This window comes from Conger conger, chromosome 11 (genome assembly GCF_963514075.1).
Source record: "Conger conger chromosome 11, fConCon1.1, whole genome shotgun sequence".
NCBI lineage: Eukaryota > Metazoa > Chordata > Actinopteri > Anguilliformes > Congridae > Conger > Conger conger.
The window spans coordinates 43,580,288-43,652,376 of record NC_083770.1 but is presented as its reverse complement, the minus strand read 5'-3'; the positions used below and the strand labels follow the sequence as shown (position 1 = coordinate 43,652,376).

General features: G+C 44.3%; 1 protein-coding gene across 1 annotated transcript; it reads left to right on the top strand.

The window, feature by feature from the left end:
- The first annotated feature begins 22,420 nt into the window (after positions 1–22,420).
- LOC133140228 (retinoic acid receptor RXR-alpha-B-like) lies at positions 22,421–71,036 on the top strand. The gene is made up of 11 exons (XM_061259925.1): positions 22,421–22,516; positions 40,891–41,016; positions 55,273–55,478; positions 60,366–60,516; positions 60,724–60,903; positions 61,825–61,994; positions 65,759–65,888; positions 67,848–67,980; positions 68,659–68,750; positions 69,594–69,699; positions 70,244–71,036. The coding sequence occupies exons 1-11, from the start codon at positions 22,489–22,491 to the stop codon at positions 70,389–70,391; spliced, it is 1,470 nt and encodes a 489-aa protein (XP_061115909.1). The 5' UTR covers positions 22,421–22,488; the 3' UTR covers positions 70,392–71,036.
- The last annotated feature ends 1,053 nt before the right edge of the window (positions 71,037–72,089 follow it).

Genomic DNA, 72,089 nt, shown 5'->3' with positions numbered 1-72,089 from the left:
CCAGTGTTTTTGTGCACACTACTGCAATGCAGCGCTACTCAACTCCACGTCCTGCAGGCCACAGTGTCTGCATACAGTGAAATCAGTGAAATCAGGTGGTGTAGTGCACGGTAGGAGCAAATACCTGCAGACACTGTGGCCTGCAGGACGTGGAGTTGAGTAGCACTGCAGACACTGCGGCCCGCAGGACGTGGAGTTGAGTAGCACTGCAGCCCGCATGACATGGTGTTGAGTAACACTGCAGACACTGCGGCCTGCAGGATGTGGTGTTGAGTAGCGCTGCAGACACTGCAGGACGTGGGGTTGAGTAGCACTGCAGACACTGCAGGATGTGGTGTTGAGTAGCACTGCAGACACTGCAGGATGTGGTGTTGAGTAGCACTGCAGACACTGCAGACACTGCAGGACGTGGGGTTGAGTAGCGCTGCAGACACTGCAGACACTGCAGGACGTGGAGTTGAGTAGCTGGTGCATTTACTGGTGCTTGCATCCTTGAAGATCCCACCCTACCTCCAATGCTACAGACAATTGCGAACCATAAGCTAGTTTCAATGCATCAGTCTAGATTTAATACCAGTACCATCCACACGGTCCCCTCAAAAACATGCACTTGGTTCAATGTGTGTGTCTAGATGACAAAATCATTTTTGCCATAATGAAGTGAAACCCTCTGAACACTCTTCAGGGTGCATTACATTACATGTTATTTAGCTCATACGTTTATCCAAAGCGTCTTATTGGTAATTAGACTAAGCAGGGGACAAACCCCCCTGGAGCAAAGTGGGGTTAAGCAACAGCTGTGCTGGGGTCCAACAGCTGTGTGGATCTTATCATGGCTACCCTGGGGATTGAACTGCCAACCTTGCAGGTCTCAGTCATGTACATTACCCACTAAATGGTAAATGGTTGGCATTTATGTAGCGCCTTTATCCAAAGCGCTGCACAATTGATGCTTTTCATTCACCCATTCACCCACACCCACCAAGGGCGATTGGCTGCCATGCAAGGCACCAAGGCTCATCCGGAGCATTTGGTGGTTCGGTGTCCTGCTCAGGGACACACCCAGGGCGGGATTGAACTGGCAACCCTCTGACTACCAGACGACTGCTCTTACCCCCTGAGCCAATGAGACGACTGCTCTTACCCCCTGAGCCAATGAGAAGACTGTTGTTACCCCCTGAGCCAATGTCGCCCCCGTGCTACAGGCCACTAGGCAACAGGCATGTCCATGCAGTGCAGTCCAGTGATGGGATGGGCAAAGTGTGGAGGCCTCCAGGAACTGCCTAAAACTGCGTCCTCGAGTGTGACTACGGCTCGCAGAGGGCTCAGCCCTGTAACCCACATCTGCACTGCATGCTGCGCGAGTATGAAAACATCCGTGGCACGACCGTGCTATGAGAGCTTTTAATCGTTGTCCAAGTGAATGTTTACATACCATAACAAATCCACACAGCCCCGCAATCTCTATGTCCGTCTGACGGGGCGTCATGTGATATTCGCCAGTTGCGTTTGGGCAGGATGTTCTGTTCTCGGGGGCGGTAAACACAGACATGCCTGGATCCACGGGAGCTTCATCCTCTGCAACAGCACCGGGCCAAATTAGAGCGTGCTTATTTTCACCGTGCTCTGACCGTGTGAGGCTGAGGCTGTGTGCGAGTCCGTCTGTCTGTCCGGATGAGAACTGTGCTCTGACCTCGGCTATACATCTGTAAACTCAATGAAAGCTTTATTAGAGGCAGCAGATGAAGCTAACCTGACAGCGTACACAGAGAGTGTTTCGGTGAACATAGCACATGCACGTCTCTGCATTCCAGCATTCAGCTTGGAGGCACTCAGTGGACTGTTTGATGAAAATTAACAATAATTAACCAGTAATTGTAGAAGCAAATGTTTGGCCATTTTCAGCATTTGGACCAATTTCCATTCCCAGTTAAAGCTTCATAATGACTTTAGACAATCAGGGATACAAAATTATGCCCTATTCTCAATGTAAAGAATTTAAAATAAAGGCCAGTCAGTACTTGCCATGTCTTTATAGTATCTCTTTATGTCAAGAGAGACAGCAGTACAGACCTCTATGAAGATCAGCTATATAGTATTACAGACCTGTACAGAGATCATCTGTAATCACCACACACCTGTACAGGGATCAGCTGTTCAGCAGTACATATCTGTACAGAGATCATCTGTAATCTCCACTGACCAGTGTAGAAATCAGATGTAATCTCCACAAGCCTGTGCAGAGATCATCTGTAATATCCAGAGACCTGGGCAGAAATCAGCTGTACAGGAGTACACACCTGTAGAGATCAGCTGCATACCAGTACAGATCTATAGTTATATATTTTTGCTTTGTCTATTGAGTGTTGTCCTTGTGTGGTTCTTGGTGTAGATTCGTCATATTTTTATGCTTGTGTGAATCCCATTGTGTACCCATACACATACCTGTGTACTCTGGTAAGAGCCCAAAGATGATAATCCGACAGACAAAATCACTCCAGCTGAGATAAGAACTATACATCACTCACATTCATAAAGGCAAGGTGACTGTGGTAGCAAGCTTGATTGGTCATTTTTCCAAACTCTGATTGCAAAAAACATATGTGGCTGTTCAAAAGCAGATTTATTTTTGTATTTCATTTGTGAATTGTCCTAACCTTCCAGTCCATGTCCAGGAAAGTAGTGATTTTGACATGCAAGATTTTTGCATGCTTAATTTCTTTTATGTCTAATTATAAAGTCAGGTCAGGGTTCAATTCAAGGCTGTGATTGAGCTATCCTGTTAATTCCGACCGTTTTTGCTGATCGGTCATTCATTATTATTTTTTTAATTGCACCTTGGATCAAAATGTATCAACAAAGACCGCACTTACCATTTGTCATGCCTATAATGTTTGCAATTTATTTTGTAATCTATTAGATATTCAATATTCAGATATTATACTGTGCGCTGATTAGTGGGCAATAGTATAATTGCTGGCAGGAAATGTGTAAGCCAGATATGCTTTGATGTGTCACGTTTCATGTTTGTCACGTCATGTTTCATGTTTAGTCATCGTCTTAGTTACGTTATTGTCATGTCACGTATTATGTTAGTCTAGTCTCGTCACGTTGTTATGTTTTATTTCTTGTTATATTTATATTTTTTCATGTCATGTTATGTTTCATGTTTAGTTGTTATTACGATTTTATTGTTAGTCTTGTCATGTCACATTATGTAGTTTATTCATGTCACAGTTGCAAACTTGTTATGTCATGATTTATGTTTGTTTCATGTTATGTGGTTCTGTTCGTTTTTTAGCATACACTTTTTTGTGTCTTTCTGCAAATCTTGCATTCCTGCGTTCTCTCTCTCCCTTTCTGTCACTCACACTTTCCTAATTGTTTCAATTCCCCTTGTCTTCTTACTAATCTACTAACTTTAGATCAGGATCGGGTAATACTAACATTCTAACCATGTGTTCATGTTACCTTACATTTCTTGTGCATGTCATTTACTAATTTACTAACGCTAGGGCAGGATAGGTTTATTACTAACGATTACTAATTACCTTGTTGACTTGTCAATCCTCCACACCTGATTTCCATTCTCATGCTGCTCTCAATCTAATTGTCTGCACCTGTCTACACCTGCAGTGTCTACACCATTTGTCTACCTGTTACGATCCAAGCCTGTTTATTGACCAAAGATTATTGACATCTGTTTTGTTGACCTGTCTGTACCACAACTTTGCCTGCTGTCTTTGTGCTTTTGCCCTGCGGAGCAGACTTCGGTCTTGACCCTGAGCCTGCCTACCGTCCGCCTATACTTCTGCCCCGCTGACGGCTTTCCTGGCTACCGGACCTTTTGCACGGTGTACCGATTACAAGACTGCTTTCTCCCTCGGTACTGCACTTTGGTTTTGGCTGGATTTTACGAACATTGCTTGTTTTTTGACTACGCCCTCTGGATATTCCCCGAATAAAGCCCTGACGGGATTTTATCACACCCCTGTTTCTGAGTCGTGCATTTTGGGTCCAACCCCCCCCCGAAGCACCCGTCTCAAGATGTCAGTTATGTCCAATTTCTACAGCTACATTTTGCATTAGTAAGCTGGAAGGAACATTATCAATCTGTCCCACAAACTCTTACCATTTGTCTTGCATTTGGACAGTTTGCATCTGGTCACCCTATGCCCACATGATATGATTATTTTTACCTTCTACTCCCAAACATAGCTCTGCCAGATGCGTCACGGTCTTATTGAATCATGCTGAATTTATTTAGAAAGCTGAGTTCTTAGGCAGGTCAGATCACATATGTATACAGGCAATCCCTGGCCCTAGGCATGACTAATACTGTTTGGTTGCTTACATTTCAGGGCAAAGTGCCTTAGATCTTTAGATCCGGTGTCACCATGCTAATGCTTTCCAGCTAATGAGAGTAACTTTTCAATTAGATGGTTAGTCTTTGACAATTGATGCTGCTTGTTAATAGGCAGGTAGTGAGCAGTATTCACAAGGTCAAAAGTAATGACCTTGCTTTATTGATCAAAAGCCTCTGCTTCCTCTTCCACTCCTTAATTGGAGCTAGTGAGTTCATGATGGTTGTCTGAGAAGCTCAGTGAGTTCCCGCCTCCCCAGCATATACTGCCCGGCTCTGCTGTGGAAAATCACTTCTTACTACTTAGAAGCATGAAATGTCTCTTCATTTCTTTTCTTTAGGTTTTCATCCTGTCTGCTGCCATTTTCTTTCTTGAGAGAAACTCCAGCATTCAGACGGATTCTTTTGGCTGAAGTTTGGTCATTTTTCTGCATGGGTCGAAACCTACCAAGCTACCGGTGCACTCTGGGGTCCGAACCTAACAGCCTGCGTTGCACATTAGCATGAGTGGAACCCCCAGCTGTTGCGACAGGAAGTCATTCATTGAGGAGCTGAAATGAGATTTCCTGTAATGACATTTGAAGACAGGTTCTCTCCCTCTCGGTGCACGCGTCTCCCTTGAAAGCCGAGTGTCTCTGCGATGCTGCCGATGATCTAATAAATTGCGAGCAGGGTTGCAGGGGCCAGGGAGGCTGTCGGCGTTCAGTGAACATGACTGCTTCAGTCGTGTACGGCTGCCCGTTTCTCTCCCCAGTAACGTGTGTTAGTCACTTCCACTGGGCACGCTCAGCATGGAGGATGATTGAGTAATGGAGTACTCTTCTGACCCAGCTTCCACCAGCGCAACCGGAGACCGGCGTGGGCCCCGCTGCTGAGGGCCAGGGGAGGGACACGGCAGGGTTAGTTTGATCGCCGTATATATATAGCTGCGCTCTGATTGCCTCGCAATCACGGTCACGGGCCTCGAACGATGCGGCTTGGAGACGGCGTGTCATTCTACGGATCTCTAGATCTCACCGGGCCACCGAGGGATGAGGATGTAGACGGTGTATCCTGAGTGGTTAACGCGTGTAACTGGAAGAGATGGAGTACAATTGGCAACCAAATTAGGAGAAAATGGGGAAAAAATGTACACTGCTGAGTTAAGCTGGAGGGTATTTCATAAAGTAAGATTTCTGAGTTAGCATTTTGAACAGTGCTTTTTACTCCAATCCATGCTCCAGATTCTGGAGGGCTCCGGGTTTACTCGATGGTGCGAAGCCTGCGGAGCTAGTTTGGGCAGACAACTCGGGAAGCACCGCCCCCTCACATGATGCTCACGGCTAATGGGAGGGGCTATATGAAGCACCAACCTCACCTGTTCAGGCCCTTGCTCATTTTTCAATTCAATTCAATTCAATTTTATTTGTATTGCGCTTTTTACAAAGGGCCTTTGTCGCAAAGCAGCTTTACAGAGAAACCGGGCCCCAAGAGTACGCCTAGGGAAACAGTGGCAAGGACAAACTCCCTGGAAACAGGAAGAAACCTTGAGCAGAACCTGACTCAGAAGGGGAACCCATCTGCCACTGGTTGACACCAGTTTGAAGAAAGAATGGTTTTAAACATAAAGCCAGATTAAATAAATGTTTGCGCTATACTATGCTGCCTGCTAGTTGTTGCTGCATTGCCTGAATAGCCCTGCTGCCTGGCTCATTCTGCTTGCTCATTCCAGGTAGTCTTATATTTGTAATTTTCTCTATAATCATTGGTAAAATTTACATCAAAGCATTTTAATGTCTGACAGAGTCAATAATCAACCATAATCATTGTCATTGGTTACCGCCTGAGCCAATGTCGCCCCCAGAGAAGTCATCTGGCAGTCGGAGGGTTGCCGGTTCGATCCCCCCAATTGCTCCTGACGAGCTGGTTGGTGCCTTGCATGGCAGCCGATCGCTGTTGGTGTGTGACTGTGTCTATGAATGAGTGAATGAAAAACATCAGTTGTAGTGCTTTGGATTAAAGGGCTATATAAACACCAACCATTTACCATTTACCATTTACCATAATCATAATTAAAATTGCTACCATTGAACGGAAGAGTCAGAGCTGGCCAGAGGAGGATGGGGCCCCCTTGAGTCTGGATTCTTTCAAGGTTTTACCAGGGAGTGCTTCCTTGATAGTGTTGCCCAAGGCTTCCTCTTGTTGCGGTTCCTAATTTTCTGTGATGTGTGTTGTGACAACTGTGTGACCACACTGGTTGCAGGCTGCAGCCTGGAGAAAGCACTCCTCATTTCCTTCCCCCTTCCCTGAAGAGGGATGGAGGGGCAGGGAGGGCTGTGGCCTTATTTGTATCGAGTGGAATTGTATCTCTAGTTTATTGCAGGAGAGGTACAGATGTCTGCATTATGTTCTGCATCCCACCCAGGCGAGGTTTATTTCTGAATATGTGATTTACTCCTTTAGCTGCAGAATGTTCTGGGCCTTGGTTAGATAAACCCGGCAGAGAGTCTCTGCCTCCATGGGCATGTAAGGATAGTTGTGGATACAAAGAGGTGGTGCTAGCAAGGGGGAGGCACCACTTATGCTAGTTCCCACTCCTGTGTCATTGGGTTTATTTATTTTATTTATTTATCAGGGACAATGCACATTAATCAACATTCCCAGTTTCCACATCAATGTAAATGCGGCAGAGTTAGCTAATGAGCTCATTTTCATCTGTAGCGCCTAACCTGCATGTCTTTGGACTGTGGGAGGAAACCGGAGTACCCGGAGGAAACCCACGCAGACACGGGGAGAACATGTAAACTCCACACAGAAAGGCCCGGGCGGGGCTCAAACCGAGGACCTTCTCGTTGTGCCCACAGGCCACTCTGCCACCCTCAGGCGAGCCTGCATTTGTAAAAGGTGGCAAGACCTGAGCTGAACTGAAGATGAAAGCACTTAGCCAAAGGCCAGAGAGCAGGAGAGAGCTAACCAAGGTCAGTAAGCAGGAAAGGGAAACTGGAGTCATTGATTGGACCCAGCCTTGCTCCGCGCTGTCCTCCATAGTCTCCCACCCCCTGGAGCAGTGAGGCTGGAGGGGCAGACGGTCAGGTCCTTGCCTGAAGAGAGGCCCCGACAGTGAACACATGACTGAACACACAGTGGAACACATCAGATTCCTGTGTAGCAGATTTTTGTTTTCTTCTAAAAAGTGAATTGTGGACAAACAAGATGAATAGTTAGCTGTCTGACCTGTGATTCCATCAATCATTGTATCAATCATTTTGAATATTGCCTTTCTCTAATCCTGGTTTTGCCACTTGTTTTACAAATGAAGAGGACTACCCAGAATGTTTTGCTCTACAGGTAAAATGTTTCTTGGCAGAAAATCTGGTTGCCACGGATAGGAAGCTGAGACTTGGTTGTCGATAGATTGTCCAGCAGGGTAATGACACATCAGAATCCACACAGAAATGTGGAAACAGAGAGATGAGTGCATCTGTGGTGAATAGTAAAATCCAAAAAGGTGCTCTTTGAGTGATGAGAATGTCTTCTACAGCGGGAAACATTTTGGATTTTCCAGCTTAAAGCAATAGTATGAAAGGTCTGAATGAGGAATTTGATTATTCCGCTTGTTTTGTAATTTGATTTGTTTATATTTTTTTTTGGTGGGACATCAGATTTTGTATATGAAAACAAAACATAGGGCCATATTTTCCAGCTGGTGTCTGCCCTGTTGATTTAGCATTTTCCGGATGATCCAGTTGCCTCTGGTAAGACTTGCGACACACTCAAATAGGAGGACAAGCGCTGCTCGGGGTGTGTCAGTCATTGCCAATTTGGTGTACCTTTCGATAAACTTTTTTGGCACCACTTATAGGGGCCAGAACACTTCATTCTCACTGTGAAGGCTACCATACAAGGTCAACCATGTGAACCCTCTCACAACATATTTCTCAAATCAAAATTTTGGCCACTCACAGTGAAAGTATTCAGTGGTTAAAGGGTCATAAAAATGGAAGACATTTTCCTTTTATCTTTTGATAAAGTACAATATTGAAGTGTGTTCCATATTGTAAGAAAGCCTTACGTTGACACTCCTCTATCGTAGCTGCTGTGTGCTCCTGATGCCTTAGTGACAGACAGGAAAGAGCTATGGCTCTGAGCTGTCTGGACATGCCCACAGATGTTTGGTTCAGTTTAGGACTTTATTCCATTGCTACGCATGAGCACAGACACACAGCCACTGCTATAGATGATACATCCCTCTCAGATGGCATCAAAAGGTGGTGGGGGGTAATAACCTTGTAGAGGGAGAGCCTATAATTGGTAGGTCATTCCTCCTCTGGGGAGGAAGAGACCATTTTTGTTGTGTGCCATAATGGAACTGGAAGTTTGTGGGTTCATTTCACAACTGGGGCACTGCTGTTGTATGCTTGAGGTACTTATGGTACGCTAAATTAAACTTCTAGCTGAACCAATGGGATCCTATGTACAGACGTAATGTGGGTGAATTGGTTGATATATGGATAATGCTGAAATGCAATGTCAGTGCTGTCCCAACCACCTCCCCCCATTCCATCATCCTGTCTGCACTCTGCATCATATTGATGTTTCTCCTTGTTAGCAATTGTTTAGAATTTTTTTTAGAATTGCTAACTGATCACTGATTCATCAGTGCATTTCCAGAGGTGAGGCCGCTTGTTACAAAGAAACGTTGTCGCTCAAGCAAAGGCATCAGAAAATAGTACATAAAGATAAAACCATACATTTTGACATTGTCCAATGGTATGTCCTGTGACCATATAGAAATTTCACAGTGAAAAAAACCTCCTCTGGAGGTTGTGCTCATCCTTATTATCAGATAGTCATTGAAAAAATAATGCTATTCGCTATTACCTGGTGCATGCAGCCCGAAATGCCTGAGCTAAGGGAAATTGCGATGCCCTGGGCCAGTGAGACTCAAGTGGTTAAGAGGATTTGATATAAAATGAATCTATATTACTTACACCACTAAGACTGGATTCGGAGACTTTGACCTTAAGCCTAATCAATAATTAGTAAATGGATGGAAGGGAGTCTGCTTCCCCCAGAGCGAGCCTGTGGGGGCTGGCACCCCAAGGGGGATACGCCCCAAGAAGACGGGCATTTGGCTGACATTTCACCAGCAGGATGCATTTATTTTAATTACACTGGGTCCTGTTTATAGCCGGACCAGCAGGATGTTAAAAATGCACAAATATTCTGAGCATCCCTGGTATATGTAGGCAGAGAATGGTTTGATGATGATGATATGATTATTAGTGGGGGTCCATTATTCTGGAACCCTATTGTTCTTGTTCTTTTTTTTACTTCAGTTTTTTATTATTATTGTTGTTCTTTCCTAAAACAGAATGTGCAGCAAAAGCTGTCAGTCCTAGAGGTATGAAATTTTGCAGATATGTTCTGGATATGTATCTGGATAAGAGCATCTGCCAAATCCCAATATGTATGTAATCCTCCCCCATGACTGCGGTTATTGCAATTACACCTGATGGCCAGTTGGTGGCGTGGTGATGCAGCCATTTATGTTTTATTCAATAAGTCCTGAACCATGTGGTCTAGAATCCAAAAAATTCCTTGGCTTATCCCAAACATAACGTGTATTAAGCATTAAGTATGCTGGAATTAGCCCCAATAAAAGTAATTTTTTCTAATATTCCAAACCGTTTGTCAATGACATGTCAATTATTTGTTGCAGGGGTGGCCATTTTTTCTAGAGCAGCTGTATCCTATGAATCCTATGTCTCATTAGATCCTCATCTAACGTCATCTAGCACGCATATGTAGTCTATGATTCTGTGGACACAGGCCAATTTTGGCACCTCTTGGCCAGTAGATGGCACTATAAGAAACAAATAAGTTTAAATCCAGATAACTCTTCAACCATTTGACTAATAAGGTTGAAATTTGGTGTCTTCCATCTCTGTGCAAGATTCCAACAGGATGTTCAAATATCAAAAGATATCTTAAAAAACATAGCCCCCATCAGCCAATCAACCAATGGTAAATCATATAACAGACATAATTAAATGTCTCTCCTTCAGCCAAATAACTGTCCATCAAGAACCAACATAGGCAGCCATTTAGATTTTCTGCCATTTAGATTTTTTTTGCAAAGCCTACTTTTATGAACTAGCCTCTATGTTTTTGCCCCATCTTTTTCTTTTCTTTTTTACCATTTATGCAATATGTGTCTTTTCAGCTTGAAAATTCATAATTGCCGCATGGTGCTTGGACTCCTTTAATTACCACTTGTAGTTATATTTATTATTAATAGTAGTATAAGTAGTAGTATAGTTTTCATGACCACTGATATTGTCCTCACAAAATAGCAATATTAACATAATACATAGATTATTTTTGTTATTTCAACAGTTATCTATTACAGCTTTTTTGTTATTAGGATTATGTTCATAAGACTATATATTGCCTTATTCATTGTTAACACATGAATACAGTACTGTGCAGAAGTCTTAGGCACCCTAGACTTTATTATATATATGTTTATTTTTTTGTGTGTGTTACTATAAAATAACACATTTGAGATTTCCAAATATTCATTTTCCAAAAGATTTAATTTGATTTTACATAAAAAAATTATCATATTACTCTAAGCAATTGACTACTTTTTACATAAAAACTTGATCAAGGCAGTCTGAGATCAGAAGTAAGGAGCCAACCAAAGTCTGCAGAAGAACTGTGGCAAGTTTTCCAACATGCAGGACAGCGTTGGCTATCTCAGAGAAGTGATGCAGTTTTTTCCACAAAAAAAATAGATTTGATTCAGTTTTTAACTATTCTGCTAAATTACTGAAATGTAATGTAAAATGTGTAGTACGTTTATTTAGGACCTTTCATTGAATTATTTTTGAAAGAATCTTATCTGTACAGAATGTTATACAGGTGCCTCAGACTTTTGCACAGTACTGTATGTGTTCTTTCACATGCAGTACAGTTCTTTTCTCAGAGAACACACACAGTTAAGGAAGAGGAAATTACCGCCCAAGATCAGTTAAAATAAACAGCCTACATCGTCTGAGCCGAAGCATCGAGCACACCGTGCCGGCGGTTAAAATGGCTCTGGGTTCTGTGATCCCATCGAAAATGTCATCGATAACTGCCACTTCTAGAGCCACTTTCAATGGACACCGCCAGGATGTATTACAAATTTACACAAACATAATTAAACAAACAGACACAGCGGGGAGTTTCAGAGGCTGATCTCCGGCTCTCCGGTTACCCAGGGGCCCACTGATCGAGATCAGGGCATTCTGGGATACAGGCAGAGAGGGCTCGTGAGGAGAGTTAACTGAAAGCTTTCTTTGTTTTTAAAGGAGATTGGGACAGTTCGCCCTACTTTCCGGCGTTATGCGTTACTCAGACAGGTGAAAGAAGAGAAAGTAACAGATAGAGAGCGGCCCACAGCTGAGAAAGTGCCATCTCGCACCTGCCCGCACCAGGGAATCGCATTAGGCCGAGAGTTGGCTTCCCTTCAGACTGCGTGACGCATCTGGCCAATTCACTGAAAGCTTTCCGCTGTTCTAGCCTTAAAGGAACAATAGGTAATCTCTGACTTCTAATGGTCAAGAGAGGAATAGCAGCAACACGCTGCCATTGCAACGCCGTTGGCTGTGGCAATTAGAACCAATTTTCAACCGATGAGCTTGAATTATTGTACAGCCGTACGATGTTTTGGTACAGAGTGCCGGGTCTTAAACTGTATATTTTGAAACCCGAATTTAAGGACTATAAACACAAGCAGAGGGTGAGTCAACATGTCAGAGAGCCTTTTTCAATGATAGGAAGGGATTTACAATGGTCTTGTAACAATGTTTTAACACAAAAATCTTACCCATTCTACCTTTAATGGCAATACTCGCAATAAGTATGTCCTGCAGAACGGGGCTGTGCTGATTTCATACGTTCAATGCTTCATCCACTTCATAGTCCATAGAGCATCCACAGACAGACACTCAATCACAGAGCCTGGCCTTCAGATTTCTCATCACATAGAAAAATTAATAAGAGAGCATGAGGAAAAACCCATTTGCCATATTCGCTGGAATCATTCCCCCGAAGCCTCTGTCAATTGACACAGCATGGGAGGAGGTGTCGAAATAGGCATGTATCATCATGCTTTTCCCCCGTAAGATGGTCGTGTATAAGCAGGATTGGCTTTGAGCGGGGTCGAATGAGAGCAGGATCTGGAGTAAACAGTATCGCAGGTATGGCATGAACAACATCATGTGTGGGCAGGGTCAGGTGAGGACGAGAAGTACGTATATCTGCTGTTCATACATCAATAAATCTGTTCTTCCACTTATCTGCACAACCTTTACCTTAAACCACCCTCCACCCACGCATAGAGACGGTTTCATTATGCAACAGCATTAGCTCTAACTCTACATGCCAACTGTAGCATTGATTACCCAGTGTAGCTTAACCATTATAGTGTTGCATATCTCCTGCGTAGCCCATGCAGCATAGCATAGCCACTATATAGTACAACATTCACTCACCGAGCACTTAATTAGGAACATTTTTACTTTAGTACACCTACTTATTAATGTGATTATCTAATCAGCCAATTGTGTGGCAGCAATGCAATGCATACAATCGTCTAGATACGGGTCAGGAGCTTCAGTTAATGTTCACATCAACCATCAGAATGGGGAAAAAGTTTGATCTAAGTAACTTTGACTGTAGAATGATTGTTGGTGGCAGACAGGGTGTTTTGAGTATCTCAGAAACTGCTGATCTCCTGGGATATTCATGCACATTAGTCTATAGTGAATTGTGCAAAAAACAAAAAATAATCCAGTGAGCAGCAGTTCTGCAGACAGAAACACCTTGTTAATGAGAGAGAGGTCAGAGGAGAAGGGCCAGACAGGTTAAAGCTGACAGGAAGGTGACAGTAACGCAAATAACCACACATTACAACAGTGGTATGCACAAGATCCCCTCTATATCCATCCACTATATTACACAGCCTGCGTAGGCACTGTAGTGTCTTATAGTCACCATAGCGGAATTTATCCCTTTTTTAGCCAATGCAGTACAGCATATCGCTTGTGTAGCCACTGTAGCATATTATATTCCCTATATAGACACTATATGCCTTTTTAGTCTCCTTTCAGAATTTAAATGTGTTAGAAGAACGATTGACCTAGCTCTAATTAACTATTTCAGCTACAATCAAATCTGACAGAGGACAAAATCAGTCAACATTTTAGCTGTGTGTGTGTGTGTGTGTGTGGGTGTGTGAGAGAGAGAGAGAGAGAGAGAGAGAGAGAGAGAGAGATGTGTGCATGTACATGCAAGCATGCACTTATAACCGAAAAAAGTGGTATTGAATACTTGACATGCTGAAACATTTTCCCTTCTCCATTTTAGTCCAGAATGTTTTCTAAAATGTGTTTGGCATATTTGAACAATCATAACAGACCAATCTGAAGCTAAAATGATGGCCAAGGGCATGTTGATTCTTCAGTGAATCGATGTAAATTCACATTTGTGATGCATCGATGGTGTAAGACTTAAACGTATTGAGAGTTTTGCTTTGCCCTTGGTCAATATTTCAGTTCCTTTGTTTTTCAATGGTCACAGTATGCAACACCCGGTCAAGCAAGCCCTTGTTTTGAGACTGGCTGAATCAAAGCACAACTGGTTGTGTTGTAGTTATCGACCATCTGAGCAACACAGATGAGTGGCGTGTTCTTTTCCGTCTCCGGAACGTTCCCTTTCAACTGGAAAGGAGCCAGAATTGCCCAGGGAAATAACCAAAAATGTGTTTCTCTTAGAAGAAATCTGAAAATATATTATGAAAATATAGCCATGTTGAAAGAGAGAGAGAGAGAGAGAGAGAGAGGAAGAGAGAAAGAGGGATCTGAGATTATCCGCAACCAGAATCACAGCTAACCGAAGATGGTGATGATAGAAAAGGCATATTATTCTGGATAAATGCATCAGCAAGGGATTGGAGATTCCAGACGCAGGCACTGTCTCTACGATTATTAGGGGGCCAAGCACCAAAGGTGCCCCATTTGACCTACTTTTATGAAATTGTGTGTACATACGTCTCTCCTCATGACAAACAAATTAGCCTAAAGGACTTATGAGGCCCGCCTCTGTAGATTTTCCGCCATTTTGAATAAAATAAAATAAAAAACACTTAAAATGCTACTCTGACTAGCAGATTTTATCTCAATGAAACTTGGTAGACATAGTCCAAGTTCTAAAAGGTGTTACATTTCTGATATGTGAAAAAACAAAGCTACTATGAGCCATTTAATGCTTCAGGGGCTGATAGTTGATAGTCAAATTCCTATAACTTTTAATGTAATGTTTAATGTAATAAGTCTTGGTCTATCAACAGCCATATTCCTATATCCCCTCCTCTTTCGCTTTCATTATCTCCTTCTTCTGAATTTTCTTGTCTTTCTCCATTCTTCCTTTCTTTTATTTTGCCTCTCCTCCAGATTTTCTTTCTTTTCTCTCCTTTTGCATTCCTCTGATCTTTTTTGCACCTTTTTATTTTAATTTCCTGTTCTTTCTACCTTTTCTCTTCTTTCTTGTTTCTCTTTCTCCATTTTGTCCTGGAGTCTATTTTCCCAAATTTTCTTCAGCTGCTCCTTGGCGCATGCATTTTCTCTTCTTTTTCTTCTTTCTACCTTGTTGTCATCCAGTTTATATAAAACCATACGTGTCTATACTTGGAGAGCAAATGTGCTTCAGTGACCCACTATGTCTTCCCTATTTGATTTCTTAAAGAAGCTTAAAATGCTTCTTCTTCCATAAAAATTGACCAGTTTGCATGAGGTTTGGGGTACTGCATTAGACCAAGCTTCTTTAAAACCGGTGGACATCCTCCTGGCATGGTGATCCTGTGGTTAGCACACGTGCCGATGAGAAAAGGGGCCCAGCCAGGAATCCAGCCGAGGTGCTTTCTGTGTGGAGACTGCATGTTTTGCAGGTGCCTATATGGGTTCCTTTCATTTTGGATTAAGAAGGATCAATCATCTTGAAATTTGGTCCATGTGTGCTGCTGGTCAGTGTGCACTAGCTTGCAAAACGTGATAAGAATAGTGCAATAGGGGGCATTACAGCAATTTGTCAAACTTGCATGAAGTGTGATGTATTGCCTCCTTAGACCAAGCTTCTTCAGTCAATTATTCAAACTTTTCACTTGCTACAATATGGCTGGATAAACAGCCAATGCAAATTGACATGGTCGGCGTGCCACAAAGGCAAATAACTTCTGAAAGCCAAGTTGGATTTGCACAAAACTGGATAGATGTCTTTGCATATAATAAAGGTTATATACAAGGTTGCCTGTATAATTTGGTTAACGTTATATGGGGTCAATAGGTAGCACAATTGCTGGGGAAAATGCAAACTCTTTAGAAAAATTAAGAAATAACTTGAAAATGTGCATGCTGTGTCATAACCAATGGTCCATACAGTCCATATATGAACATTCAAACGACAGTTTAAAGAAATAGTCAGCAAGAAAGCTTCCAATGGATCACCCAATTCATAAATTGGCTGCCATTTTGAATGGTCCTTTTTTTACTTTCATTTACCAGCGACAGAAACCCCTGCTTGCACAGTGGCCCAGAGGATAGCACAGTTAGTGCTGAGCAAGAAGGTTGGGTTCAAATCCACCCAGGGCCCTTTCTGCGCAGCTTGCATGTTCTCCAAGTGTTGACTCCCTCCATCAAAGTCTCTCTGCTTTCCCACTGCTGCTATGCTGCTTGGACACCGTCAATTGCTGCTTGCAGTTATATTTAATATCAGTAGTAGTAGTAGTAGGCTAGTAGTAGTAGTCATAGTAGTAATATTGCATGATGGCACCTAAAGCTTAGACAAGTATAAATGTTCTAGCATTTGTAATTCTGTTATCTCAAATGTGTATGTTCATATGTTGTCCTGTGGTGCGCTAGGTGACCTACATGGATACTGTGACAGTACATGTACACAATCCCAACAGAGACGCACACAAGCACACGTAGTGTTCCTTTCAGTTTCTGCCTGAAACAAGGCTGCAAGATTAACAGTGCCCTCCGCATTTTTTATGATTGGCTCTGAACTTTGAGCTCCTGCCAATCATTGACGCTGAGCTTGATTGGCACCTTTCACTTGAGGACACTGTCCTAACCATCTCGTCTGGATGCACTCATTCACTCTGACTGTGTAATCAGGCTGATCCCACCCCAAATCTGATCTGCTCCCGTTTCCAGTACTGGACGCAACCGTTTTTAAATTGTTGAAAAAGTTCCCATAGGAGACCTATATTGTTCCGGGATCATGAAAGCCAAAGGTAATTGCTGGAGATTATTAAGGTGTGATTCGTTGGTACCGGTGGAGGTAGCACCACAGGGACATGTGTTTAGCAAATGGACATAACTCCACTTGACATATTCTACATATTTACAAATGTGTATCTCTTACACAAATAGAAGAGCATCACCGAGACAGCAAAGAGAATAAACCGCCCCACGGGTGTGGCCTGGGTGCTGTGTGTGAGAGGGTATGTGATGTGTGTGTGAGAGTGAGAAAGAAAGAGAGTGATTGAGAGTGTATGTAAGAGATACTGAGAGCCTGTGCACGTGTGTGTGTGTGTGTGTGTGTGGTGGGGACGAACAGGAGCAGGAGGAGGAAAGGGGGGTTCTTGCCATCATGGCAGTGGGGTCTTAGAAAGCTGACCTACCCATGACCTGGCCCAGCGTGAAGTTAACCCAGGGATGACTTCTCCAGCACCCCACAAAATGGCAGCGCCCCAAAAGAGGGCCCCTCTCAGGGAACAGCGACAATCTTGGATCTCTCTCTCTCAGATCGACTTTGAAAGAATAGCTCCTGGAATCCCACACCAGTTCGGGGGGAATATGTGAGCTCGCTGGTTTGGAAACCTGTTTCCGTGTGGTAACATTCTGGACAACGGGAGTAGTAGATGAGCGCCTTGACACTGGGATTTTATCACGCAGTGGATCTGCCCTGAAAAGTGTGTAAGAGTATCAGTGTCGTCGACAGTGAAAATGCTTCTATGTTAGTAATGAGGGAGTGTGGCAGTCTATGTGGCAGGAGCCTGTAGCAGATCTCAGGGGCAGAAATCAAGTGAAGAACTTCCCCCCTCACAACAGTTAAGCACACTCTTGCCCCTCCTGTGTGTGTTCAGTGGGGTTTATGAGTGTGTGTGTGTGTGTGTGTGTGTGTGTCTGGGAGTCTATCCCTGATGAAAAGTCTTCAGGAAAATCACGCTCTCCCAAACCTCTCTCTCTTTTCTTTCTTTTCACTCGGTGTCACTTTCACACATTTTTTACATTTTTACTTCATGACTCAATTTCAAATCCTGTACGAGCATTGTGAATTGCACTGACGCATTAAAGTCAGAAGATGCACACCCTTTTTAAAAATTCTAACCAGGAAAATAGCCTAATTTCCTTCTGATGTACAGTAAATTAATAAATATGGATCTTCATTAAACATTCACTTGTGATTGGTAGCCCACGAAAAAGTCACACCAGTCAGTGCCATGTTAATTACACAATACAAATTCTCTCAGCATTATAAAAATAATTTCAAATAGCAACTAAATAATACAGATTTAATGTCATAGCATTTGTTTTAATTGGACCAATCTCCAATCTCTCTCTTTAATTGGATGTACATAATATAGCAGTAGTTAAAGCTCATTTTGATTACCCAGGAGTGTTTACACATCAACATACACCAGTTTTCAGAATAAAGCCCTAGGTCATGTTGCGTCCTTGCACTTGACACCTCTGTGGGCTGTCAAATATGCTGCAGGAGCCAGGGGTGAAACAGCGGTTTCCTGCGCTCACCCCACCCTGACCCACAGTGTGTGGGGGGTGAGTGAGGTCCCTGCTGCAGTGTTTTGGAAGAAGAGGGGGGGTGTGGGGGGCATGGGTTGGAAGGGACAGTGGTCTGAAGTGTCCTCCTTAAAGAGGGAGACAGTGGAAGGAAGTGATGAGATTTATGGGCGTGCAAACCACTCCTCCACAGCAGACTTCAGTGGGGCGGGACCTGCCCTTGGTCTTGGAGAGGCAATCAGTCAGTCAGAAAGAGAGAGAGAGAGAGAGAAAGAGACAGAGAGAGAGAGAGAGAGAGAGAGAGAGAGAGAGAGAGAGAGAGATCATATAATTCTCATGTGTAAACATGCTTTACAATTAGGCTATGGTATGTTGTGTAATTCTCACTAAAAAAAGACAATTAGGTTTAATAAAGGAGAGGAGAGAGTGTGCTATGTTAACTGTATGTACCCTGTTGTGTAGGGTATGCGGGCATTTGTGTGTGTGTGTGTGTGTGTGTGTGCGTGTGTATGCGTGAGTGAGCTTATGATTGTGTGCACTTTATAGCGGTGTGTCTTACTGTCACCTTCCTGTAGCCCTCAGAAAGGGCAGACCAGCGCACTGCTCTCATAGGTAAACGGGTAGAAACTGCTGGTTCCTGCACGCTTAAAGACGGGCACATTGAGTGATCTGCCATTCACTATTCTTCTTCTTGAGAAAGGAAAAAATATAGGGGGTGGGAATAACATCTGCTCTGAACCGATATGTCATATTTACTCTCACGCTCCTCTCCGTAATGCATCCGAAAGCTTTGAAAATCTTTGCACCGGTAGGTTCTAATATTACATCTAAACCTGCGCAGATAGATCGCTCTTCAAGCCTCCAGTAGCAGGTGACTCACATCAGGGGAGAGGTGTTCCTGCTGACAACGGGAGTGCTGCACACAACCCAACATCAACCGCGCAAACACAATGTTGAGACGCCAGATCGGTGGTCGCACTCAGATGTGGCCAATTTCAGCCTAATACGGTATTAAGGAATGAATTATGTGAGGTGTTGATATGTTGAGGGAGCTTGAGCGAGGCAATGATGTAGTTTGTTGGTTAGAATGAAGAGGCAGTATGGTGTGGTGGTTGGTTAGAATGAGGAAGCAGTATGGTGTGGTGTGGTGGTTGGTTAGAATAAGGAGGCAGTATGGTGTGGTGTGGTGGTTGGTCAGAATGAGGAAGCACGATGGTGTGGTGGTTGGAGTATAATTGTTATATTTTAAAAAAAAGGTTCTATTTAATAATCTAAAAAAACTAAAGTATCATTCACCAGACATTTATATTTACTATTTCTTTTCAAATATGAATGTATATATCGGTAACAGGGCTGACACAATATTTAATGTTGAAGAAATGACTTATAAAAGATATGAGAGATGGCATGATACAACTTTCTATCACTTCAAGTTGTAAAAAAAATTTCAGACATGTAAAAATTGACCAAAATAATATTTTGAAATTTTCACTTTTCAAAAGTGAAAATGCACCCATTTTGTGGAAGTTTCCGTACTAAGCACATAGATAAGAGCACTCTGCTAAACAAATAAACAGCGTGGATGATCAGTGACGAGCCTGCTGTTCTAGCTGAGTCACAGTGCTGGACTCTCAACTGCCTCTCCATTCTGCCTTCTGCTTTCATGTGCATATGAAGTCCTTTGTGTAGTTAACGTAATGGTTAGCTGTTTTATTTAGCTATTAATTGAATTTGGATTACCATTCGGCATTGTCAAATGAACATCTCACTCGATATGTACATGCAACACTAACACAAATATACTCCACTTTAATACAGGGTATTTTAATCAACGTATTTGTGATCATACCTCATACCATATCATTGAATTTGAGAAGTTCTGCATGGAGGAATGGTCAAGAATCCCTCCAAATATATTCTCTAACCTTATCACAAATAATAGGAAAAGCCTCATGGCTGTCATCTTTTCCAGCCATATATATATAAAATTAAACTTATTTATTATAAACGAACCCTCTGTGCCTTCTTGGTGAGACCGCCCTAGTATTTTTAAGACTAATACTTCAAAAACATCTCCACTTTCGTACTTTTGGCCTGTTTTAATTGGGTTATAGTAAAGGTGTAGACAAAAATATTACATACCTTTTTAATGTTTTTTGTCATAACTCCAGTTATTTCTCCTGTGTTTGAAATAGCAAAAAGAATTTCCAGCTGTCGCTGATCTGAAATTGAATGAGTAAAAAATGAATTCATAACAGGTATGGTCTCTAGGTTATACAGTATGTGTCTACACCAGTTAATTCTCTAAAAGTCACCTGCAGGTGGCCTGAAAACCTTGCAGTTGCCTGCAAAGCCAGAAACGTTTGGAGACTGGTGCTAAACAAGGGTCAAAGGCAGGGAATAGAGGGACATTGCTTGGCCTAGCAGTCAGCACACAAAGCGACTCACACGCTTGTTCTGTCTGATGTAGGTTATAGAGCTCAGTCAAACACACAACTTCTGAAACATAAATGTTATTTATCTCTCTCTCTTATACGTAATAGCCAACCATGATGTCAAGTCAAACAATTCAATGGAAGTACAAGCAAGAATGCACAAACACACATATGTACCAACTGATGAGTAGAATAATGTCTATGGTGTGCTGGGCTGTTATGTTACTGTATGCCTGTTAATATGAGTTTGTGTACAGTAGGGTGCATTTGTGTACAGTAGGGTGCGGTAGGGTAACATTTTACTATGTAATATCAATGTCCATCAATTGCATTTACCTCTTTTTTCCATTTCCTAAGTGACTTACGTACCTCCTCTCCCACAATCCTCTGCACCAAACCAGGATGTAGTGGAGGAAGATGGCTGTCACTTGTTTTTGTGTGAGCACTGAGATCCTCTCATCTGCTCAAAGCCCTCCCCATCTCAGACAACTCCCCCCCCCGCCCCTCCAGAAAAACCTCCACAAAAAACATACACCACATACACACACACACACACACACACACGCCTGATTTCCACATCTGGTTCACCCCACAAGTTCCCTGTCACTGTTCATCAGCGGCTTTGATCTTTAATGCATCTTGCATTAATTACATTCGCCGAATGGCACAGGTATGCTGCAGCAATGTTTCAAATGCACCAGCAGGCCCTCTCCTTGATACAGGACAGGAGGAATCTTTAAAAGAACAAGCTGGACCTGATACTGAAATATTACCTAAACCAGTTCCCTGCCGTTCAGCCTGTTCCTTTCATGCTGTTACTGCATGCAGAACAGCTGCTCTATCAGGACAGAGATATTCGATTAAGATTAGTGATCTACATTGTCACACAACTGACACCATGTAGAAGGGATAGCTCTCCTGAGCCAGATCACTAGATGGATGTGTGTACCTCCGTCTATTGGGTATAAGTGATGGGATAGGTGACCTGGTGACAGAAATTGGATGGTAGCGCTGGCACTCCCTCTCCCTCTTTTTCACGGTCCCCTTCGATGCTGCATTGAGTGACAGCTTACCCTGTCACTCACGTCAGATTACAATTAAAACATGCCAGTACTGCTACTTGGGTAGAATGCCAAATTTAATTGACCACAAATAAAGCCATTCATAAAACAACTAAGCAACCACCTTTGTACCAGGGAAAATACAGTTACACATTGCATATCCTAGCACCCTACCTCCCAGAGTCTTTTTGTTATTCTCACAATCCAGTGCACTTCCCACATACTGACAGAATAGATGAAATAGCACCCACATTAAGGTGCACAAACGATAGTTCAGTCTCATAGAAGGTAAAAAAAAATAACCCACATTCCTCATTAGTTCAGTTCTAAAATTGTTAAATGAATGGACAATTACACGTCAGTATTTTGACGATGATTCATAATAATTATAATAATAAAGCGGTGGTACATTATAAATAATCAACAGTCGTGTCAACGTAAACACCGAATAATGAACATGGGTAACGATGCTGAGACTGCGTATTCCCAGCAAAATATTTCAAAAAAGGCTTCATGACGAACTGTGTCGCTTCACGGGCGACGAGCAGTGCAGTACCCCCCTGAGCTACCCACTTTGCACAGCGGTCCCGCAGTAGAAGCAGGCGAGAGTAGCAGAGGGAAGAAAGCGCAAAACTGAATTGTAACAGATTGAAGAACTTTGGTAACGTTCAATTAATTTTGACGCAACAGACAGACGTCTGACTGTCACTGTTTTTCCTGTGGATCACTGTTTTTCGGCTCCTAGAATATCTTCTTTTTCTGCTGGAAACAGCTGGAATGAAGTTAGCCCACTAGACATGGAAACCAAGCCGTTCCTATCTCTGGGTAAGTTGTGAAATATGAATATTGTCATTATACTTGCTTTGTGAATTTGGTTCCGGCTGACCGTCGAGGTGGAGATTATGTGGGCTATGTAGCTCCACAGTTAGCTTGCTTGAAGAATAAGTTTGGGTCTCTGGTTTTGAAATATATTGCCGGTAAGTTAAAACGTAGCCTACCTTGCCAAAATGTCAGACTAGCTTGTATCAGTCAGCAACCGAAAATAAACTACGAGCGTGATTTGAAAACGGGTGATTTGAACGCGAGCTGGCCTGTGTACATAATGTGCCAATAGTCGTTATTAATAGCAGTCAGTTATAATACAATATATTCACTGTGGATAAGCGTAGGGCAGGTACGGTAGGAGTTACTGCATCGTACCCCCTACATATGCTACAGCGAGTTATCGACCCTGTGAAACCATATCCCAGTCCGTCACAGGCTGTGTTTTATTTGCTAATTGTTGCTATAAACTATCATCTATTTTTACACAAAATATTTTGGTATTTTCCCATGTCCTCTTATATCAATGAAACGTTTATTTGACGACACGGTCAAACATATAGCTACCAGCTACTGTAACTAGTACCACCCTGAAAAATAATGACTCGGACAGACGTTGGCTGTGGTAATGTATTTCTCCGGAATTTCTGTAGATGCATGTGGCAGAGCCTTACAGTAGCTACATGCTCTATTTGGTTTCTACTTTAGCAGTAAGTGGCAAGAATAGTATAGCCTACTGGTGACTTACCATCCCAACTGGTGACTCCAAACAGAGCCCCAAGCCAGGGCAGCACTGGTTGCATTTAGAACGAGGTGTTTCCTCTGTCAATTCGCCTATACGTTTTGCGTTTAATTGTAACACGTGGCTTGACTTAGAGCACATTAAACAGTGTTTAATGCATAGCCGTGTCAAGGAAAGGTCCCAGGACGTGATTGCGCAAAAAAAGAAAGAAAAACAAAATAAAAACTGAAAATGTTTAGCATGGAGAAATGATCTTGGAATTTATGTTGTCATCACGATTAAACTTTTTGTTACTATCGTTTTATTTCGCGCTGCAATTGCTTTTTAACTTAGTTGGTTTTGCTTCACCGTAAATAAACCAAGCTTGTTCATAGTTTAGAGAATGCCTGGAGAGAAAAGGCAATAGCTACGTAGTCGCTCCATATATTTAAACTGATCCGATTTCGACTCCCAGTTATCCAACATCTTAAATTACGAGCAAAGGCTTACGAGCAAAGGGCGGTTTTGGCAACCCCAGGATCAAAGTCTGGGGGAAATTGTGATAACTGGGTTACTCTAGTCGCTTAACAGTCCACGCGTTGAAAAAAAAAATATTTTTTACAAATTGCAACAGTATCTGGATCTAAAATGTTTGAGGGAAGTTTCTGCGCTGTTTTAGTAGTTGAAAGCATACATTGTTCGTTAGAAACTGAGTGAATTTCAGATTTTCAGGAGGAATCTGTCATGGCATTGGAAATTATAATTTACATAGCATGCATTTCTCTGATGCATTACGATAACAGGTTGATGAGGACTCGAGAAAGCCTGAAACTGCCAGAATGTCACGTATAATTGGGTCACTTTTTTCTACAGTAGGCTACGTAGACGCATACTGCTGTGAGTGTGAAATGATACTGAGAAATTAGCGAAAAACTGGTTGGTAAAATTATATTTTATTTTGCATGGTAGTTGTGAAGAGGGATGGGACAGGTTTCATGCAGACTCATTTGTGCATGTATTTAAATCATAAAAAGTCATGCATTTACAATAAAAAAAGTGAAAAAACATCCTTGGTTATCATTTAATAATGTTTTTTATTTGGGCAGCTGTGCACTTCGCCACAGAATTTCGGCATCAAAACAATCCACATTCACTGGCCACTTTAGTAGGTACATGTACACACATGTAGTCCCAGGTAGGACCCCATTGTGCCTCCAAACAGCCAGAATTCTTTCCTGTCTGGAACATGCTGAAACATTCCTTCGGGATGTTGGTCGTCCATGGTGACTCAATACCATTTTGCAGTTCCTGCACATGCTTCTGCCACACATGCATGCTCCCATTCAACCTCATTCCGAAGTTGCTCTGTTGTACTGGGGACTGTGCAGGACGTCTGAAGTCACTGACATGCTTGTGAAAGCAGTGCTCCATGATGTGTGCTTTGTGGCCTGGTGCGATATCCTGCTGGAGGTATCATGTGAAAAAGGGCCTAATGGCAGATGACCAGAAGCCCTGGTGTAGCCACAATAAGATGTGCACAGCTGCTGGGCCCTTGAGAAAGGCCCTTAACCCTGCATCGGTCCAGCAGTGATTGTCCCCTGCTTAGTCTAATCAACTGTAAGTTGCTCTGGATAAAAGGCTCAGCTAAATAACAAATAAGTTATCATTTAATAACATGGTTAGCAACAATGAATAGGTATGCTGTTCATTTCAGATTAGACTCCGTTGGTATTAAATGTGCAATGCTCTGCCAAGAAAAGATGAATGGTGCTAGAAGCCTTATGGAAGGCCAGAAATCTTCAAAATCTGTGATACTAATAGGCATACAGAGGAAGTGTTTGGTATAATGGTAAGACCAATGTAAAACCATAAATGTTCATTTTCGCGGCAGTGCATGTTTGATCAACTCTAGCATTGCCTGTCTGCAGAGAAAGACTTTAAGCCTATATGGTCTGGGAATCAATCAACATAAAGCTGAGCACTGCTGAATTACCCTGAGAGACTGTGACCTACTATTGTGCTGCTATCAGGTGGAATTAATCATGCAAGTGGATATTTATACTTGCAATGTGGTTGCGTATGTGTATACTGCTTATTATGTTTATGATAATTATTATCATTATTATTATTGTTGTTATTATTATTCTGCTGTGATTGTGGGGTAGTCATGATGGAGCTGTTATTTTTTAACTGAAGCAGAGAGGAATAGGTGTACGGATGCTAGAGTGATGCCTTTGTGGATTTCTGGATATATTTACTGTATAATAAAATTGTGTTTCGATTTTGAAAAGTTAGTGTTCCTTGCTGCATAAGAACATTAAGTGAACTTGACAAGTTGTGTACACTACTTTGTGTGAGATAAAGGGCTTCAAAGGGAAGTGGGATGACGGAAAGACATCTGCACACTTTTCAGATCTCCTGTAAACTCTTCTGACACACCGGTATGAAATAGCCTTCATGCACATGATCTTTCATCGGTGAAGAAATTCCCCCCACCAGAATTTCAAGGTATACATAGAACAACAGGTGCCCTCCAAAGTCAGAAAAAGTACTTCTAAAAGGCTTTTGTGGGGGCCCCCTTGCCATCCCCCCACTGAAGTTCATTGCCAAGAAATGGAGGGAGCCTGGAGAAATGTGAAGGGGGGCATCATCATTAAAAGTGGATGACTTTGGTTTATGGCGTGGCCTTTTTGTGTGTGTGAAGGGATACTTGGCCCTTTTGTGAAGAGGTACAGCTGTCATTTTTATTGGAAAGGGTTTAAAAGAGAGCCCCCCCCCCTTTCCCCTCAAACATGGCCTTCTGCCCCTTGGCCTCCCACCCCGTCCAAAATCTAAGGTGGGGGTCTTCGTTCACTGCAGAAACAAACACACCCATAAACCCTGCCAGACAATATGTTCTGTTCTTTAAAAAGAAATCAGCCCAAAAGTGACCCGTGAGATCCTGACAGCAGCTTTCGAGATGTGGATTAAACTCGAATGTGTGTCTGGGATCACTGTCTCGTTGTCTGCGCGGGCGACGTGAGCGTGTGTAGTGTAGCCTCAGACATGACATAGCATGTGAGCATCCCCGACGGAATGTGACACCACCCCCGTGAGGAGCCGTACGAACGCGGGCTAATTGTGTCGCGTTGGGCGGAGCGGCCGGCTCGGACCCGTGGGTTGAAACCGGCCGTGGACCTCCCCCCCCCCCCTCGTGTGTGCACGGTTCGTTAACGGCACATAGCCGGTGGAATCCTTCTCGTTAGCGGTTTATGTTCAGAGCTCATACGCACAGTGCCCAGTGCACGCTCCCCTTGATTAGCTGAGAAAGAGCTGTTTTTTGGCCGTTTGATTTAAGAACCGCGACATTTGCCCTGAAAGTAACGCCCCTCAACCATCCAGTGTGCAAAGCTCATGACTCCAAAGCTTGTGGTGGACAAAACGGTATTCTGTTTCATTTATTTGTTTTTTATTACAGTCTGTTTTCTTCCGATAACATAGATATTTCATCCGTTATTGTGTCACTTTTAGACAGGAAGCCCGTTAGCGTGAAGACAGATTTAGCACTTCGCACCTCACAAATGAGAATGTGCACTGAAATTAGTAAAGACCCATAAACAGTTTCCTGGCATAGAAAACATTTTATTGTAGGTTGTTTTTTTCAGTATATTTTTCAAAACTTCTATGAGTGTTTTTTGTCATTGGGGGTGGGGTGTTGGAGTGTCTGAAATGCTAATAAAAATCTTTTCAGAGGAGTAGCACGGAGTTTTGTTGACTACAGCGTTGGTTGTGTGTCAGTGTAGCAGCAACTGTGTGCAGTGTAACAGAAAGGTGTATGGGTGTGCAGTATAATATAGGTGTGCTTGGATGGAGGACGGTGTGTGAGTGTTGTGTTAGTGAGTGGAGTGCTTTTACACCTTGGGTGAGATATCAGTGAGTGGACCACGCTATGGGCTTGTTCTGACAGGTGAGGACTGGGGGTGGTCACACTCGTGCGGATCTCCTCGCTCGGCTGTCGTTCGCGTGTGTTCTGTCTGCCGGTTCTGTTGGCACCTCCGTTTCCAGAATCCCGGGATGAGGCCAGGCTCCAGGCGCTGTCTCTGATGCCTGAGCTGACTGGAGCTCCACACGCTGTCTCTGATGCCTGAGCTGACTGGAAGCCTTGTGTTCGGTGGCTGTGCTCTGCTCTCCCGCGCTGTTCGCTGCTCGGCATAAAGCCGCGATTATTAGAATTCTCCGTGTGAGCGCGTGAAATAAGCAGGCCTTGAGTACCTCCTTAAGCCCGGGGTTTAGGCTTTCTGTCAGCCTGTCTTTCCCCCAGCTCCGGCGTGTTTCGCTGGACGCGGCTCCACTGAAAATGATCAAGATGCGAAAGAAAATCCAGGGTAATCCTGAAATCCCTTATCATAACTAATCCTGGGCTCACAAAGAGCGGCGAGATAACTGCCGAAGCCTGACACCGACGGGCTAATTACTGACACACAGAGGCTGCGATCGGCCCAGCAGATGGTGGTGGATCGTACCTCAGCTGCTTGCTTTTGTTTTATGCATCGGTGCTTGACCGGTGAAAGTTTGCCCAATATTAAGATAAGAACAGTTGACGGCCAGTAGAGACCGTGAGAGTCCCTTGGCATTGACTGAGCTGATCCCGGCTTCTGGTTAATTGGCTAGTCCATGATACGGCTTCCGGATTCCGTCTCAGACTGGTGCCATTTGTGTCGGAGAAGATCTTATCCCTTACGTGTACATCCTATTCACACACACACTGAAGCACTGAGTACACTTGGATCCGAGTGATGCTATATCCACTGTAGCTGGCTGCACTGGGCCATATTTCCTAAAACATGCTGCATTTACTGGACAGACTGTGCCATGTTCACGCACTGCACCAGCTCTGTGTTCACGCACTACACCAGCTCTGTGTTTAACACTGCACCAACTCTGTGTTTACGCACTGCAGTAACTCTGTGTTTACACACTGCACCAACTCTGTGTTTATGCACTGCTCCAGCTCTGTGTTTATGCACTGTGCCAACTCTGTGTTTACGCACTGCACCAACTCTGTCTTTACACACTGCACCAACTCTTGTGTTTACGCACTGCACCAGCTGTGTTTACGCACTGCACCAACTCTGTCTTTACGCACTGCACCAACTCTGTGTTTACGCACTGCACCAGCTGTGTTCACGCATTGCACCAGCTCTGTGTTCACGCACTGCACCAGCTCTGTGTTTGCGCACTGCACCAGTTTTGTGTTTACGCACTGCACCAGCTCTGTATTTATGCACTGTGCCAACTCTGTGTTTACACACTGCACCAACTCTGTGTTTACGCACTGCTCCAGCTCTGTGTTAATGCACTGTGCCAACTCTGTGTTTACGCACTGCACCAACTCTGTCTTTACACACTGCACCAACTCTGTGTTTACGCACTGCTCCAGCTCTGTGTTAATGCACTGTGCCAACTCTGTGTTTACGCACTGCTCCAGCTCTGTGTTAATGCACTGTGCCAACTCTGTGTTTACGCACTGCTCAGCTAGCGTGGCTGCTCTTACACACTGCTGCTTTTACACGCCCCACAGACTCTGTGGCTGCATTCGCACGCCTCATTGAAAGAGCCTCTGTCTTTGCACACAGCTGTGTTTGCTCAATGCAGCGACCACATAACTGCATTTGCACCCAACTGCATTCATACACTCTCAGAAAAAAATGGTTTTAAAAGGAAACTTGTGATTCCATAGAAGAACAAATTCTTTGTCAGGCAAAATAGTCATTTGTCTGGGAGCTTTCACATTTCACACCTATGATAGAGGGTGAAGCCTCTATCACATAAATAAAAAGCCTTCCTCTGTGGAGACACGCTAAATAACGCTTTTTTTTCCTAAGCGTGTACAGTGTGCTGACAGCACCGGCAGTTTTACACGCTGCCCGGTGTTGCCTGCTGAAACCCGAAGCTGCGTGCTCTCTGGGCTCCCTGGCTGGCGTCTGCGAGGGAGGCGGCGGGGAGCGTACAAAACCGGTTTAGCCAGTTTCCGCAGTGTGGCATGTGCCAGTTAGGAACGCCTCCCTTTGAGATGATGTGAGAGGCGGCTACATTGATCATCAGAGGAGTGTTTTACATGTTAAAGCCCCGGGCCTCTGTAAGTCAGAAAAGTCAGACTCTCCATTTTACAGAACAGCACATGCACCATTCCTCAGGGCACAAAGGAATGTGAATGCTCTATTCACCATGTACGACACACATCAGTGTGAATGCTCTATTCACCATGTACGACACACATCAGTATGAATGCTTTATTCCCCATGTACGACACACATCAGTGTGAATGCTCTATTCACCATGTATGACACACATCAGTGTGAATGCCCTATTCACCATGTACGACACACATCAGTGTGAATGCTTTATTCCCCATGTACGACACACATCAGTGTGAATGCTCTATTCACCATGTATGGCACACATCAGTGTGAATGCTTTATTCCCCATGTACGACATACATCAGTGTGAATGCTCTATTCACCATGTATGATACACATCAGTGTGAATGCTCTATTCACCATGTACGACACACATCAGTGTGAATGCTTTATTCCCCATGTACGACACACATCAGTGTGAATGCTCTATTCACCATGTATGACACACATCAGTGCGAATGCTCTATTCACCATGTACGACACACATCAGTGTGAATGCTCAATTCACCATGTACGACACACATCAGTGTGAATGCTCTATTCACCATGTATGATACACATCAGTGTGAATGCTCTATTCACCATGTACGACACACATCAGTGTGAATGCTTTATTCCCCATGTACGACACACATCAGTGCGAATGCTCTATTCACCATGTACGACACACATCAGTGTGAATGCTCTATTCACCATGTACGACACACATCGGTGTGAATGCTTTATTCCCTATGTACGACACACATCAGTGTGAATGCTCTATTCCCCATGTACGACACACATCAGTGTGAATGCTTTATTCCCTATGTACGACACACATCAGTGTGAATGCTTTATTCCCCATGTACGACACACATCAGTGTGAATGCTCTATTCACCATGTATGACACACATCAGTGTGAATGCTTTATTCCCCATGTACGACACACATCAGTGTGAATGCTTTATTCCCCATGTACGACACACATCAGTGTGAATGCTCTATTCACCATGTATGACACACATCAGTGCGAATGCTCTATTCACCATGCACGACACACATGGGTATGAATGCTCTGTTCCCCATGTAGGACAGAGAGTGTAAATGCTCTATCTATTCCCTATGTAGGACAATGATGAGTGTGAATTCTCCAACATAGGAGTGTCACTGTACCCATTACATTACATTAATGGCATTTGGCAGACGCTTTTATCCAGAGCGACGTACAGTTGATTAGACTAAGCAGGAGACAATCCTCCCCTGGAGCAATGCAGGGTTAAGGGCCTTGCTCAAGGGCCCAACGACTGTGCAGACCTTATTGTGGCTACACCGGGGATCGAACCCCCGACCTTGCGGGTCCCAGTCATTTACCTTAACCACTACGCTATAGGCCGCCCGCGCGTACGACACACATACCCTTTTCCAGGACAACAAGGAGTGTAAGTGTGTCTGTGCTGTCTCCAGCCCACAATAGCCTCTGAGTCTAATGGGTTTGGGAAAATGTCTAACATGCCCCTGCCCTCTTGAGAGACACATAGTTGAAGAATAACAGTCCAGCCCTGCGTCCTTATTTGACTTGACCTTTTGTACTATGCTGCACTTTATACTCACTTGTGCACATACGTATGGTAAATATTTGAAATAAGCATACATATTTACGTTTGCCTCTGTACATACAGTCCTGCCGAATCCGTCTACCTTTCACCAGGTGGATGGAAAGAAGCGAAACGCAGCATGTCATATCTAACGATCCTCAAGCATGTGGTTGGTGTATGTCCGAGCTGAACTCTAAAAAAATGGGTGTTTGAACAGAACTGCGAAGTGTCGCTGCTGTTTAAGGCATGGTATGGTCAGATTGTTTTAGCTTAGGTTACTTAAGAAAGTTGCAGAAGTTGTGCACGCTCATACATGTGCATGGACTTGCACCCACACTCACACACACACTAGAGTTGCCCTATGCAAGATTTTCAAACGGAATATCTGGTTTTCAAATAGTTTGCACAGGTCCGGTTTGTGGTCCTGACCCTAACTCAGGCGTGCACAACAAGGGCCATCTGTTTCAGGATTTTGTGCCAACTTCTGGTCTTAATTATTTAATTGACTCAATCATATCTTATCTGACGTGTATGAGTCCTGGCTACAGTTGCAGACTGCAAGTGTATCCTAATGTTTTTACTGTACTCAAGTGCAGGCTTGAACCAGGGTAATTCATAGAGCTGTCAGCAAATTAAAAATCAAGGCAATTGGTTGGAACAAATGGCACTAAGCAGTCCGGCCCTCAAGGACTGGAGTTGTGCACCCCTGCCGTAACTGAAAAAGTGACCGTTAGGTTGTAATGAACTGTCATTTCAACCACCCAGCTCTCTGTAATCCATTCTGATACAAACCTGCTGACCCCTACTCTCCCCCTCTACCCATCTGCCATTGGCTGTGACAGCACCTCCTCCTCCACACTCACGGTTAACCCTCCAGCCATGCAAGTCTTTTTCACAAATTCTAAATCCGGCATCCCTGATTCATCCCCGCGTAAACATGCAGGGGAAAGAGAAAGTGAAACTTTGGCTCGGATCGTGGTTCAGGCACGTGCGTTGCTGCTACCATGGCAATCTCCTGGAACAGGAAGACAGCCCTGGCACCCTCTGCACTCCCTCTACACACCTGGCCACTGCCCAACACCCGTGGCAGCGCTTCCCAGTCATGGCAGAACATCAGAGAGCTTCTCCCATTCATCCGGTCTGCAGAGAGAACGTACAGGGTAGAATCCAGCCTTCAGATCAGCGGTCTCAAACGCATCGGCACAGAAGGCTGGGCGTGTAGGTTTTCATTCTAACCAATTAAATGGCATTAAAGCACAGAATGTGTTGTTATACAATTGTTATACAGACAACACAAATAGCACATTTCACTTTATATACATTATGCGCAAACCTACCGCCCTATTTCTGCAAATAATTGATCTACTTATAAAATCAGGATCTGAGGCTGGAATAAACATATACACATTGAGTTTGAGATCACTGCTTTAGATTCACGTGCATAATGAGTATAGTACTGAAAGCTGTGCTGCCAAAGACTGAGCCTGCATGACCTGACTGTGTGCATATGTAACCCTTGTGTAGTCTTAACATTCAGTATGCTCCCCTTGTCCTTAGGATCCAAAATGACCCACCTTCAAATAAAGCAGTGAATTCTAATTAATTTAATTATATTTTGCATGAAGAAACAACCTGTCACACATCACAAGCTTTGTCATCAAATTTCAAGTTGAAAAAAGATCATTTAGGGGGTTTTCTCTGCTGTTAAACATAGTGGCGGATCATTTTTTACCCTTAAGACAACACAAGAGTTAGGAGTGTGGGCACTGGGCACTGTACATTCATGCTGAAGTTCCCAGGTATGACCTCAATGTTGCACCGGGTAAATTATCTCTATATTACACCAGCAATGTGCTCTGTGTTACACCAGGACAGAGCTTTCTCTCTCTTCTCTGTTTCTCTCATCTCTTCAGGCTACACCTTTCCCTCCCTAACTCACCACCATGATTAGCGTTATATAGGCCATAGACTGTAATGGCACTTATATAGTTGTATAGATGTTATCTGTATGGTTGCACTACGACTCGGAACCGTACTGTCCTCTCAGGTCCTCTTCGCACTTGTACTTGTGTTTGATCTGCACTTCGTTGTACGTCGCTCTGGATAAGAGCGTCTGCTAAATGCCATGTAATGTAATGTAATGTACTGCTTGTTAGACTAGGCCAGCTCCTCGTCCTGCGAGCCACAGTGTCTGCAGGCGTTTACTTCAACCGTGCGCTACACCACCTGATTTTCTGAACCAAGCAGGTAGAATAATTAGTGAAATCAGGTGGCGTAGTGCACGTTAGGAGCATGCAGAATTTAAGATTGCAATTCTTAAACTGTGACTCTTTATAGCCTCCCTCACCATCTTGTCTGTGGGGACAACGTGCGCTTGTGTCTTCCTCGCAAGTTTGTCACCATTCCATATGTTTTACATGTTTTTATTATTGCCCTCACCCATTACCACACTCGTGACAGTCATTTGCCATCTGTCTCTTTGAATTGACAGTTCTTTGGCTTTTCCAATACTAATGGATGCCAAAGGGATTTTGCATGCGTTACCTCATTTTATACTCTACTGATACCGGTAGTGATGAAATGACACAATATAGTTCCTTTAGACGGAGATTAAGTAAATGAAGTAAAACTGTATTGCCAAGTTCACTTTGTTTGATTTTATTTTCAGAAAAAAACGGATTACGGAAAACATTGAAATAAATGTACTGAAATAAAAGTATATAGTTTTCCCATATGTTTGAACATAACATATGATTATCATCTATGTTGTTATTATATAAATCAATTTCATTAAGGGTGGCAATAATTCTGTAGCCCACTATATGTCTCTCTGTTACATGTGTGTCTATTTTGATCTGGGCTCATTCACATCGAAGCGACAGTGGTTCACCATGGGCTGTCTGTCTGTGTGTGGAGCTGGCGAACACAGCAGAAAAACAGTGCAAGTTATCTGCATGAAAGCAAAATGGAATAGACTTGGAATAAAAACAAGGTGATGGCTGGTTTGTGTCTCAGAACTAGAATCTGGGTCAAAGACTTGGTCCAGACTGTGTAGCTGCACTGTGTGCAGATATGCATGTGTGTGTATATATGTGTGTGTGTGTGTGTGTGTGTGTGCATGTTGGGGGGGAATTGAACATCAGTGTGTGTCTTTATTTTATATTTATTGGACAGGACGGTGCGCACTCATCAACACTGTCAATGTCATTGTTGCAGATATACTTGAAAGGCTAGTTCGCCGCTGTGGCCCTGAGCAGGTAACGAAAAAAAAGAACATGTGACTGCTGATTATGGTAAAACATGTTGTTCCAGTACAGAGCGTGCAGGCATGATGCTCTCTTCCTTTGTAAAGCCATTCAGGACATCCTGTACTGCTGTGTTTATGCCTTGTGCTCACAGAGCTGACATCATAGGCAGGGGAAGAGCTGATTGGCTGTGATTATTCCTGAAACAGGATGGGAAGAAGCAGATACACATACATGCACGTTTACAGTACTCACACACATGCACACACACACACACACACACACGCATACATACACCTATACAGTACTCACACACATGCACACACACACATACATACATTTATTCAGTACTCACACAAGCACACACACACATACATACATTTATTCAGTACTCACACACACACACACACACACACATACATACATTTATACAGTACACACACACATACACACACAGCAGGAAATCATGGATGGACGGTACGGACAGATTTTGCGGAACAGGTTATTACTTCTTGGAGCCTGTGCTCAATTCATGCCCTTTCAAGTTTTTTTTATGATTTATAGTTTTTCTGCCGCAATGATAGAAACATATGAAAGAGGATTATGGGTTTTTTTGCTCCTCATTTCTGAATGAATGAATAGATGAATGTTTATGTTTTGTGTGTGAGATTTACACTAGTCTCTGAGGAGTATTTACCGTGTGGTAAATTCTGCACTGTTCCCGTGGGCAGTATCGGCTATAATTATTGCATTGAGATCTTAGTCTGCTCGTGTAGTGTATGGATTCAAAACATTTCCTACTCTCCGTTCACATAAAAGAGCTGTTTCTCTGTGTTCCCTCTCAGCATCATCACACAAACTCAATTATGTGCTTTACTGAAGCCTCAAGGAACATGTCACTCTCCCTCCCTCCCTCCTTGCCCCCTCTGGCCGGTTATCACTCTCCATCTTTCCTGTTGTCTGTTTTCCCTCGCTTCCCTGTCCACATCCTCTTCCTCACCATTCATACTTCGTCTTTATCAGCCTGCCGGAGACCGACGACCTCGTGCGATCGCATGACCGCGGTCATTTTTAAACGGAGAAAGCGCTCTGACACACGGCCTGGCCTTCCAGGGAATTAGACGACATTAGCTCAGGGGCAACGTTGGCTCAGGCAGTAAGGGCAGTCGTCTGGCAGTCGGAGGGTTTGCCGGTTCGATCCCCTGCCCGGGCTGTGTCGAAGTGTCCCTGAGCAAGACACCTAACCCCTAAATGCTCCTGACGAGCTGGTCGGTGCCTGGCATGGCAGCCATTTCGCCGTTGGTGTGTGTGTGTGGGCGGCACGGATGGTGCAGTGGGTAGCACTGCCGCCTCACAGCAAGGAGGTCCTGGGTTCGAATCCCCGTCGGCCGGGGCCTCTCTGTGCGGAGTTTGCATGTTCTCCCCGTGTCTGCGTGGGTTTCCTCCGGGTACTCCGGTTTCCTCCCACAGTCCAAAGACATGCAGGTTAGGCTGATTGGAGAGTCTAAATTGCCCGTAGGTATGAGTGTGTGAGTGAATGGTGTGTGTGCCCTGCGATGGACTGGCGACCTGTCCAGGGTGTATTCCTGCCTTTCGCCCAATGTGTGCTGGGATAGGCTCCAGCCACCCTGCGACCCTGTTCAGGATAAGCGGGTTCAGATAATGGATGGATGGATGTGTGTGTGTGAATGGGTGAATGAGAAACATCACTTGTACAGCGCTTTGAATGAAGGTGCCATTTCACGCGACTCTGTTGCGAGTTGGAGCCAGGTGAAAAACAAAGAATAAGAAAGGCTAATTTAATCTTGATAATGTAATTAACAGGAATGACCTCAGTTCTGAGACAGCTGAATGAATTACAGTACAGGGTGCCTGACTGGTGCCTGACTGTAAACTTGGAATCAATCTCCGAACACTGGGATAAGTGGAATATGACCGCCTGCAAACTGTTAGCCAGCAATATGAGAGACGACTTGACGATGTACTGTGAACACTCTTTCCAAAACTTTCCACTCTTTCTGTGGCTGTTCCATCTGTCACATTTCTGATTTAGCCAACCATTGGTTACTCCCATTTACAAAACAGAAAACACTGACAACTATATCACCCGTATTTGTGCTTATTTGTTTCACTTTGACTGAATTCATTAAATGTCATCTGTCACTGTTAAGGACAAGATAATAAATGTCACTAACGACAAGATAAGGCACTGTGGCAAGTGATTAAAAACGGCAGTACAGGCTGCATGAGAATGCTTGCTTGAGGGCTGCGGTGTGGCTTGTGCCTGTAGAAATAAAAGCCTTCCCTTGTACAGTGTTAATATTCCCAGGACAGTGCCTGCTTACTGGAGAGATGGAAAGTTGAAGAGAAACTGTTGTCAAAATGCTGCTGCTTTCACTTCATCCATTCATCCATCCATCCATCCCTCCATCGTCTAACATGTTTATTCCTGGTCCGAGTCTGGGGGGGACTGGAGCCTATCCCAGCATGCATTGGATGTGAGGCAGAAAATGTGTCACTTGCGAATCGCAAATAAACCTGCGACGACTGCATACCTCTCGCAAAACCATCTCGCAGATCTCAGCTTTCCTGAAACGAGCCCCAGGAATACACCCTGGACAGGTCATCTATCACCGGGCAGACACACCATTCACTCACACACTCATTTAGACTCTCCAATTAGCCTCACCTCCCACAGCCCAAAGCCCAAGTTTTTGAGCTGTGGGAGGAGACTGCAGTACCCGGAGAACATGTCAAACTTGGGTTTGGGTTGACAAAAAGGATGTAACAACTAACAATAAGCTTTTTTTACCTTTCAGTCTGTCTCTTCAAATTTGCGTGAGTCATTTAGGTGAAATTGTTCCATTAGGTGATCATTTAAATTGAGTCAATGGATCTCCATTGAAAAAACATGTATATATATATATTTTATCCATGGAGCTCATTTGGCTCAGGGTCCTCGTCAGAGAAGCCATCTGTGGGCTCTGAACATAAGAACATTGATGAAACATTGGTGACTAAAATAGTGATGGCAGGTATTTTTCACCCTGTCGGTCAGTTTGACAGGTTAAAATATATGTAAGTTGACTCCCTGGTTTATATATAGTAGGGGGTAAAGGTTTACAATTGCTTGTGACTGTTCACTACATTTTACATTACATTATTTTACTGGTGGATTTCATGTTTGAACAATGTTTATAACATCTGTAGACAACTCATATATTAGAATAAGTTGCCTTACTTCAGTTTGGTGATTGATGACAGTTAATTGCCACTGCATGTTTCCGGGTTCAGTATTAATCAGAATACTTCAGTCCTGGTCCAGTACCATGGTCTTGAAAACCACAAAGCTGGAGGATTGATTTGAGTAATTGTAAATGTAAACACTGGCATTACAATGCAATTCTCGAACAGAGTTTATTGGAGTTGTTGTGTCTGATTCCTGTAATGGGCCTGCTGTTGGGCTTTTCCCAGCTCCTGAAGGCAGGCCATACCCCTAAGGCTTTGGGTCAACACAGGATAATTCATATTCTGAAAAATAGACTTCATCAGTATATATATATATATATATATATATATATATATATATATATATATATATATATATATATTATATTATACACTCAGTGAGAGAGCACTTTATTAGGCATTTATTAAACTATTTGTTTTATTGTTATTATTAAGAAATCTTCTGCTGCTGTAGCCTATCCACTTAGAGGTTTGACATGTCGTGTGTTCAGAGATGCTCTTCTGCACACCACTGTTGTAATGTGTGTTTATTTGCACCACTGTCACCTTCCTGTCATCTTTGACCAGTCTGGCGCTTCTCCACTGACCTCTCTCATTAACAACGTGTTTCTTCCTGCAGAACTTCTGTCCACTGGCTGTTTTTTGTCTTTTGCACCAGTCTCTGCAAACTTTAGAGACCGTTGTGTGTGAAAATCCCAGGAGGCACCAACAATAATTCCACAGTCAAAGCCGCTGAGATCATATTTCTCCCCCTTCTGACATTTGGTCTGAAAGAAATCGGAACCTTTTCACCACTTCTGCATGCTTTTATGCATTTAGTTGCTGCCACATGATTGGCTGATTAAATATTTGCATTAACAAGCTGGTGTGCAGGCCTACCTAATGAAGTGGTCACTGAGTGTAGTAGAATGCTCATAGTAGAACAGTGCAAGAAAGAGAACGCTAAAGTGGCAGTGGACATGTGACAGTACGAGTCCTGTGAGGTATAAGTTTTAAGTGACAGGCACAGAAAAGGAGGGGGGTAGCATCCTCTCGCTGTGTGTGGGGAGAGCAGGGGAGTTCAGGAGTCTGACAGCTGTGTGTGGGGAGAGGAGTCCAGGGTAATGGTTGAACAGGGGGGCTGCATGATGTTCAGCAGTCTAACAGCCTGGGGGAAGAAGCTGCAGCTAGACGGTCTGGCAGAATGGGACCAGATGCTGCGGAACCTTCCGCCGGGCGGTAGAAAGGCAAAGAGTTCAGGAGAGGGGCGGGGTCCAGTGTGGTGGGAGGTTCAGACTCTATGCGGCTCGTGGCCGGCTGCTCGAAGCGCTTCGTGATGATTGGAGTGTGCGCTACGAGGCGGTAGTCATCGAGGCAGGACACTGTGGACCTCTCTGGCGCGGGACTGACGGCAGTAGTCCTGAATCACTGCTGGAATGACTGCTTGGCTCGGGGAGGTGTTGGCGATGGCCGTCAGCTGATTGGTCAGCTCGTCAGCGCAGTCCCTGAGCACGGGACCTGGAACACTGGCTGGCCCTGAAGCTTTGCGCTTTGCGCATCCAGCATAATTAGGTGTTCACGTGGGTCTTGCTGGTGGGAAACCCGTATAGACTGTTAATCCAACACCTCTTGAAGGCAGGGTAGGGCCTTATGCAACCATCTGGCAGTTAGGGGTCGGTACATGAGATGATTGGCTAACTGCTGGATGGTTGCGTTCAGCCCCAGTTCTGCCTATTAAGATGCATCACCTGCCCTGTTTGTAATTAGGACGTAACCCATTATGTGGTGATTGCCGATGGGACAGACAGACGGTTAGTTGTGGTTAAAGGTATAAGAGCTCAGTTGGTTTGCGGTAACTTTTTACACACACTGATGAAGCTGTAGGGCGGAACTCCGATGTCAAAATAAATATGTTTGTAAGATTTAAAAAAAATGTAACCAGGCTTTGTGCTACATTTTTGTGTGCGAAATCTTCTTTTTTCTTGTATTACAAAAAAAAAGTTCAATTCTGAAAAGTCTGTATTAAAGGTTACAATTGTACGGGAATCTTTCCCATGAAAGCAGCCTAATATTCCAAAAAAAAACAAGCTTTGAATGGCCAGAACTGACTGTATTGTTGTAAAATTGGGCATTTGGCAGAGCGCTTGTAAAACTCATATTTATGTTTAAAAGGGTCTCAGGACATTTGGTGTGCCTCTGTGTCACTCACAATGGAATTCAGAGCCCTCTTTGTTGCTTGGAAGCTCTTAAGCCAGACAGTTGGTCACATCGCTGAGCCATCTCATTAATAATCACCCACAATCCCCCTGCCCTCGTTGACCTGGTGTCCCGTTCCGGGCTCACGGCGTGTCTGCGCTCGGGAAGGTCACGCTCACATGGGGAGGGGGATCTCCGTCCACCGCGAGAGGGCTGAAGGAGTCCCGTGGCCATGTGACCAAGCCAGCCCTTCATGGCATTGGCCTTGCCAAGGCTGGATGAAAAGGTTTTTATGACATCGTGATGTGTGGGGCTCCTCGCTCACCTTTGACCCTGGGGCCGATTGGCTCCCCACCCACGGAGCTTGTAAAGTTGGCCTTTCAGAGATTTGAAATTTATAAGGTGAAAAAAATGTAAGGCTGGTCAAGGACCTTCTGCATAGAAAAGCTGGCCTTGTCTGTCACTGTCCTGCGTGAGATCATTTCAGTGTGGCACACTATCAATAACAGCATCACTATTCACTCTAACAAGCAAACCTGAACAATATTCCCAGTGCACCAGAGCAGAAAGTGGCCATACTGAAAGAATATTGTGTGGAGTGAAAGTCTTTTTACTGAATCTGAGGAAAAAAAAGAGAGAATTTCAGTTGAAATACGTCCAAGAAATATGTTCCTTTTCTTTTAAATGTCTTCCAAATTTGGAATCTCCCGTATGCCTTGCACTACAATACAATGACAAACTGTTTAAAATGCTTACACCATTGTGACTGTCTTATACAATATTGGCCAAACTACACTGCAGCTTGCACTGATGGGCATATATGTGACAACAGCTAGAGGCCTGTGGGCACTGGACAAAATGAACCAACAGGTTTCTGAGAGCACTCCTCATTTTCTGAGAACAGTAAAAGATGACAGTAACTATTGGAAGCTGCGGGGACTGTTGCAGACAGTTTATTTGATATATTTACAGATATAAGATCTTTCTCAGCTGTTTTTTGATCCTCTACAGGAGTGGGTTTTGTCATCACACTTATTCACAGATTTTGTGTGTGTGTTTGCGTGTGGGGGTGTGTGTTTGTATGCCCCAATTGGCAGATATACATGCACACACACACACACACACACATATACCTTGTCTCTAAGGTGACGCACATTATTTATATTATAATTTATGTTGCTTAAAATAGTGTCAACGCCAGCTGACTCCTCCCCAATGTTGTGTCCCCTGCAGGGTTCCTGAAGCCCCAGTGCTCTCTGGGATCACCGTCTCAGCGGAGCCGGTCCGGCCCGACCTGCAGCTCGCCCAGCTGCTGCTTCACGGGCATGTGTCCGGTCCACCAGCGCCGGCTGTCCTCAGGTGACCGCTTCTCAGTGACCTTTGACCTTTGACCTTTCATCTTTCATCTGGCCACCATTGCAGCCACTATCGTGTCTTCTCTGTTGAGTTCAGGTCTGTGCTTTAACTGCAGTTACCCATGGCCAGTTGGTCCCGGCGCTTCAGTTAGGTTGTCCAAGACACGACCAACCAACCAGCCTCTTGGCTAGTCTGAAGCTTGGTGTCTATAATTCTGCTTTATTTTTCATAAATGAATCTGTCTGTGAGAGAGAAGTTGCTAGGCATTTGTAACAGGCGATTGCAGAGGTCAGGTGTTACTGCATAATGCAAAGCAGTTGATTTCATGGCAGAATATGAAGCACTTCATGTAATCAGTCAGTTGTGAGCTCTATATTCAGCCCAACTACATTTTAAAGAAGAGATAATGATTGGCAAAAGCTGAAAAAGACAGGAAATTCACAGAAGCACAGAGAACATCTATCTTGACCTATGCACTGACAAGGCTTCCGACACAATGCATTAAGACCTGCTACAGGTACTGTAATTATGGTGGTCTACTTCAAACCTCTTTGGATCAACAACCAAATAGATTATTTTCTGAGAAACACAGGGCATAAAGAGTTGATTAATTTCTAGAAATCAATTTTGTATTTTGTATTTTGTTGCTATATGTAGTTAAAATGTACCAATTATGTGTCTTGTTACTTTCTACGAGTTAATGCTCTGTAAAAGAATCTAAAATATCTCAAGTAATGGTAGTAGCCATGAAAATGCTGAACCTCTTGACCATGTCTGCATGCTTTTATCCATTTAGTTGCTGCCACATGATTGGCTGATTAACTATTTGCATTAACAAGTTGGTGTACAGGTCTACCGAATAAAGTGCTCAGTGAGTATATGCATCAGACTGCTTTTCTGTATTATATCATCAGTGCTCATGCCCTCACTGAGTACATTAATGGCAGAAAGTTCAGACAGAATCATTCATGGTGAGTGTTTAGCTCCCAATACCATAACAAGCTGAAAAAGCAAGATAAAGAATTTAAGATTGAAAGTGCATGCAGAACAGCACAACCGATTTAAATACTTCTCCATTATACGGCTGTGGTGGCCCACATTTCAGTGCCACCCAACCCAATGAACACTTTGGCTGTGTCATCCCGCTACGCAGCCAGGTGTCGAGACGTGGGTCGTGACAGGATGCGTTTCATTCGCTTTCACGCCTCAGCAAGCAGACGGCGAGGCGCTGTAAAAGCTTCTGCGCTGTTTCTCCGTATGTCAGATCACCCCAAATCATATGACTCATTCAGTGTCTGCCGTTTAGGGGTGAGGGAGTACTGCATTACTGGTGTTCGTTTCCTTATCCGTTAAACCCATTAAATTATCCGTTACCTGTCACTCGTTACTCGTACTTGGTAGTGGCCGTGACGTAACCTGGAAGTGGTGACGTTTGAACAGTTTTGCCGTACATTGAAATCAAGACTTTACTACAGTTTAGCGCTCTGTTATGCGGGTAAATTGCTATTAAATCTCGTACAACATTCGTATTTGGAAAAAAGTCAATACTCGTATGAAACGAATACTCGGCTCACCCCAACTGCCTTTTGATGCTTTGTGGCATTCAGTAGCCCAGCATAGTGTATCTATTGATGAACACAGGAATTAATTTGTTATTTAACAATTTTCACAATGATGAGAAATAGATATTACTATTTGAAAAAATAACTTTCTACTCAAATTAAATATTTACTGTCTCATTCAAGCCATTTGCTGAAGACAATAGTGCGCTGTGGGCTGATAATTTGATCATAAATCTAGCTAAATTGAATTATATCATAACAGCGCAATGATCATGTCAGCAGATAAAAACTTCATTAAAAAGAATGGAAGGCTTCTTTAAATCTAGCATCCTTGATCCTGTTCTCCTTTGTTGTAAGTTTGAGGTCGTACCCATAGGTATAAATAGGTAGTACCAAGCTGACGACAATACATTGTGTTGAATCTGAATATATCTAGCTGGTGTAGCTGCAATACAGGTCTATGGAAGTTTGAAAGTCAAATACTGACTCACGTCTTCATTACTGCCTGACATGCAGTTGTACGTAGATTGTCATTACTGCAATTTCACCATCACAGTTATTCTGTACCTTTGAATTGGAGGATGGAGGTTTAGTTCACTGATAAAATGGTGGAATACAGAAAAAAAGATACAAATAATTTGCAGCCTGATGCAACCATTATTTCTTTCTGACTACTAACGAACAAACTGTTGCTCAAGAGTCTTTAAATAACTAGTGAGTTATCTTAGGTTTTTTTTGCCCATGGATAAATGCAGTCATCACAGAAACCAAAAAGAAATTTTGGGGTGGGAATTTCAAACTGCCAGTCTCTTTTTTGAGGTGTCAGAACAGCTTGAATCTGTATAGTTTCCTTCTCTATCTGTTGAAGCATATCAGTTGTCAATTTCTTGCTATGGCGGCCTGCAAAATAATCATCATTAGTACGAAGTTTAATGTGTTTTAAGAAATTAAGCTTTAGGTTTTCAGGTTTTCACTTTTGCCCAGTGCTGAGACATCATTCAACTCATTCAACTATTCATGATTTTCGATTAAGGCCTTAATAAGTAGAATCGGGTGTTATAAATCAATCAGTTTATGTAAAAAATGTACGTAGAAGAGTTTTGCTAGCCCAGTGTCAGTAGTCTCCCAGCCTCTGGTGACTCTCGCGACGAAATTTCGAAGCCGTCTTTCTCGGATGTTTGCACCTTGCAAGGTAGCCTCTGTTGTTGAAGTCTTTTGTGTGTGGTGTCTTGTGATATTTCCACCCGCGCACTCTGACTCTGTCACTCTGACTGTATTTTATTTATTTTTTATAGTTGCGGTATTTTGTAGTTTATTTTGATACATTTACATTTGGGGCTTTTACATTCTGATGTATTTTTGCCCATCCCTGAGATGAAGCAACAGCAGAACTCCATCGGGGATTAGCTGTTCCAGGGAGACTATCTTGCCCTTGATGACTCCCGTGGCTTTTCAAGATCGAACAACTTCAGTAGAACAGCAGAGCAATGGGAAGTTGCCTGGAATTGATTTCCATTAGCTTTCCATTTCTTTCTCTGGACCAAGAGACAGCATTTGATGCAGTATAACATCAGTACAGATTTTAAAAAAAACTCAGGAAGCTTATGCATTTAGAAAGTGTTTCACATATTAGGTAAATAATAACACATAACACATGCCACAGAGTGAATTGCACGGTGAAGATTGACATTGTTCCCGTCGCCCGTGGGAAAAGGGGCTGGGCTGTCGGATTGGCTGCGCTCCCTAGCTACCGAGCCCCCGCTATGTGCCCTGAGGCAGCAGCGCACTGGAGTTCCTGCTGTCGCACTGGAGTTCCTGCTCCCGCACTGGAGTTCCTGCTTTCTCACTGGAGTTCCTGCTTTCTCACTGGAGTTCCTGCTCCCACACTGGAACTCCTGCTCCCGCAATGGAGTTCCTGCTCCCGCAATGGAGTTCCTGCTCCCGCACTGGAGCTCCTGCTCCCGGACTGGAGTTACTGCTCTCACACTGGAGTTCCTGCTCCCGCACTGGAGTTCCTGTTCATCTGCATGTCTGGATGATGTCACAGTGGTTATGAAAAACCTTGGTAATGTAGGGAGACGCACTCTGCTTTCCTGGACTGTTTTGAGAAGGCTGCTTATCCTGTCTAAACTGCAGTGGTCGTTTTATGGCAGTGTGCTGAGGATGCAGACTGTCGCTGTAAGCCTCTGCCCTGGTCATCTTTGTTTCCCGGGAGTTACTGTAACCGAAGAAAGAATATTTTGGCGGGAGTGTGGACAGTGGGGGATTGTGGGAAAGCTGATCCAGTGACCATATTGACCATGGCGGTTTCCTTTTCAAAGTCAAAAGCCTCGCCAGTCTCACACAAGAGGCGGAGCCTGGGCTCAGATCCTGTCTTCTCCAGGCCAATGAGATTGCGCGCATTTTGTGGCTTTGGGCCGTGGTTTGCTGAGAGCTGAGAGAGCCAGGGCTGTGGAGCGGTGCATTGTGGGTGCAGTGCGCACAATGCAGGCCTTGTGCTGCGGAGCACAGGGAGGAATGGAAAAGATTATCCGCTGGAATGTGAGGGGTGCCCTCGGAATGGAACTGCCGCAGGGCAGCCAATTAGAAAGCAGCGCCGGGTAGACCCGAGTGCACAGTAATGTGTTCCTGATGAACGCGGTCGTCTGGTTCACAATCGAGCCTGCACTTGTACCGACGCTCACATACGGTACACCTACTTTACTGTTAAAGCAACAGAGTGCCCTTAAACAGCTCAGCACAGGGTGGACCGCCGAAGCAATGGCTGAAAGTCTCTTTTGTAACTTTTGCTGAATTGGACCGGACTAGTGGTGTGTGTGTGTGTGTGTGTGTGTGTGTGTGTGTGTGTGAGAGAGAGAAAGAAGGGGTGCAGGCTAAGCTGGGGGAAGAGGGGGGCTGTTATTCTGCACCCCATTTCCTGCCCAGCCTCCACCAGTCTCTGTCAAATCTCATGACCACTGAAAGTGCAGTGCAGGCACGGTCCAGACATGCAATAGCACTGTTGTTTTCCAGCTGCGGTTAAAGGCATCCCCCACAGGCCCGGTCGCGGCAGGGTGGCAGTTTAACGGTGTAATCGGGCAGGGCAGGTTTGATTGCAGTGGCAGGTGGGGCAGCGGATACCAAACATGCCTGAGGAGGTTCTCAGCCCTCTCACTGGATCCCTCAGCCCCTGTAGGTGTGTATTTGCATACACACTGTAGGTGGTGTGTGCTGGGAAACGGCGCCCAGGTCCGGCTCCTGTACAAGCCAGAGCTCCAAAATGTGCTCATGCTACACACACACCTGTTTCCAGACACGGGAGGGCAAAGCGGTGTCTGAACTGAACTAAGCCTCAGCAATTCAGTACTATCCTCTGTAGGCATGAGTTTCTGGTCTTAATCTCAAGAACCATGTATTCTACTATGCTGAAAGTGTTTCTAAAGTTATTTTCACTGCAACATGTTTTTATCATGCAAGATGCTTGCATTATGTCAAAAAATGTAATTACTTTTTTTTAGGATGGGTCTCAGCAGACTTTGTGAAGATTTCACCTGGATTCGTGTTGATGTTTATGCCACAAACTGAAGATTGAGTTGATAGGGTATTTCACTTTTGAGTTTTTGTGCTGGAGACTGCATTAGAAAGTGCAGTGAAACTAGGTTTATTGTGTGATCTCAGTGCATTACAGATATTCTGGCACAGTCCTAACAACAGGGAATGCAATGTTTAGCATTGATTCCATATGTCTGAAATATTAAAAATGATGGTTTTGGGATCAGAGAGGGCCCCAGAACAGGCAGCGGCGATCACAGGATGATGTCATTCACGAGCCAGACTTTTCTAGAACAATAATTCCTCCCACACAGTAACCTAAACTCTGCGAACATGGGCGTAAAAGCTATGATTAATGACATGTTCCACACATTAATCACGGCTTGTTCTGTTTTGCTGTGAAACATGTGAAGAGCACTCCGCAGTCAGTTTTGAAGGGGCACTTTGTGTAAAACATCCTGTTTTGGTATAAATATTAATAATTTCCTTGCATTCAATAATTAATGTAATACTAGTGCTTAGACAATCAGTTAATCAGGTAAAATTTTTCAGTATAACCGCTTAAAGGGATTGTTCAGTTTCTGGAGTTATTTATTATATCTAGGGATATTACTTCAGTCACTGCAGACCTGTCGGGTATCAATGCATTTGTGGTTTAAAGCAAGTAAATGCACATCAAGTAACTCCAAAGCAGCATGTACAGTGATATTATGCAATACATTGTATCTCTGGACAATGTTTAACCTTCAAAAACGCTGTGGCAGACAACCGTATGGGGCTGTCCAAGCAGTACTACGGATCCAGGGTCTTTACCAGTGTGTGTGCATGTGCGTGAGCGAGAGAGTGTGTGTGTGTCTGTGCGTGTGCATGAGAGAATGTATGTGTGTGTCTGCGTGTGCGTGAGGTAGGGAGTGTGTGTGTGTGTGTCTGTGTCTGCATGTGTGTGTGAGAGAGAGTGTGTGTGTCTGTGTGTGCATGTGCATCAAATGCCATTAATGTATCCGAATCAAAGCCTCTAAGCCTTTTATGACTTGCTGAGCTTTTAATGGGCAGCACGGATGGTGCAGTGGGCAGCACTGCCGCCTCACAGCAAGGAGGTCCTGAGCACTGCCGCCTCACAGCAAGGAGGTCCTGAGCACTGCCGCCTCACAGCAAGGAGGTCCCGGGTTCGAATCCCCGTCGGCCGGGGCCTCTCTGTGCGGAGTTTGCATGTTCTCCCCGTGTTTGCGTGGGTTTCCTCCGGGTACTCCGGTTTCCTCCCACAATTCAAAGACATGCAGGTTAGGCTGATTGGAGAGTCTAAATTGCCCATAGAAATGAGTGTGTGAGTGAATGGTGTGTGTGCCCTGCGATGGACTGGCGACCTGTATTCCTGCCTTTCGCCAAATGTATGGAGGAACAGTCAGGCTGCCACCTAGCAGCTGGCCTCGCACTAATTCCACGACCGGTGACCGAATGTTCTGACCACTGAAATCGGCCTCTGTGTTCAGAAGTCCAGCGGTTGAAGTTAACAGTACGTTCTAATTACAGTACGTGTCTCCGCGCTCAACTGATCTTAACCCTAGCCACCTTCTTTTTGGGGCTGATTGCCCACGGATTGTGTGTACATACATCTATTTTATTTCTCTTATATTTCTCCTTCAATTGCAGAATGTCATCGCGGGGTGGCGCTCATCCACGATTGGGTATAGGTGAAGCCATTTCCAGGGCATGAAAAATCTGTGCCAGGTCATGTTGCACCTAGCCTTTCTGTCAGATTCCAATTCAAATTCAAATCCACTCGGACAGAGGCATGGACGGAAAGACTTATTCTGCTAAAGTATTAAAATACACAATGCCAGATTGATGATGATAAAAACAGATAAAAAGATAAACTATTAAAGGCACACAACAGTTAACCCTAACCTATGACCTGGGCCTCAATTTACAAAAGGAAAATGCACCTCGATAATAGAATTATTAAGGAACACACCTATAACCCGAGCTCACCCCTGACCTCTGACCTCATTACCCTAAGGTAACGCTTGGGGTCACAGGGTTCCGACTCGGAATGTAAGCGGGCTGAAAATATTAACAAAATATGGTTTATATTTCACAGCTGAAACTGGGCCATTTGATTTTCTTTGGAAACCCCCCTTGGAAACCCCCTCTTCTGGATATGAGCTTCTTCCCCACAGTCCCACGGACTAAGGAAGGGTTGGATTCAGAGTGGGAAGTGCATTCCCTTCAGGGTTTGAATCAGGGCCTTATACTGGTTTCTGTTGACAGGGTTATGGAGAGAGGCCCTTTTTTTAATGTAAATATGGTTTGGTGGGTCTGGTTCCATTTGGTTGGGGTCAGTGCAGCAAAGTTCTCGTTCTGTAGTTTCAAACAGTTTTTTTATGAACAGCGGACATGACGTCAGTGTTCCTAGAAAACTTTTGTGTTTTTTTACAAACTTACTTAGCCTGTTACCTTCTGGAAAACACAGGCTGGAGATTGAAGCCAAATGTGTTTATTTTGCGAAGTTTTGCCCCATATTTAGGAAACAGCTACACTCACAGTGATTTTAAAAATGCCTACACACATAATTTAAGCATTTAATCCAAATAATCTTAACTGAAAAAAGCGTGACGGTGCTCCTTAAAAAAAAAGAGAAAAGCATCAGTATTAGCCAGTTACTCTGCAAAATCAAACTCATTTAACCAGAAACTAAAGCACAAAACAAACATTGTGACATCACAATGTTTTATTGTTAGTGCTGTCAAATTTGCATTAGCTAGCTGCTATCCTCTCATGCTTACATGCGTCATGCCCATTGAAGCTGAAGTCAATATTGTGATACAAAGATGGCAGACAAACTAGGGAGGGCTACAAACGCAGACCTACGCTACTTGAATGACTGTAGGAAAACACAGGCAGTATTGCTTTGGAAAATGGAATATATGGCTTCTGTGAAGCATTGGTAAAGATATTAACTTTGGTGATAGTTGCTGAAGGTTTCCTTTCACTTTCATGTCAATTTGGTATGCAGAACAGTTTTTAGGACTTCTGTTTTTACAGATGTATGAAGTGTATGGCCTGTGCATACAGTATGAGTAACTCGCCATTTCCTGTTGAAAATATTTTAGTTGAGATACGAAGGTACATTGATATTCCCATCACTGATCTTAAAACAGGCACAGTGGGAGTTAAACCAGGAAAATCAGGTCACTGGAATTTATGCGCAAGGATGGAGCAAAATAAACATTTTTTATTCTTTTGTATGTGAAAGCTGAAAAATTACAATAAATTCTAGACAAAACTGACATTGTCTGGAAGCTTCAGGGTGACTTTGGAAAAGCAGGGTTTCTTCATGTTGCAGTGGGAAATCTGTTAGGAATTAGTGTGCCATGGTAACTGTCACTCAAACTCTCTCTGTGGGCTTTCACATGGTTCTCCCTTCTGCAAACTGTTTTTCGACTGGGAGTGTACAATATGGTGACATGGACACGCTATGATACTATGAGTGTGGCTGCCTATCACCACACCACAAGCACGCGCGCACACACACACACACACATACAGTACACACATGCAAGCATACACACACTCAGTATAGATTACAAGATAGCAGGAATGGCCTGAAACAAAAATCTTTTTGAGGACTTATCAGTAGATCAGTAGTATCAGTAGTCCACTAAAATATGAATTTCTTTGAAGTGAGCCGGCTTTCCTTGTGTTGCTTTGAATCTCTTGTAAGCCGGCTTTCCTTGTGTTGAATCTTTAAATGGCAAACTTACAGTTTTTTTACAATCGTTTTTACACTTGTCTCAATACCATGTCCACTTTTTCAAAACTCTTCACACAGTCTGCTTTTGAAACACACACCTGAGCACATCAGTTAACCTTTGGTGCAAAATGCACTTCAACCACCAAAACACTTAATATTTCACCCAAAAGTGACTCATGCTGCCATAACTATAAAATATGCTTTCTCCCATAAAACTCACTCAATGTTCAATGAACTACAAAACACAAACAACTTGGAGCATTGCTAAATACATATATTATGTGTTTCCCTTTCCTGTATTTTTGCATCCACAAATATTTCAAGCCAAGCAGCTAAAGAAACTTTTGATCTGTTGGTTTGCCTCTCACAATAGATGTCATGACTGAGTGTGGTAAATTTACAGTAAACTGTAAATGAATGAATATTTTACTATAGTGGAAACCCAGAATAACTATTTTTACTGTGTAATGTAAAACAAAATATGATAAAGAAACAAATCACAAAAGCAACAGTATTTACAGGGTTTACAGTATTTTGACGTTTGTTCTTACAGTGCAATATACTGTAATTCAGAAAAGAAAAATACAATACAATAAATTACTCAAAATACATTACAATCAATAACAAATACATATCAAAAAGCAATATTTTCACTATATACAGTAATTCGCACATATATCGTCTGCCTATCAGTATCAGAAGTCTACTGTTGGCCTGGCCCATCCATCCTGTCCTCTGCATTTGGCCATAGATTTTCATCAACATCACTCCGAATGTTATCTCTTGCTATATACCGAGGAAAACATCTTTCTGCGTGCCTTATCCAGCCCTGGATGTGTTCCACTGTTATGTCCATACACCCAGCAGCCATTGCATCTAGAAGTGACTGATCTGTTCATGTGGGTGGTGGTCCTAAACCTTCACATATACGTTCATAAACTTCATATTGGTACCTTGACACCCTCAGAGTTCCTGTCAAAGGGGACAGTGTTCAACTGTTTTATCCTGATCTGATGTTTCTGTAGCACTCTTGAAATGGTTGTAGTGCTTACACTGTCAATGTTTGGAAATATGTTCTTGTCTGCGATTATGTTGTTGCGTATTTCTCTTAGCCTGATGCTGTTGTTGACAATGACCATCCGAACTATTGTATCCTCCTGTTGAGGCGTAAACATTCTTCCCCTTCCCCTGTGTGACTGTGTGAGGTAACCGCTGGGTCCTGTAGTGAGTCAAAGACTGATGTGCACTGATACATCTGCTTTTTCTGGAGACTTCTCAAATCACAGTACTGCTGTAATATACACATCAATTGAACTCCTTCCGTCAGAATGCTGTAAATACTGGATAGTACTTGTTGGTTTGCCTGAAAATCCTCACTATTGAAGCCACTGTGGATCTACGCAAGTTTGGTTGAACCCTCAACCTGCTTCCCTCAGGGACAGACCATGATTTACCACATGATCAATGACTGTGGCTCTGATTTCATCAGACACATCTGTTCTTGCTCTTCCACAACGTCTTCTTCCTCTACCTCTGGCTGCATCCATTTTCCCCACCAAGGCTAAAGAATGCAAATGCCAATCCAAAGGTGGCCCCTTTTGTATATGTGGTAACGGGGCACAAACAACAAACACCTGGGTAGGTTGTTCACTGAAATGCCAGGTGTTTCAACAGTACATATACAGCAGTAATAGCGGAAAAATGTCTTCAGTGACAACTACATTTACCCTATATACATGCACATTTCAATGCAAGTATGATCACTTTTGTATAGATGTGTGAGTGTGTGTGTGTGTGTGTATGTGTGTGTATGTGTGTGTGTGTGTGTTTGTGTGTGTGTGCACTGATGTGTCTTGCTGAATGAGGCCTGGCAGACACCTTAGACACCTCCCTTGTTGTAGGTGTAATATGGCCTATGTGACAGGGAAGGTCAGTGCGGAATAAATCCCAGCCACAGTAAAATGCAGGGTGACCCGAAGGCTGAGCGCCTGACCCCTGGGCTAATGAGCACCCCGTCAGAATCGCTGGAAGATCTGCTAATCCGCCTGAGTGGACCACTGCTCTCCCCGAGCAAGTCCCAGAGGTGGGGTCCCTGTATGAGCCTTCCACAGGACTGTGAGAATCTGCCCAGAAAGACCCATGTTTAATGCTGCCTAAACCTCTATTACTCCACACTCACACATGTGGAAGCAAAACCTACCCACACACGCGCACACATGCACACACACACAGGCAGCATTGCTAACTGTGCGATACAAGCCAGCAGTATCACACAGGTTGTAACTGTTTCAACTTTCAATAATCGCTGGAAAAACCATTTCTGCGCAAAGATTTGTGTGTGTATGTGTGTGTGTGCGTACGCATGTGTGCGTGCATGTGTGTAGAGGGTAGTGGGCTTTCTTATGCAGGTCTTTGCTTCAGATTCAGAAGACTTGGTTAAAGCTTTTCACCATCAGCATTGCTCATGAAAGGTGAGGAAATAAACGGAGGAAATGGCCTGTTTCAGTGTCATTTCCTCTCTGCCTGAATCTGTGAATACATTTTCTAAACATTAAAACAGATGTTTTAAAAAAAATTAAACAACATAATTTTTTTTAGCAAATTCCACTCAGAGAGTATTACTGCAGTTAACGCTTGCGGGAATTCAACATTCATACCCCCAGAACAAGGCTGATTTGTAATGCCGTTCCTCTGGAGAAAAAACTACATAACAAAATATGATGAAACCAATTTACTGTCAATGTCCCTGTTTACATGAGCTCAGCCAATGTCACGTGAAAATCTGTGCATGCTCTATGTTGCCAAGATATCCCCTCTTTTCAGTGTTGGTGTTTCAATATGGAGACAAGACACTGTGCCACTCAACTCTGCACTTCCTGTATACCCTCTACCACTATACTCTGCACCTCCTCAATATTCTCTACCACTATACTCTGCACCTCCTCTATATTCTCTACCACTATACTCTGCACCTCCTCTATATTCTCTACCACTATACTCTGCACCTCCTCTATATTCTCTACCACTATACTCTGCACCGCCTCTATATTCTCTACCACTACACTCTGCACCTCCTCTATACCCTCTACCACTATACTCTGCACCTCCTCTATACCCTCTACCACTATACTCTGCACCTCCTCTATACCCTCTACCACTATACTCTACACCTCCTCTATACCCTGTACGACTATACTCTGCACCTCCTCTATATTCTCTTCCACTATACTCTGCATTTCCTCGATATTCTCTCCCACTCTACTCTGCACACGGCTCATGATTGATAAGTAAGGCCCACTGTGTCCTGGCTTTACCGCAGTGGCCCTAACCCTGTCCTGATGTACCCTTCCCAGCTGCATGTCCTCAAAGCAGAAGTGTTGTTCTTGTCTTTAGGGTTTTATTTTGTTTGTTTTTTCTTTCTGTGTGGACTCTGGCTTGAGGCTGGAAGTTGTTTGTTGCCAAGAAGCACATAGTACATTTTGGTCGGTTTACCACTCGGACTTTGTTTTTTGTTGTTATGCGGGCTCTGATGGGTTTTCATGGACTGCCCTCTGAAAGGCGTCTTTTTCAGCCGGTGGCCACTTATTTAGTTACTTCATCACAAATTAACGGGCAGAAATACCACATAAAAGAGGTAAAGGTTGAAACCATTCCAGTTGGAATATCCAGGGGTATACTCTTTCAGTTAAAAGGTGTTTATGTATGTCAAACAGCTTAAAGTCAGGCTTTTGTATGCACACAGTTGGGTGGGGCAGCTTTTCCATTCTGCTTGTTACGCATGGTATGAGGAGTGGTAATACTCTTTTTAAAGGAGGCAAACAGTCCTCCATCCTTTTGTAAATTTTCCACTTATTTCAGAAAAATAGGTGAGGCATTCAGGTGACAACCAGGATACATTTGCCAGGTTTTCTAGCCAATTAAGATATCGTCAGGCTATATCTGGGGAAAGCCTGAGTTATATTGGGGATGAACCTACGGCAGTCCGTTTATGTCAAAACATCTCTCAGATGTTCCCTAGATTTCCACCCCTCTAGACATCTGCTCATGAGGATGGGATCACAGTGTAGAAAGTGCCATAACTAGGACTCAAACCCCTGTCTGCAGAGTATTCATGTATGGGTTGAGGGCCAGCCACACTACCAATTGCACCACAGGGTCTCTGCATAAGGATAATTATAGTGTTTTATTGACACATAGCTATCAACAGTTTTGGCCTCTAGGAACTTCAGTAGTAGTAACCATAGATACCAGTGATTGACCGCTGTGCCTCTGGTAACTTTCCCTGCCCCCCCCCCAGTGAAATGTTAACACAGTCATATTGTTTTGAAATGTAGCTGAGCCTGAGAATGGCTGTGCTTTACATTAGACTTTTCCCCAGCGTGCTGTGAGGCCAAGCGCATGAATGCACACAGACTGACATACACACACACACACACACACACAGACTGACATACACACACACACACACACACAGACTGACATACACACACACACACACACACACAGACTGACATACACACACACACACACACAGACTGACATACACACACACACACACACACACACAGACTGACATACACACACACACACACACACACAGACTGACATACACACACACACACACACAGACTGACATACACACACACACACACACAGACTGACATACACACACACACACACAGACTGACATACACACATCCACACATACTGACTGACATACACTCACACACACACACACACAGACTGACATACACACATACACACATACTGACTGACATACACACACACACACACAGACTGACATACACACACACACACATACAGACTGACATACACACACACACAGACCAGCACACACATTGACACGCACATACACACACACACACACAGACTGACGTACACACACGCTCACGCACACGCTCACACACACAATGACACGCACATACACACATGCTCACACACACAATGACATGCACATACACACATGCTCACACACAATAACACGCACACACACGCACATGCACACACACACGTAGTTTAATTTAAACGCACACACTGTGCTGTGAGCCGCGCATCCACTGTGAGTCTCAGCTCCCACAGCGCTGGTGAGCCCACAGGTGTGGTGAGGTCTTCACCTGCAGCCCCGCCCCTCCTCCTTCCTCTCGTTCGTCCTCATCCTCCCCCTCGGGCCGCCTGTAGCCTCCTGGCTAAGGGACATGACTGGGACCTGGAGCATTGGTGGTTAAAGCCGCGGTGTAGCTACAATAAGATCCACACAGCTGTTGGGCCCTTCAGCAAGGCCCTTAACCCTGCATTGCTCCTGGGGGGATTGCTGCTTAGTCCAATCAACTGCAAATCGCTTTGGATGAAAGCCTCAGCTAAACGTAATTCATATAATTTATCATACGCCCACAGATGCTTCACCCCTCAGCTCGCCCACAGACCTCCGGGGGATGGACATGCCCTCCCTGCAGCCGTCCCTGCTCAGCCCCAACTCCTCGCCGTTCGGCCAGCTGGGCCCCCCCCTCAACGGCCTGGGCTCGCCGTTCTCCATCATCAGCGGCCCCGGGGGGCACCACGGCATACCCGGCATGGGCTACGGCCACTGCGGCAGCCCGCAGGTAAGAGCCCCCCACACGGCCCAAAACCACTCCCCGCTGAAAGGAACACGCTCCAAGCTATGTTTTGAAACAGCTGGTAGGCGGTTGGACAGTTCAGACCAGCCCTCAGCTCAACATGGTTTGACCAGCTCAAGCTATGTTTTCACCAGCTACCAGCTCAGACAAGCTACCAGCACTAGCTGCTTGACCAGCTCATACCCAGCAAGACCAGCTTGGCAATGTTAGCTGACCAGCTCATACCCAGCTAGACCAGGTCATGAACTGCTTGGCCATGCCTGTTGACCAGCTAATACCCAAATAAAACCAACCCTTAAAGCAGTGCACGAACAGTGGCTTAAACCAAACCATAACAAAATGCACCAATGAGTGCAATAATCTAAACCCAAAGAGTTTTTCCTGTCTATGTATGGTTATGATGGATGAGACATTTGCACAGGTTCTGCACATAGTAGCCAGGCATGGTTTCAGGGAAAAACATGTGGTCACAGAGATATTTATAATCATTTGAATAACTGCATTTGTTCTTATGAATTCCACACTGTGCTAAAAACAGCAGGTCATATGTGTATCACATGTAATGCATTTCAGCCACAGTTAGATTATATCATGAATATATCCTGTCTCTTTTATGTGAAGTATGTGTTATGTGTGTTATATTTCATAAGTACATTTGGTGTGTCATTTTTACAATGGGGACACCCAGTTTAGGGATTTGCTCTCCTGGGCGGCCCTGGTGTGGGAATTTGGAGTGGTCTGTGCCACACATGGGGCACACACACAAACACACACACATACTGATACGCACACACTCACACACACACAGACACACACTGATACACACACACACACACTGATACACACACACACACACACGCACACACACACACACATTAATACACACACACACACACACACACTGATACACACACACACTGATACACACACACACGCACACACACACACACACAGACACACACTGACACGCACACACACACACACACACAGACACACACTGATACACACACACACACACACTAATACACACACACACGCACACACACACACACACACACACACACACACACAGACACACACACACGCACACACACACGCACACACACACACACACACACAGACACACACTGATACACACACACACTGATACACACACACACGCACACACACACGCACACACACACACACACACACACACACACTGATACACACTGATACACACACACACACACACACACACACTGATACACACACACACACACAGACACACACACACACTTACACGCACATAGACACGCATACTGACACGCACACGCTCATATAATGCAGTCATATTGTGTTCCGAGCGCCCCACACATTCGCTCCTCTCTGTCGCTCTGTCTGAAAGCCAACAGCAGCTGTAGCAGATTAATCTGGCCTGGAACTAATTTTACTCTCAGAATGACAGTGGAGGAGGACAGAGGAGGAGTCTGACAGCGCGGGCATGACTGGGACATTTTGTAATTAGTTCACCCAGAATCCCACAGTGGAACTCACCGGGCCCTGACAGAAAGGGAAGATCTTTAAACAAATCATATTAATTGCACTCTTAGCGCTCTCTGGCTGACACCATTTGAGAGGGATTAAAATCACTTCCCTCAGCAGTGACTCATAATCTTGGGGTTGCCTTTGATATCAGACTCGGGGAAAAACTTGGTATGAAGGTTTTAGTGGAAATGGAGACAGACCAAGCGAAATAATATTTCACTTATGATGTCATGCGCTCCTTGTGTTGACACAAGCTGACGGTAGCCACCAGGCTATATATATGTCTTTTGTACAGGGACCATCTCAGCACAGAGTGAGGAAGTGAGCCTGCCTGCTGGGAGTACTGCGGAATTATGCAAGGTCTCCTGTGGATAATAAAGCCAAAATTTACTGGCTGGCTGAGAAACCGCCAGTTTTTGTGTGTGTGTGCGTGAGTCTTTGAATGTGCGTGTGTGTGTGTGTGTGTGTGTGTGTGTATGAGAGAGAGAGAGAGAGAGAGAAGGGTAGGGGGAGAGCATGAGGGAGGGAGAGAGTGAGAGCAAGAGAGAGGAGGTGGGAAGAGAGAGAATGTGTGAAATATGTGAACATATGCTTGCTTACAAATATGTGCATTTGTGTCTGAGCAACAATGGGCCAGATGCACTAAGCTGAGGATTTCAGGCAGACATATGGTGCATTTTGCCCAGGAAACAGACCTCGTATGTATCAAGCTGGCTCACAGGCCTGGAACCGCAATATGCGTGTGATCTACTCGAGTCATCACCAGATGCCCTTATGTCCTTAATGCATATGCATTGAAGGGTGGATCACGCAAATAAAGGGCGGAGATATTATAAGTGTGGTTGCTTTCCGTTGAATTTACTAAAGTTCAAGCAATTAATGAGGGTCAAATTGTGCCTGAAATTTCTGTGCCTCTATAGAGCAGGCGTGAACTGAGGCACAAGAATACAGAATATTAATGAATGATTGCAGCCAATCAATAATTTAGGCTGGGTGTTTGTCTCGGAAAATATTTACTCAATAATTTATTAAATTAAATTAATCAATATCTCATGCAAAGCAGTGGGAAGTGACTGAAATGACTCAACTGCTCAACTGTAGTGACAGTATGTGAAGTGTTAAAAAAATCAGTGTTGCCGCTAGTAAAAAAATATGAATAGGCTAAATGCAATGATATGCTACTTTCAATCACTTTTGTCCATCGCAGAAAGAGCGTGTCCGTCCTTGGACAAAACCACGAGCAAGTAAATATGAACAAACACAATTCTAACACCATGACAATGAAAACCTCAAATATTATATTCACAATCAAATTAGAAACCGAAATCATGTGCACACCTTAAGAGTATCAGTTAAAATATAAATATTGGAAAGGGAAAAAAGGTAGCGTGATTGCTAGCAGGGCCCTGAAACTTCACCTGCCATCCCCAGGACCTTGCCCACACAGACGTGACATTCTGAGGCGAAACCACACTCACACCCTAAGTAAGCAGTCAACTGAATGAAGGAGAAGCAAATAACAACACACATTGATAAATAACAATGCAAGGAAGCATATATTAAAATAATGGACACATGGAAAAACACAAGAAACAATGAGACACACCTTCCTGGCTTTTGATTGGCTCCCTCAGAGAGTGGTCCTACAGCTTAAAGTGAAATCTCAGCTCTATAACACTCGCGGTCAGCTGACGGTAAGCTGGTGTTTAATTGTTGCCCCCTTTATCTCTTGACTTATTATCCCTGACAGAGTGCTTGAGCCCTGACCCCCGAGAAGTGACCCACGACCCCAAACTGCTACAGGGCTGCTGCATACTTTATTATTCAACTGAATGAGCTTAGCAGGTCTTTGCTGCGTGGGGTGGGGCGTGGTTTGGTGGCCCAGACAGTTTGGTAAAATGAAACAGGTCCCTTACAATCCTGCTGTACCCTCCAGAGAGCAGTGGTGAACATCCCACACTTCCTGCATTCAGACAGCCTGACATAATCCTTAATTCCACAATGTCTTCGTCTTTTACCAGGACAGGGTCATATTTACATGTTTACTTGAGGGAATGTTTACTTGAGGGAGTGAGTGAGTTTCATCTGCGAGTGGATGAGGGGATGAGTGGACGAAAGGCAGAAATACACCCTGGACAACTCACTAATCCATCGCAGGGCACACACACCATTCACTCATTCACCACACACTCATACTTAGGGGCAATTTAGACTCTCCAATTAACCTAACTCGCATATCTTTGGACTGTGGGAGGCATACTTACACAGGTATGGAGAAACCCACTACACCACCATGCCACCATTCACACATTCTGACATCCAAATGACTGGATGTCAGATTGCAAAATGAACACATTTCACTCTGTGCTTTTGGAGGGCACTATTGTTTTTCTTCACCAATGTGAGTGCGTAATCATGACTGTAGGCCTATCACATTGTCACTTGTACTGGCATGGGTGGGATTTGACCTGGATTTTACAACTGAAATTGGAAGAACTGCTTTTAAAGCATTTGTCCTACACATACATTTCAGCAGGCACTTAAACTTGACGCCTTGGGGTCCATTTAAGGCCTTAGTGGCTAATCTGATGATTGACGAAACTTTATGCAAGTGCTTTGTATAATTTAACTGTACAAATTGTATTAGTATTTTTGTAATGTGGTAATGTGTATAAACCTTTCTATATTGTATTACACTCAGTGACCAGTACACCAGCTTGTTAATGCAAAGATGTCATTGACTGTGGAATGATTGTTGGTGCCAGACAGGTTGGTTTGAGTATCTCAGAGACTGCTGATCTCCTGGGATTTTCACGCACCACAGTTTGCAGAGAATGGTGCAAAAAACAAAAAACAAAAACTTCCAGTGAGCAGCAGTTCTGCAGACAAAAACTCCTCGTTAATGAGAGACATCAGAGGAAAAGCCAGACAGGTCAAAACTGACAGGAAGGTGACAGTTACACAAATAACCACACATAACAACAGTGGTATGCACAAGAGCATCTCTGAACACAGAACGTGTCAAGTGGATAAGTGGAAGTAAAAAAAAGTCAGTTTTCACTGAGTGTACGTTACGGTGGGATCATTTTCGCACATGTATGCTTTTCTTCAGGCACTTGTATATATAAGGTCTCTGTATAATAGTTGTATGAACTTGTATGTTCTGCAGGGCTCCCCTGCAAAAGAGAGACCCTTGATCTCAGGAGAACACTCTGCTTAAATAAAGGTTAAATAAATTGCACCCAGGGTGTAACCCAACCCCGCCTCCCCCCAGATCCCAGTATTTACCAGACTGAATCGTCTCCTGCCCCCTCCCCCCCCCCCCCCCTTCTCTCTGTGCTCCAGCTCAGCTCCCCGATGAACTCCGTGAGCAGCTCAGAGGACATCAAGCCTCCCCTGGGCCTGAACGGGATGATGAAGATCCCTGCCCCGCCCTCCAGCTGCCCCCTCTCCCTCACCAAACACATCTGTGCCATCTGCGGCGACCGCTCGTCAGGTGGGTGTCCAAAAACTGGGCCCCAAGCTCCACCTTAACTACCAGCACTGTGTGTGTGCATGTGTATGTTTGTGCACCTGCCTGCAGGTACCCATCGTTTAGTCTATCTAGGTAATACTTGTTCAGCCTGTGCGTCTAATGTAACACTTTTGCGAGTGTGTGCAGGTATGAATGCGCAGGTGAACAGTGTTGTGTGCACGCGTGCAGGTAAACACTACGGGGTGTACAGTTGTGAAGGCTGTAAGGGCTTCTTTAAGAGGACGGTGAGGAAGGACCTGAGCTACACGTGCAGGGACAGTAAGGTCTGTCTGATCGACAAGCGCCAGAGGAACCGCTGCCAGTACTGCCGCTACCAGAAGTGTCTGGCCATGGGCATGAAGAGAGAAGGTACAACCCACCGCTCACTGAGGACACAGCCCCGTCACACACACACACTCTTACAGTCTGCACCTGTTCAGCGCACTGCTGTATAAGGCCATAGCTTATAGAAAGTGACTGCTCAAGTTATTAAGCTGGATAAGTGATTTCTTAATTTTTTGAAATCATTTTAAGAACTCAAGAAAAGTTCTACAATTTTCATGAAGTACATGTGGTCCTGCTCTGGAGCTCCCGGTATAAAGAAAAAATTCCAATGAAAGATACGTTTCGTAATATTTAAAACTAACTCAAATGTCTGTAATGCAGTGTGTAAAACAGATCACGCTTAGGGGCATGCTTGTTTTTGTAGCACATCTATGAGGTTTTCCATTACTGCTAGCATTAAGCTAGTAGTTGAGCAGCAGTTAAACTAACTGTATATCTTTGTCATTAGTATTCATGCAGAATACGGATAATTAGAGCTAGTGTTCAACAATAACCGTCCCAGTCAGGCCCCATAGCCAGCCTTCATTGGTTTAGGCAGTGTTTTCGCACTGAAATTCTGAGAGTAAGCAAAAGGAAGTTTGAGTGAGAATGGAGAGATGTTTGCGAGAAGGCAGGATTAATTAGAACCGTTGAATGTGCACTCCAAGTGAGAGAACAGCGATTTTTGATTTTTTGAGACCGTTTTGTGCGAGAGCACAGAGTAAATTTGAGGGTGCGCATTCATTTTATTTTTGCAGGAGAGAAACGTAAGTCTGTATGAGAGCTGAAGGAATAGTGCTCTCACATCAAGTTACCCTGCTTTTGACTTTTGGCAATAGAATAACACCATTTGGTGTAGTGCCAGAATGAGTTTGGTTAACCACGGTGGTTCAGGAGAAGCGGTCTCGTTAACCGCAGCGGTGCAGGAGAAGCCGTAGTGACCGGAACTAGTCTTGTTAACCGCAGCGGTGCAGGAGGAGAGGCAGCGGGGGAAGGACCGGGGCGATGGCGAGGTGGACTCCAGCTGCAGCGTTAACGAGGACATGCCGGTGGAGAAGATCCTGGAGGCCGAGCTCGCCATGGAACCCAAGACAGAGACCTACACCGAGGGCAACCTGGGGGCCCCTCCCAGCTCAGTGAGTCCCCAGTGCCCTGCCCACGCCCTACCCTCCTGCCCTGCCCCTAACCTCCTGCCCACGCCCTAACCTCCTGCCCTGCCCCTAACCTCCTGCCCATGCCCTAACCTCCTGCCCTGCCCCTAACCTCCTGCCCTGCCCCTTTTCTCCTGCCCATGCCCTAACCTCCTGCCCTGCCCCTAACCTCCTGCCCATGCCCTACCCTCCTGCCCTGCCCCTAACCTCCTGCCCTGCCCCTAACCTCCTGCCACGCCTTAACCTCCTGCCCATGCCCTAACCTCCTGCCCTGCCCCTAACCTCCTGCCCACGCCCTACCCTCCTGCCCTGCCCCTACCCTCCTGCCCTGCCCCTAACCTCCTGCCCACGCCCTACCCTCCTGCCCTGCCCCTAACCTCCTGCCCATGCCCTAACCTCCTGCCCTGCCCCTATCCTCCTGGCCACGCCCTACCCTCCTACCCTGCCCCGAACCTCCTGCCCTGCACCTAACTTTCTGCCCTGCCCCTACCCTCCTGCCCTGCCCCTAACCTCCTGCCCACGCCCTACCCTCCTGCCCTGCCCTTAACCTCCTGCCCACACCTTAACCTCCTGCCCTGCCCCTAACCTCCTGCCCACGCCCTACCCTCCTGCCCACGCCCTACCCTCCTGCCCTGGCCCTAACCTCCTGCCCACGCCCTAGCCTCCTGCCCTGCCCCTAACCTCCTGCCCTGCCCCTAACCTCCTGCCCACGCCTTAACCTCCTGCCCACATCCTACCCTCCTGCCCTGCCCCTGCATGTGACTGTGTGTCCATGCGATGCATGTGGAACGATGCTCTGTACTTCAGAGGGTGCATCCGATGTGGACTGTGTTTATATAGTGCTTTTATCCAAAGCGCTTTACAATTAATGCCTCTAATTCACCCATTCACACGCACAGTGGTTAGGTGTCTTGCTCTGGGACACTTCAGGGTATCACAGCAGGGTATCAAACCAGCAACCTTCCAACTGCCAGGCAACCGCTCTTACCTCCTGAGCTAGTGTCCAAATGAGCAGTATGGCAGATTCAGTAGCATATCCACGCCGTACGCAGATGTGGGGTGATGCTCTGCACCGCTTGTTCATGTGGATGCAGAGAGGAGATCCCAGAAGAGCTGAAAGAGACAGGGGGAGAGAGATACTTGGCATTTATTTTTTTGTTTTGCTTTTGCAGGGAGTGGGAGGGGAGACGTGAAGGCAGAAGAAGTAGTGGTGTGTGACGTACATCATGTGTACTTCAACGTACTTAAGCTTTAATTATATCAAGCTAAATTAGTTTTCAAGTGTTGTGATTTTGTCCGTTGTAAATGCAGTGCACTTACACTTGCATTTTTGCAGCACGTAAAATGTTTCGCCTCAAGTGCTGTCTTTGAGCACAGAGAGGAGGGGGAGGTAGTGAATAAAAGCACCAAACTAAAGACGGGAGCGAGGGAGTGAGGGAAATGGGTGCTGGGGCTTCAAGGATGTGTTTGTAAAGAGTGAAAAGCCCTGGATTGGCCAGCGTAGAGAAGATTATGTGAGTAAATGTAGGTTATTTGTATGCTAACGGAAATGTATGTGGTGAGAGCATCCCAGCTGCCTGCCTCAACACAAAGGCCTGAAGGGGGAATCGATTAATTTGAGCGCCAATCTCTGCGGTTGCTAGTTTTGTGAATTTACAAGCTTATATATACATTTACAATTTACTATTTCAGGTAATTCTGTCCAAGATTCTTTCCACAACAATATCGAAAACAGCAAATAGTGTAAATAACTAGGACAACTAGTGCCCTGTACTTTGTACCAGAATGATCAGGTCCACCCACTGTATGAGCAATTGAAATAAGAGCTTAAGTGCCTAGGTTAATGTGATGCCTGACACCAATTGACCCCACACAAAGGACACACTTACAGTAAACATTACTGTGGAAGTAACAAAAGGGGCTTAAGTATCATAGGTAAATGAAGAAAGGAATGCAATTCCTTTCCGGTTAGTCATTTATGTGCACCATAGAGATGTGAACTCCCTCTCGCCATCTGCTGAGCGACTGTGTGCATAAGTGTATTTTATCATTATGGTGGTGGGAGAAGTAGTGCTGTTATTGTTGGTGAGAATTGCAGGTGGCTCTGTTGAAGTAGATATAGTGAGGGTGAGTTTCGGTTTGGTGGTGTGTCCCATTGTGGCGTGTGTTTTTCTCTGCACTGCAATCAGACACAGAGACGGGGCTGGCTGCTGCAAAGACCGCATCCTCACTAAATGGGGCCAGTTTGCCCTGTTTTTACAAAGCCTACTATTTCACGTCGCAATCTAGAACAGGAGCTAAAAATCAATGGTAACAGGCTGCAGTCAAACAGGAAACAGAGAAAACTCTCTGTCTCTGTCTCTGCCCACCCTCCCTCCCTTTCCTTAGCCAAAGCAGTGAAAAAGAACGTACAGAAACCAAATCATAAAATGATACCTACAATACTAATGCCAGTAGATGGACTTAACAATTACAATATTATAGGGAAAATGTGTAATCCCCAGCATTATTTTGGGCGCCCCAAAAAGGTTGGGCAGCTTGTATTACACGTTAGAAATCTGAGACATCTGGGACAAAAAGATTAGTGGGAAGACGTTTTCAGATTAATTCCTTACTGTACGAGCAAGTGGGGCTGTTACACCGTCCTGCATTTGACAGTGTGAGCACAGCCTGTGTAGGCAGCTCTGCTTACTGAGTCTGCACCTGGTCACGGTACTGCTCCCAGTTCCATGGTCAAGTAATCTTCCACACTGTGTTTACTTGGGTGATATGTCTGGATTTTTTGTCGGAGGGCAAATTTGGCGGGGAAAGTTGGAGTGTTCTCATACTTGTGCTGTTCCGTGACACCTTTTGAGCAGGTCAGAGACATGTGCAAGTGCTGTTTAGAGTCAGTGGGATGGCATATTGCTGTCGGGGCATTGTCACTCTGTAAGGCACTGCATCTAACCGGGTCTCTCACAACATTTCGCTACATAATGCAGCATCGTCGCTGCGTAATGCAATTTGCAGTCATTGCATCAGTTGAGTACACTTGGGCAAAGGCACCCAGCTGACCGCAGAATTTGCTCTCGCATGATGAGGCTGGGTTAGGCGAGTTCAGTGAAGGATTCATCAGCAGCTTCTGCTTACCATTCAGAACAGTTGGCTGTCTCCCTGGAGATGTTGGTTATACTGTCCTTACTGTGGGAGCTGACGGAGTGAATAAGCTTCCCCGTCTTAGACTAATCTTCTCTGGGGAGCTTCATTTGAAGTTCTGATCCTTGGAAGATTTCAGCAATGCGGTGTGAATCCAGGAGTGAGTGGAACTGAGTTCACCCTGAATACCAATGAGCTATTCCACCCTATCGGAATGTAGTGTCCAACTGTTCTCCGCCCAATCGGAATATAGTGTCCAGCTCTTCTCCGCCCAATCGGAATATAGTGTCCAGCTCTTCTCCGCCCAATCGGAATATAGTGTCCAGCTCTTCTCCGCCCAATCGGAATGCAGCCTCAAACGCAGATTCACTATCTAGGCCACCCAATCAGAATACAATTTCCAACTCTTATTTCACCCAGTCACAATACAGCAATACAGATTCTACTCCATTGCAGTTTAAATTGTACCATAGCTAACTAATGCCAGCTATGTCTGACCAGTAAATAGCCCCAGTAGTTTCCTAGACTATGGCAAATCAAGAGCCCTGTTTCCAGTTGTGTGCTCACTGTGACGTCACTATCCTGTGTGACCTCATCGCTCTGTGTCTCCGCAGCCTAATGACCCCGTTACCAACATTTGCCAAGCGGCCGACAAGCAGCTGTTCACCCTGGTGGAGTGGGCCAAGAGAGTGCCGCACTTTTCACAGCTACTGCTGGACGATCAGGTTATCCTGCTACGAGCAGGTACCGGAGATTTACTCGTACTCTCTCTCTCTCACACACACACACACACACACTCATGCAATGCACACACATATACACAGTCATACACATGTACATTTGGTCAGGTTAAGCTCAGCCTCACAATATACTGTATTTCTGACTCCTTTAACCGTATCCACTTTGCCCCCTTGCGGTTGAGTTGTTGATTTCCAAAATTATTGTTGCATTCATATTTATAGGATACAAAAAACAGTGACATAATACAACCGTAAAACAGGCAGATTGTTAACAAGACTCTCTGCTAGCAAGACCAGCAGTTTAGATTCTTATCAGCCTCTTATTTGAAAAGCAGGACAATAAAACTCCAGCCTTGCCACACTCACGGTTTACAACCCTCACCTTGTCACAGACTCAGACAATAAAAGGCATATTCTAATAATCCTTGATACCATTTCTCTACGTCAAAAAGGTATGTTCCAATGTAAGAAGAAATATATACAATTCAGAAGTTGCATGAATAAACACATTGGCTCAGATTTATGTACCTGAAGTTCGCAGGACAAAATGCATCTTGATGAGAGTGTGTTGGTATGGTCGCTGCCTACCTGAAAGGTCTTATTTACAAAGGCAACAGCTCATTACGCAATCAGCGAATGGGGCTGCCTAAGAACTGCATTTTGCAAAAGAGGCATATCTTAAACAGTGCAGTTTAAACACATGTTTAGTGCATTGAATATCTTCACTGAATGTGCCTATATACTACGCTACATTTGCAAAGCAGAAAGAATATACAGACTTGTTGTACTTGCTCAGGGGGCTCTAGTTAACCTAATTTTGAAATAAAGTTCCATTTTAAATGTGATGCAGGTCAGTGAGAAAGCATTAGGGTGAGTAATCCTTTTTGGACACTTCGGGCATGCTTTATAAGAACATACTCTCATATATGTGAAGGTTAATTCGCTTTACATTTTATATCACAAAATTTGGTTTAATAGAACAATAAGCTTTTCTGATGATTCATTCGTCTGGACAAAAATATATGCAGATGTTTTGTACTTGAGGACATCTGGGTGCAGTTTTTGGAAAACACATGTGGAAATTCAATGCCTGTCAATATCTTTACCAAATTATGTACACAAGTTCACATCAAGTTTGTGGACACATATAAAGTAGTTACAGGTTGGTCCTTGACTTAGAAATTGAGATATTCAGCACTAAACTATAAAAACATAATTTTAGTGTGTCTTTTGTGTACACTGTATGTACATGCTCTGACATAAATTTGTTCTGTTTCTGAATGGTAGCACCTCTTATTATCTGATTTAAGTCTTCAACCATGAGCAATAAATAGTTTTTGGGATATTGACACTTTTATAGGACTACATGTGGCCACATGGAACAGAACACCAGTGCTAGCTTGTGCTCTTATGTTTAAAAATGTTAAAACTATATTTATACTCTGGCATACAGATTAAGAAAGCCAAGGTATTGTTCTACAAAATTAAGATGAAAGCCTAAAACAGCGATATTGATTTATGTGAAATTGGCCAGCACGACTTCCAACTGATTATGATAGAACAGGTCACATATGTTAAGAATGACTTAGCATATCTTCAGTGCGAAGCAAAGTTATTTACTGTTTTCAAAACTGATTTATTTTACTCTTAATTAAGACAGCAGGCATGGAAACGTGGGCTTGCATGTCTGGTGTCTTACTAAACACTTTCCTTTTGTGTTTATTTGTGGGAATGATAGTGGTTCCCTTTTGTAGTTTTCTGTGGCTTATAGAAGCTGTGTGTTGTCTTTCAGATTCTCAGCATTTCTTACCTTACCTGCTTTGTTGCCTCTCCTTAGATGGACCTCTTACACAGACTCTATGTTGCCTTGGTAACACAGGCTCTCCTACCATGCTCTCATGTTGTGCGACATAGTGTTGATGAACAGCGTGGAAACCTTCCCTCCTTTCTCTCCGTCTCCCAGGGTGGAACGAGCTCCTCATCGCGTCGTTCTCGCACCGCTCGATAACGGTGAAGGACGGTATTCTGCTCGCCACCGGCCTCCACGTCCACCGGAACAGCGCCCACAGTGCGGGGGTGGGAGCCATTTTCGACAGGTCAGTATCTGCCCTCCGCCCCACCCTCAGGACCGGACGCGTTCTTCACCTTGGGCCTTCACCATGGTTATATTTGTGGAGTCATTGTTGACGGTGATAGAAAGACTTGTGGTCTTCCCAGAAGGCATTGCTTCAGTCATCTGACCACTTGAGCTCCCTTTCCCTGAATCCTACAGATTTAATGGCAGGGCTTAACATATCATACATACATCTTGAGCAACACCACAGATGTAGAAGGTAACTACAGTGCCACACAGGGCCTCCATTTGCAGGTAGGCTGCTAATGATTATGTAACTCATGGCAGTATGTCCAAACATTGCTGAGGTACAAAATGTTACACAGTATCAGACAGTCATTAGACCAGGGGTACACCGCCCAGGGGTCTGCGTGCTGTTTTTTGTTCCAACCAATTGCCTTTAATTTGCTGACAGCTGGAAACATTACCCTGGTTTAAGCCTGTACCTGAGCACAGTAAAATCATTAGGATACACTTGCAGTCTGCAGCTGTAGCTGGCACTCGATAAGATATGATTGAGTTAATTATATCATTAAGACCAGAAGTTGCCACAGAATCCTGGAACAGATCGCCCCTTGTTGTGCACCCCTGCATTGTGCAATAATGAAATGCTGATGTGTTGGTAATGTTGTGCTTTCCTGTGTTGGTTGCACCGGGGCAGAGTCCTAACAGAGCTTGTGTCAAAGATGCGAGACATGCAGATGGACAAGACAGAGCTTGGGTGTCTACGAGCCATCGTCCTCTTCAACCCAGGCATGTACTCCTCATCCTCACTGAGAGGGGGAGAGAGAGCGAGAGAACAAGGGAATGTGAGAGCGGGAGAGAATGAGATAGAATGAGAGAGAAGGAGAAATTCAGATTTTATCAGAATCAAGGTCTGTGAGTTTCTTTCAATCACATGTAGAAAGACATGTCACTCATTGTTGTGCTGTTGAGTAATTGGTGGTATGTAGATCAAACAAGATTACAAATGCATTCCGTGAGTATAACTTGCTTTTTTCATTTTGTGTGTTCAGATTAAACACCCCGTTAGCTTCATTGGTTGACATGCTCACTGCAGCAACCGGCCACATCCTTCAATACTAGCTAATGGTTTACTGATAAGAGCAGCATCCGTGCTAACCAAGCTAAGCCAGCGTTTCAGAAACTACGGCCAGCTTTGGAGAGGTCTGACCAGGCCAGTCTGAGAACCAGGCCAGAAAGTTAGAAAAGTCCATCCAGGTCAGGGTATGTGGAACAGGCCAGCCCCGGAGAGGTCTAGTCAGGCTACTGCTTTCCAAAAAACCTCAATGTTGGAGAGATCCACCCCGCCACCCCCTCCACTCACTCTCTTCCTCTCTCGCTCTCTCTCTCTCTCTCTCACCTGAACCCTGCCATAGGGTCATCATCAGGAGTTTGTGTCGTGTATTTGGGTAATGTTATAAGTAAGTGATGTAATCAGTACTGTCATATGCAGGTAACATTGTATATTGTACAGTATTCAGTAAAAGTTGGTACACTGCAATAGTTATTCCAGTCACGGTTAAACTACCAGTCATGGTGGCATGGTTTTCCGATAGATACGGGTAAGCTCCCTCTCTCTCTTCCTCTCTCCAGACTCAAAAGGCTTGTCAAACCCCGGTGAGGTGGAGGCACTGAGGGAACGGGTGTATGCTTCACTGGAGGCCTACTGCAAACACAAATACCCCCAACAGCCTGGAAGGTGAGTCGTCATCTGCAGAGCCCGGATCAGCCACTCACGGTCCTTTTCCACCATAGCTTTACCTGGGAGTCAGTCTGGCCAATCAGTAGCACTCATTACCCGGGAGAAAAGAAGACCAGGTGGGATTTGGTTGGTGATCCCTGCTGCAGAGTATCCCTGTCTCTGTAGTCTCTCAGCTGGCTTTCAGTCTGTCTGTAGCATCGATCTCTGTGGATTCTCTCCAGAGAGTATGTCAGTCTCTGCAGAATATTTATGTCAGTCTGCTGAGTATCCCGGTGCTTATGGAGTCTGTTTAGAAAGTCTGTCTATCTCTGTCATCCATCTCTGTAGATGATCTTTGGTTCTATAGGCTACAGAGAGAGTCTATAGTATTTTTCTCTGTAGTGTCTTTGTTTTTCTGTGTTATCGTTACTCATCAGTCTGTTTCCCATTTAATTCCTGAGGGCTTCGGGGTGAATTACGTTTTGTGAACTCATATTTAAGTTGACGGTCAGAGGTCTCACTGTCCCCCTTTTTTGTCTTCCTTGTGACACGTTGGGAGCAGATTTGCCAAATTATTGCTACGTTTACCAGCTCTGCGGTCCATTGGCCTGAAGTGCCTGGAACACCTGTTCTTCTTCAAGCTGATAGGAGACACGCCAATAGACACCTTCCTCATGGAAATGCTGGAAGCGCCACACCAAATGACCTAAGTATGAGGGGGGCCTAACTTGAAGACCCTCCACTTCGCGAGAGGCTGATGGCATCACACCGACAGTGACAATCAAAGCTGGACCTCCATCATCAGTTCCTCACACAATTCTCTGGGCCTGTTTTCTATGGTGTGTGTGTCTATGGATGCACGTGAATGAATGTATGTCTATGTGCATGTATACACAACCGTTCAAAGGTTTGGGGTCACCTTGTCTTTTTCAAAATGTATAAAAATACCCTTCAATAAAAAGCTGAGAATCTGCGCTTTGACCACGTATTAATTGTTTGATTACAAACGAAGAAAAGAAAATATTAAATCAGAAAAAGCAGAAAACAACAAGGTGACCCCAAACTTTTGAATGGGAATGTCTGTATATATACTCAGTCAGCACTTTATTAGGGATGTATTAGACTTATTTTTTAGACTTAGTCTTCTGCTGCTGTAGCCTATCCATTTAGAGGTTTGACAGGTTGTGTATTCAGAGATGCTTTTCTGCATACCACTGTTGTAATGCCTAGTTATTTGCATTACTGTCACCTTCCTGTCAGCTTCGACCAGTCTGGCCATTCTCCTCTGACCTCTCTCATTAACAGCATGTTTCTATCTGCAGAACTGCTGCTCACTGGATGTCTTTTCGCACCATTCTCTGCAAACTCTAGAGCAGGGGTCGGCAACCCTGGTCCTGGAGAGCCGCAGGGTGTGCTGGTTTTTGTTTTCGCCTTAATACCAGCAACTGATTCATACCCAAGAAACCAGGTGAGGCGAGTTAACTGTGTAATCCACTGCTTTAATCGATCAATTAAGTGCTGAGCAACGACAAAAGCCAGCACACCCTGCGGCTCTCCAGGACCAGGGTTGCCGACCCCTGCTCTAGAGACTGTTATGTGTGAAAATCCCCGGAGATCAGCAGTTTCTGAGATACTCAAACCACCCTGTCTGGCACCAGCAACCATTCCAAGGTCAAAGTCACTTAGATCATGTTTCTTCCCCATTCTGTCATTTGGTCACAGCTGAACCTCTTGACCACATCGGTATGCTTTCATGCATTTATTTGCCGCCACATGATTGGCTGACTAAATATTTACATTAACAAGCTGGTGTACAGGTCTACCTAATAAAGTGCTTGCTGAGTGTATATAAATATATTTTTTGTGAAAGAAGAAGCTGGATTCCATCAAATCACTTTTGCAGATTCTGAATGATAAAATGCATACCTTTATTTTCAAACGTAGTTGACCATAGGATATTATGTGACAATCACAATTCTGCAGGGAGCCTCTCCGTTTCTCTCTTTTTGTCGCTCGCTCTCTCTAACTCTAAATCCATTACCCTCATTCGGGCAGGGAGCCCCCCCCTGCATTATTTTTACCTGACTTAGGCCCGGTGTAAGTTATTTACCAGATGATGCTAAAATTGCATATTTAAGTATGCATTATAGCGCAAAATGATTTCACAGTCAGAAGCACAGATAGTGTGGTTAGTGATACCCCTCAGGGTGGTTAGAGGGAGAGGGAGCCATCAGTAGACGCAGTGCTCCTGAAACAGAAATATCTGGGTCATGGTATTTAACTCTCCCTTTAGCAGGAATGGGATAGGGATTGGGCTTTGTGAGGTCACAATGGATTGCCATTCCAGTCAGTCCAGGGAACTACACATTATGAAGGAGATGGACAGGAAGCTAGTCTGGGTATTAAAC

Coding starts and splice junctions, on each gene's coding strand:
- LOC133140228 (XM_061259925.1), top strand. CDS start 22,489: ATGGAAACCAAGCCGTTCCTATCTCTGG. Junction 41,017..55,272: donor CCAGCGCCGGCTGTCCTCAG/GTGACCGCTTCT, acceptor ATACGCCCACAG/ATGCTTCACCCCTCAGCTCG. Junction 60,904..61,824: donor CATGGGCATGAAGAGAGAAG/GTACAACCCACC, acceptor TGTTAACCGCAG/CGGTGCAGGAGGAGAGGCAG.